The 72,089-nt window shown below is 42.2% G+C and overlaps 1 protein-coding gene across 7 annotated transcripts; it reads right to left on the bottom strand.

The window, feature by feature from the left end:
* Positions 1 to 15,530: 15,530 nt before the first annotated feature.
* On the bottom strand, positions 15,531 to 59,132 carry PIK3CG (phosphatidylinositol-4,5-bisphosphate 3-kinase catalytic subunit gamma). 7 transcript variants are annotated; one of them, XM_047752225.1, is made up of 11 exons: positions 58,994 to 59,132; positions 54,715 to 56,721; positions 51,342 to 51,407; positions 51,004 to 51,229; positions 49,392 to 49,495; positions 46,710 to 46,856; positions 43,848 to 43,938; positions 42,115 to 42,245; positions 41,026 to 41,137; positions 39,664 to 39,821; positions 15,531 to 19,312 (listed from the first exon to the last, which is right to left on the bottom strand). In XM_047752225.1, the coding sequence occupies exons 2-11, from the start codon at positions 56,707 to 56,709 to the stop codon at positions 19,034 to 19,036; spliced, it is 3,309 nt and encodes a 1,102-aa protein (XP_047608181.1). In that variant the 5' UTR covers positions 56,710 to 56,721; positions 58,994 to 59,132; the 3' UTR covers positions 15,531 to 19,033. The 7 variants fall into 7 exon arrangements, with proteins under 7 accessions (XP_047608181.1, XP_047608184.1, XP_047608182.1 ...); XM_047752228.1 differs by lacking the exon at positions 58,994 to 59,132 and adding an exon at positions 58,805 to 58,937; XM_047752226.1 differs by lacking the exon at positions 58,994 to 59,132 and adding an exon at positions 58,638 to 58,753.
* Between the last annotated feature and the right edge of the window lie 12,957 nt (positions 59,133 to 72,089).

Genomic DNA, 72,089 nt, shown 5'->3' with positions numbered 1-72,089 from the left:
TTTTTTAGGGCTGCACCCGAGGCATATGGAGGTTCCCAGGCTAAGGGCTAAATCGGAGATGAAGCTGCCAGCCTCTGCCACAGCCACAGCAAAGCCAGATCCAAACCGTGCCTGCAATCTACACCACAGCTCACGGCAACGCTGGATCCTTAACCTGCTAAGTGAGGCCAGGGATCGAACCTGCATCCTCATGGGTATTAGTCAGATTCGTTTCCACTGAGCCATGATGGGGACTCCAGGATTCATCCACTTTCCATGCCAGGATACCTCACATGTCACTAGCTGAGCTATGGACCTTCATATTCAACTGTCTTCAGGTGAGATTGTGATCTCTTAGAGCAAAGTAGAGCTCCCTAGCTTGGACTGTTCAGGGACAGGCATCACAGATGATATATTTGGGACATCCTCTGAGTTACATCACGTGGGCAGTGCTTTCTCTTTTTGTTGGCTTGTTTTGTTTCTTTTTTTTTTTTTTTTATTGTCTGCTCTTGGGAAAAAAAGACATGTTTACATCGAGATTTTGAATATGAGGGAATAAACTTCAGTAGCATTTCTTGGGAGCAGAATCCACCTGCCATAAGAGACATAGGTGAGTTCATATGGGATCAGGGATTTTTACTGTATCAGTGCAACTAAGAAATATTTAAGAGGTTCACTAAATCCTCTGGGAAGTCAAACTTATCAGTGAGTTTTTTCTGGTTTATCAAAGACTCAACTTTCAGGTTTAATAGTGGGTGTGATAGTAAGTGGCAGCATTAGTAACTGAAGCGTTAGAGGAAAATGAGAAAACATAATGGATGTGACATATGCTGCAAAGAGACAGCATTCACATCCAGAGGATTAAGAGTCTTTATAACCATCTTCTAAAAGAAAAAAAAAAATTTCTGTAGCTCTGCCAGAGAGAAATCTCATTGTTTGCTTTGCGGGAACACTGCATTAATTCTGCGTTGTGGAAAAGCGAGTTGGAGTTTGGCATTTGCAAAACTCTCAAATATTTATGCATACCATTGGCAGATTTTAAGCTGTTAGTACTACCTGTGTTTTTATAGGAGAGCTAGCTAAAGAAAGATCTAACTGTTGAGGGAATATAAAGACATCTGGATCTTTTAAGATCATGGAGAATGAAATAGTTTTCCACTAGAGTCTCTGGCTTACTTTTGAAAGCTTCCGCTGCTTTTCTGGCTTGTCATGGTTCTTTTTTTTAGAGAATGTAAATCTCCCTCTGAAAAGAGAGCTAAGTTCTAGAGCAGGACAGGATTTGAGTGTTGTTTCTACCAGGACAGCAAACTGGGGAAAATGACATATAATAGTGTGTAGAAGACCTCATATTGGGATGATTGTTTAATATTTGCATTTTATTCAAATTCTTAAATACTGGAATTAAACACAGAAGGAAAGCTTTAGGAAATGATCAGTTAGTCCCGAGGCTGATGGCTTAACGCTTGTCATGCGCCGCCTTGTATCACCTTGTTATTTGTGCCTTTTGTCCCTTCTTTAGACCCTAAGATCTTTGAGACTTGTGTCTAAGTCATCTTCTTCACCCTCACAGCAATGTAAAGCATTCAGTAATCATTGGGCTGGAATGGAATTTCATTTAGGACAAAAGTTTAACAATTTATGGAAACAAGAATCCCATCAGCCCAAGACTCTGAGAAGAGCGCAAGTTAAACGCAACACAGTCTGGGGAAAAGGTTATCAGTGTGTCAACTCTGATTGCATTACAATGAGTTATAATTATTCCACAATCCAATATTGAACTTTTGTCCAAGACTTGAGGACAGCTTTGAAGACAATCAATATAAAATATAATCTGAGGGCAGGCAACCATCTAAATATGCTGGGTAGAAAGAAAGCTGATAGAACTCCAAATTAAAAGCCTCATGTTAGTTTTCTGTTTTAATTTTTTTTGATGAAACTATAGTTGATTTGCAATGCTGTGCCAATTTCTGCTGTACAGCAAAGCGACCCAGTCATAATATATATACTTTCTTTTTCTTGTATGATCTTCCATCATGGTCTAACCTAAGAGGATTGGATGTAGTTGCCTGTGCTGTACAGTAGGACCTCATTGCTTATCCATTCAAAATGTAGTACTTTGCATCTACTAACCCCAAACTCCCCTTCCATCCCACTCCCTCCTCCTTCTCCCTTGGGAACCACGTCTTTTCTCTCTATACATCTGAGTCTGCTTCTGTTTTTTTGTTTGTTTCTTTGTTTGTTTTTGTCTTTTTGCCATTTCTTGGGCCGCTCCCACAGCATATGGAGGTTCCCAGGCTAGGGGTCTAATCCGAGCTGTAGCTGCCTGCCTATGCCACAGCCACAGCAATGCCAGATCCGAGCCATGTTTGCGACCTACACCACAGCTCACGGCAGTGCCGGATTGTTAACCCACTGAGCAAGGGCATGGATCGAACCCGCAACCTCATGGTTCCTAGTCGGATTTGTTAACCACCACGCCACGACGGGAACTCCTGTTTCTGTTTTATAGGTAGGTTCATTTGTACCATATTTTAGATCCCATGTATAAGTGATATCAAATGGTATTTGCCTTTTTCTTTCTTTCTTTCTTCTCTCTCTCTCTCTCTCTTTTTTTTTTTTTTTTTTTTGGTCTATTTATGGCCACCCCCTAGGCATGTGGAAGTTCCAGGTTAGGGGTCGAATCAGAGCTGTAGCTGCTGGCCTACACCATAGCTCATGGCAATGCCAGATCCTTAACCCAGTGAGTGAGGTCAGGGATTGAACCTGCATTCTCACGGATCCCAGTTGGGTTTGTTGCCGCTGAGCCATGATGACAACTCCTATCTTTCTGACTTCACTTCATATGAGACGCTCTGGTTGCATCCATGTTGCGGTGAATGGCATTGTTTTGTTCTTTTTATAGCAGAGTAGTATTCCTTTGCATATATGTACCACATCTTCTTAATCCATTCATCTGTCAATGGACATTTAGGTTGTTTCCATGAATTGGCTATTGTGATAGTGCTGCAGTGAACATAGGGGTGTAAATATCTTTCTGAATTATAGTTTCATCTGGATATATTCCCAGGGGTGGAACTGCTAGAGCATGTGATAATTTTATATTTAGTTTTCTAAGGAACCTCCATACTATTTTCCATAGTGGTTGTACCAATTTACATTCCCACCAACAATGTAGAAGGGTTCTCTTTTCTCCTCACCCTCTCCATCATTTGTTCTTTGTAGACTTATCAATGATAGCCATTTTGACTTGTGTGAGGTGGTACCTCATTGTAGTTTTGATTTACATTTCTCTAATAATTAGTGATGTTGAGCATCTTTTCATATGCCTACTGGCCAGCCATATGTCTTCTTTGTAGAAGTGTCTATTTATGTCCTCTGGCCATTTTTCAACTGAGTTTCGTTTGTTTGTTTTTTTAAGGCCTGTACCTGCAGCACATGGAAGTTCCCAGGCTAGGGGTCAGCTGCTGGCCTATGCCACAGCAACACAGGATCCAAGCTGTGTCTGTGACCTACACCACAGCTCACAGCAATGCCGGATCCTTAACCCATGGAGTGAAGCCAGGGATCAAACGCATGTCCTCATGGGTACTAGTCGGGTTCGTTACCCCTGAGGCACAAGGGGAACTCCGAGTTTTTTGTTTTCAACTTGTATGAGTTATTTGTATATTTTGGAGATTATGCCCTTGTCGTCTGAATTATTTGCAACTATTTTCTCCCATTGCATAGGTAGTCTTTTGGTTTTGTTTATGGTTCTTTTTGCTGTGCAAAAGCTTGTAAGTTCGATTAGGTCCCGTTGGTTTATTTGTTTATATTGCCTTGATAGACTGACCTAAGAAAACATTTGTACAGTTTATGTCAGCAAATGTTTTGCTTATGTTCTTTTCTAGGAGTTTTATGGTATCTTGTCTTATGTGTAAGTCTTTAAGCCATTTTGAGTTGATTTTTTATGCATGGTGTGAGGGTGTGTTCTAGTTTCATTGACTGACATACAGCTGTCCAGTTTTCTCAGCACCAGAGACTGTCTTTTTCACATTTTATATTCTTCCCTCCTTTGCTGAAGATTAATTGACCATAGGTGTCCGGGTTTATTTCTAGGCTTTTTATTCTGTTCCATTGATTTTTTTGTACGAATACCACACTGTCTTGATGACAGTAGAAAAGCCTCTTGTTTGTTACCCATCATTCTTCTCTTCCTTCTTTGTATCTTCTTAGCAAGCTCTTCTCTGCCAGGAGAACTTATTTTTCAGCCCTTTTTCTCACACTCTCAGTGACTGGTTTCAGATTTTTTTGAAGATATCTTAAAATCTGCTGATATGGAACGTGCCATCTGCTGATATGAAAATGCTCAAGGCATCCAGCAAAGACAAGTTAATAACCTTAAATCAAGGCACTTAAAAGCACCCAGTGAAAGAAGAAAAGAACCTTTTGGGCTTGGCAAAGCTGTAAAACACTAATCAATATCATATAATTTCTTTAAATGATGACCTTGCTATTAGGTAATACTTCTCATTTTTCTGTATGTGATTCATTTATCACCCAGCAACTCATGAAATTGATAGGATCAGATCATCTCATTTTAGAAATAACCACAGGGAGAAATGAAAGCAGGGAAAAAGTTACTCATCAATAGAGCATCACACTCTTCCTAAGTTAAGATGCGAGACTTTTACTCAACATTTGCAATAAAGAACCAAGCCTGAGATAAGACCAACAGAGCAGAGGTATGTTATGTTAGTAGCAGAGTGGTAGTTCTAGAAAAGAAAGAGAAACACCAGAAAAATAGGAAACACAGTAATTACCATGTTAATCCTTCTCTCCAAGTGAGATTAATCTTGGCCCCAAATCTAATACGAGTTTGGTTTTAGGGAAGACTTTGTTGGTTCACAGGGTTGGTGTGAGAACTGGAATGATTTACTGAGGCCCTTGATTGGTGCTTCTTCTCTGAAGGGCCATTGAACAGAACAGATTTTCATCTAGTGTAATTATACACCTAAAAACAAGATAGATAAATTGGCAATAAAGTGTTGACTCTTCTGATCTTAAGGTTCAGTGATAGGAGCATTGATGTTTCCTGGTCTTGCCTCTGATTTATTTATTTTCAATATGAAAGTTTTATTGAGGTAAAATTGATATACTGTACAATTCACCCATTCAAAGTATATAATTTTAGTACATTAACAGAGTTGTGTAAAGTCATCACAATCAATTTTAGTACATTTTCATTACCTCAAAAAGAAACCTCATAACCGTGAATAATCACTCTGCATTTTCTTCCTACCTCACCCTTCCCCAGACATGGATAGAACGAAACTACTCCCTGTCTCTATAGATTTGCCAAATCTGGACATTTAATACAAATCATACAATATGTGCTTTTTGTGACTTGCCTCTTTCACATAAACTTAGTATAGTGTTTTCAAGATTCATCCATGCTGTAGCATAACAGGACTGAAATCTTTTTATAGCTGAATGATATTCAATTGTATACCACCTTTTAATCCATTCATCAATTGGGTAATTTTGTGTTGTTTATAATTTTTGTCTGTTATGAGTAATACTGCTCTAAACATCTTGTACTAGTGTTTCTGTGGACATAGCTTTCATTTCTTTTGATATATAACTAAGAATGGAATTGCTAGGTCATACGGTAACTCAGTGTTTAATATTTCGAGGAACCACCAGCCTGTTTTCCAAAGCATCTGTGCCTTTTTACATTCCCACCAGTAGTGTGTGAGGATTTCAGTTTCTCTATATCCTCACCAACACTCATTATTATTTTTGGTTATACCCATCCCAGTGGGTAGGAAGTGGTGTTTCGTGTGTGTTTGTTTGATTTACAGTTCCCTAATGGCTAATGATGTTAAGCAGCTTTTTGTGTGCTTATGGACTATTTCATAGTTTCTTTAGAGAAATGTCTATTGAGACCCTTTGCTCATTTTTAAACTGCACTCTGTAATTGTAGTCCATTGATCTATATTCTTACATCAGTACCACATGGTCTTGATTAGTGTACCTTTGGAGTATGTTTTGAAATTGAGAAATGTCAAGTCCTCCAACCTGGTTTTTCTTTTTTGCAATTGTTTTGGTTATTCTGGCTCCCTTGTATTCCCATAGTAGAATTAGCTTTTCAATTTCTACAACAAAGCCAGCAGGAATTTTCATGAAGATCACCTCAATTCTATAGATTAGTTTAGGGAGTATGGACACCTTAACAATGTTATTTTCTGATCCATGGACATGGATGCTTCTCCATTTATTTAGATATTCTTTAATTTCTTTTAAAAATATTTTGTAGTTTTTCAGAATATAAGTTTTGCACTTCTTGTTAAATTTATTCCTCAGTTTTTTATTCTTTTGGATGTTTTTATAAGTAGAATTTTCTCCTTTATCTCATTTTCAAGTTGTTTATTGCAAATGTATAGAAATACAATTGAATTTTGTATGCTTAATTTAATTTTGCTCTAAGGCAAAATTATGTTGATAGCAGAAAACAGCTACAAGAACTACCCTTTGTTCTAAGTAGATTGTGCTAATTAAATGGCAGATTATAGCCCAAGCAGTGATTTTGTTTTGTCTTGAGGACTGAAATATCTCATCAAAAAGCAGATGCATAATGCAAAGTCATTTAGACATGTATTTATCCCATAGATGGCTTTTGATGCTCAAGTATCTCTGGAATAGGTGAATAGCATTGTCTATTTCTATATGTACTGAGTTTTCTCCAGTGTCAGCTAATAATTAACTAAGGGCTGGCACCTTATTTCTCTTCCTCCAAGTCTTGACTAAGATGTTAATTTTCCAGAAAGTCTTTCCTGACCCATCTATGTTTGGTTGTCCTCTTGCATTTACTTAGTGACTTATCACCTTGTATATTTCCTTAATCACACACTACAATCTGTAATTATCTCATTTGTTCACTTTCTAGCTCCACTGTACAATGTAAGTCCATGGGAACTTACATTGCCTGTCTTTGTTCAGTAGAGAATCCCCAGTGACTAACTCATACTGGTTTTTGATGCACAAGTGAATAAATGGGCTTTCCATTTGTAACAGCTTAATATAGACCACTGCTAAACATGCAAAGCAACAAACAAGTGACACCGACATACTAATGAATGCTTTTGATGGACATCTGAAAGGATTGTTGAGATATGGCTATGGTGGGGCAGAAAGACTCACTCATTAGCTAAATGCCTCAACTCCTTACGTGATCCTCAAGGCTTTGGTTCAAAGTTGATTCCCTACCAAAAAAAAAAAAAAAAAATCTGTTAATATATACCATGGACCTTGAGAGTTGCCCTTCAGTATTTGAACTCCTAGATGTTAGATATGCAGGTGTCCATGGTATATTTTGTCGTTATCTCAGGAAAGTTCATGAAATGATTTTTAAAAATCTGAATACATTTACATCCTAGTAATTCTAGTTGTCACAAGACCAGTCCTTTGATTAGTTAGTCCAGTTAATCTGAAACCTTTGACTCTGTTCTGCATTTTCTATATTTAGAGCTGTGTAACTTCAAAATATTCTCAAGTTAGTTGACATACTTGAAGACAGAATATTCCAAGAATTCAAAATACATATTTCACTACATATTTCACTAAGATAAATATAAAATTTTAAGAGAGTTCCAGGAAATTTGAGGAAAAAGGAATGTAGCTTTTAATTATGAACCAACAGCATCTTTCACTTGTAATTTGCAGAAACAGGATTGAATTTAGAAAGCATGATCACTAACCGAGTGATGAGCTTTATTGAACTTTGCAGGTGAGCTGATGGTAAGTCTTGCTTATACAAATTCTATGTTAACTCGAATTGCTGGCTCCATTTTCCTTCTAAGAAGAGCAAATGCCAGGAAGGGTAATAAATCATTCACCAGTGATAAACATTTGAAGAACTTGAGCTCTTATGTTTGAGAAAATTTAAAAAGCCAAACTGATGTAAGAAAGTTTTTCCTAACTACCATGTTATCCAGATTAATAGGTGACATGATTTTTTTTCCTAAAAAGTGAGCCAGAAAAAGATACAAGCAGAAGACTTAATTATTCTGTCTCTGAAGGAATTGTCTGTCAGTAATTATAAATTCCAAAGCCTTCCCATGGTCTCTGGCACATACCTGTTTGATAATTGCATTGAAAGAGAAAGGACATTATCTTGAAAGTAAATTGGGTACTTTCATCCTTGACCTTATGGCATCCAAAGTGGTGGGGATGACTTCAAGTGGAAATGGGGCTGTTGTTTTGGAGGCCTTGCTTAGTAAGTGCTGTTCTGGCTAATATTTCTTTCTCTTGTCTGTCCAAGACTAATCGGAGTTAGAGTTATACTCCTGATCCATTAAATGTAGAGTCATGCCATTTCTTCCCTTTCTTGGAATGATAACCTCTTTTCCTTTTTTTTTTTTTTTTTTTTTTTGCTTTTTAGGGCCACATTCGTGGCATATGGAGGTTCTCAGGCTAGGGGTCGAATTGGAGCTACAGCTGCCGGCCTACACCACAGCCACAGCCACAGCCACACCAGATCCCAGCCGTGTCTGCAACCTACACCACAGCTCACAGCAATGCCAGATCCTTAACCCACTGAGCAAGGCCCGGGATCGAACCCGCAACCTCATGGTTCCTGGTTGGATTCGTTTCTGCTGTGCCATGACAGGAACTCCAGTTTTTATTTGTCTTATTGATAACTGGCCATGGAGGAGGACCTTGAAACCAAGATATTGAGCTGATGCCTTAAAATGTCAAGAGTTCCCAAGGCAGAAATAACATGGACCTCCCAAAATTAGGATCCTGAAATTAGAGGCAAAGGTTGTTTTCTTTCAGGTAACAATCCTGGTTGTTAGGGAGATGGGAAGGGGAGGAAAGAGGAAGAGGATTGTGAAATGTTGCAGTGGAGGGAGTTACTTAATTCTCACGGGTCATAATATATCTCTTTGAGCCAAGTGGGACTCAGCTTTGCTCCTGTGGCACTTTGGGAATCAATGTATCAATAATTTCCTAAAATTATGTAAAACTTGATAGGTTGGGTTCATTTGTTTTTGTAACCTTACCCCAAAACTCTGTAGGATCATGGCTGTTAAAAAAAAAAAAAAGTCCTGGAACTGATACCAGATATGCATATCTCTTTTCCAGATTATTTTTTTATTCTAATCTGAACATGAGAGCATTGAAAATTCAGATTCAGATAACTAATAATAATCAGTGCGCTCTCTCCTCATGTTCCCTGAGGAATTCCGACCATCCATTCTGATTTATTCCACAGGACTTCTTCCACTTCCCTTTGATAAGATGAAACTTGCAAATGCTTCAGAAGATCCCTAAAGCTACTTGGGCAAATTTATCTCATAGAACTAGCCGATAGACAAAAACATGGTACTAAGTAACCTTAAGCAAAATAAGCCCAATCACTGCTCCAAAGTTACAACTGAGAAGCCCTGGACATGACCCTTTAATAGATGGCCTTGGGGCATGTGGGGGTGGGGGTGGGGGTGGTGGGAGGAGAATTCCCAGGCTATAGCACCTGCTTCTTGAGAAGGTGCATGTGCAAGTTCCTTTAGAAAAGGTTTCCAGGGAAACAGTATAACTTCTATTCTTTTTTCTTAAATGTATTAAGCACTAACTGTGCCTGCTAGTGCTTGGAATTCTCATTTGAAGTCAGAAGCTGCCGAAGAAGAGTGTTTGCATGAAACACACCCACATAGCCAGAAATCATTTTTGTGCTTCCTTCATTAAATGTCAGCTGCATACTCAGCTGGAGAGAAGTAAATGACCTGGGTTCGTTTGTGGGGTAAAATATAGGGAAGATCCACCCCACTTGGTTGAATTGCTTTTCTTCCGTGTTATTGTGATGGTTACCAAAGATAGTGGTATGTGGATCGAGCAGTTGTGTCCTTCCAGTTAGATCCCATGGTCAGCTGTGTAGAAAATGTGGCAAAAAAATACTTAAGCAAGAAAAATCAGAAAACTTGGACACAGTGTTGATTCTCTACCTACATACCTCCTCCATTCATGGCCAAAGACTTTCAGAAACTTAGCTTGTTACCCTGCCCTTGTTTCCAGAGTAGTAGGGTAAATCCTGGCAGGCGTCACCACATGACCCCGCCTCCCTGATCATAACTGGCTTGAGGTGGATACCTGACTAAAGCTGAGCCAGTCATAACCTTTGGTGCAATTTAATTGGGCCTCAGGAATGCTGGAAGTTTAAACTAGGTCATCAGACCAGAGGAGAGTTGAGAGGCATATCTGCTAAGTTACCTGCTCAACCAATAGGAGGACAGCTGTTCTGCAGAGAGAGAGAAATTTTTTTTTTTTTTTTTTTTTGGCTCTAGAGTGAACTGTAGCAAATCTGTCCAGAAAGTGAGCCTTCCTAAATTATAATTTTTTTAGGCAATATAGATGAATCTCCAAAGCATTATGCTATGTGAAAGAAGCCAGGAACAAAAGATCCCATATTGTATGTTTCCATTTATATGAAATTCTAGAAAAGGCAAAGCCATAGTGACAGAAAGCATTTCAGTGGAGAGATCAGAGGGAATTGACTACACAGAGGCTTGAGAGAACTTTTTTTTCCTTCTTTTTCTTTTTAGGGCTGTACCCATGGCACATGGAAGTTCCCAGGCTAGGGGTGAAACTGGAGCTACAGCTGCCTGCCTATGCCACAGCCACAGCAACACGGGATTCAAGCCACATTAGTGACCTATACCACAGCTCATGGCAATACTGGATCCTTAACTGAGCAAGGCCAGGGATCGAACCTGCATCCTTATGGATCCTAGCCAGGTTTGTCAATCACTGAGCCATGAAGGGATTTCCGAGAGAACTTTTTGAATGATAAAGTTGTTCTATATTTTGATTGTGGTGGTAGGTAAATACATGAGTATATACATTTATCAAAATTCCTCAAATTGCACAATTTAAATTGGTGGATTTTTATTTTATGTCAATTAATCTTCAGTAAAGCTAGTACAAACAAGTAAATAGGAATTAATAGCTTTGCCAATTGATTCCAGTTCATCTAACATGGCTTAAACCCAGAAGAACCTAGGAACTAACTTTCATTGATTAGAATAACTCATTAGCGAAAGATGCTATTAAAATTTCCTTGTTGGAGTTCCCGTCGTGGCGCAGTGGTTAACGAATCTGACTAGGAACCATGAGGTTGCGGGTTTGGTCCCTGCCCTTGCTCAGTGGGTTAAGGATCTGGCGTTGCCATGAGCTGTGGTGCAGGTTGCAGACGCGGCTCGGATCCTGCATTGCTGTGGCTCTGGCATAGGCCAGTGGCTACAGCTCTGATTCGACCCCTAACCTGGGAACCTCCATATGCTGCTTGAGTGGCCCAAGAAATAGCAAAAAGACAAAAAGACAAAAAAAAATTTCCATGTTATCTGATGTTAACATAGTATAGAAATTATTTCTCCTTTGAAGTCCTTCTCAGAAGACATCATACTTAGAAAGTTAAGATTTTGGAGTTCCGTCGTGGCACAGTGGTTAACGAATCTGATAGGAACCATGAGGTTGCAGGTTCGATTCCTGGCCTTGCTCAGTGGGTTAACGATCTGGCGTTGCCATGAGCTGTGGTGTAGGTTGCAGACGCGGCTCGGATCCCGCGTTGCTGTGGCTCTGGTGTAGGCCGGTGGCTACGGCTCCGGTTGGACCCCTAGCCTGGGAACCTCTGTATGCCGTGGGAGTGGCCCTAGAAAAGGCAAACAGACAAACAAACAAACAAAAAAAACAAAAAAAAAGTTAAGATTTCCATCTTAAATTTAAAGTATCCCTCAGAGTCACGCTCCAAGGATTGTGCCGTGGAACTTCGTGTTTTGATTTCTCAAGATTCTTCAGTCTTCCTTGAAATGGAGCATAGAAATGACAGGTTTCGTGTATCGAGCAATAACAGTAATGTATTGCTGGACATTATCCTTAATGCTGCATTTTCATTATTCATTTAATCTGCACAGTAATTCTGCAAAGAAGGTACTGCTGTCCTCTCAGTTTACAGAAGAGCAGGCTGAAATTAGACAATTTTTTTCAAGTGACAGTCAGTGCTTGAGGTTGGAATGCTCTGCTGCCAAAGCTTCTTAATTTTACTGTCTCACCTACTCCAAATTGCTCCTGCAGCATCTGGCTCACACTCTCACATAGATTATCCCCAAGTTCCTGGTTTATGGTCCACAGTGCATCCACAACCATACATTTTGCGTTTCCACCAGCATCTTGCAAGTCTCAGACTCCTTTAATTCTCCGTAGATTAAAGGAATCAAAACCATATACCCAATGAAACCTGCAGAATGTGCTCTGCCACGGTGAGCAATTATTGTTGAAGCAAGGTGCTTCCAAAGTGGATAACTGTCTTTTCTGGTTTACAGAACCATGAGTTAGAGCAAAGAGAGCCTGGGAACAGGCAGGGGTTTAGGCAGGGGTTTGGGCAGTGGTTTGGGCAGTGGTTTGTGACCACAGCATTTCCCCAGTGCAAACCCTCAGTAATCACAGGGTGGGATGTTTTGTAGCACAGGTGCTTGGTGATGATGCCAAGGATGGTGGGTGGGAGGCCGTAGTGGTCCCTAACAGCTGGTGTTAAACATCTGGTGATGGGAGGTGCTCTTCAGCCACAAACCTTGCATATGGCTGGAAACAGTGGGGTAATGGTGGCTGTGTCTCTGCAGACGTAGGACCCATTTTAACTCTTTTAAGTGTTAAGAGAATCTGAGTTTGAGTCTCTTGAGTATAAAACGTCACAGATGACTGCCCATCTGCTGTGAGACATAGAGAAGTGCTGCTGAGGTGTCACAAGCAGATTTTCTGTTCCTCGGTAGGACCTCGTCCCCTTTACATCCTCCAAGTCAGATCGATATGTGCGTGCATTATAAAGCCCAGCTCCCAGGAGGGAAAATTCTTCCTGAGGCAGCAGGCAGTGAGATTTAAACCCTACTAATGCGTGAATGCCTAGGGAAAGAAAAATAGCTGACATTCATGAGAAGTTAAAATGAGGCAGTTTGCACCTCTGAAGGGAGCCTTAACTGTGAGCTAGAGAGGCTGGAGTGGCCTCACAGGCTGCACAGGTTTGCAGAGCCGAGAACTGGGCCAGGCAAAGCATTGCTTAGTGATTGAAGAGACAGCCTCCTGGGAGACTTTCCTTCTCCAAAAGCCTTGTCATTTTAGGGGATGAAATCTGGCCAGCCTTGAAGTGTAACCGATCACAATCAGGCAGGGTTGGGTGAAACCGGAGACTTTGACATTGTCATCTTTATGACAAGGAGTTCTCACAAGAGCTTTGATGCCAGTGCTTGATGATTATTGACTTCAAATGATTATTTTCCCTTTGGGAAAGAAAGTTTTCTTTCCATTGAGGTTTTATGTAAGCTAAAGGATAGGATTATCGTGTTGACTGCATTTGCTTTTTCCCCAAATGAAAGACTTACTTTTTTTCCCTTGTTAAGAAATTAAGGAGTTCCTGATGTGGCTCAGTGGATTAAGAACCTGATGTGGTCTCCGTGAGAATGAGGGTTCGATCCCTAGCCTTGCTCAGTGGGTTAAGGATCTGGTGTTGTCAGGTTGCAGATCCACCTTGGATCTGACGTTGTCCTGGCTGTGGCATAGGCCTCCGTTGGTGCTACGGTTTGACCACTAGCCTGAGAACTTCCATATGCCATAGGTGTGGCCATAAAAAAAAATTAAAGAAAAAGGAAATTAAAATAATAGAAAGTCAAAAATTCCTCAAAATCAAGAGAAAAAGATCTGGGGGAAAAATGTAATTGTAATGTATGCATGTAAGGATAACCTGACCCCCTTGCTGTACAGTGGGAAAATAAAAAAAAAAAAAATAAAAAAATAAAATTAAAAAAAAAGAGAGAAAAAGATGAATGCAAGTTTTAAAAATAGTCACTATTAATGGTTTGGTGTGGGTTTTAATGCAGACACAAACCTACATTTGAGCTACAGTATAACTGTGATATAATACTGGCCTGTAGCCACCTTGTTTTGCTCCTCAGCAGATCATAGTTCTATATGGTTATCAATAGATTTTGATCTACCTTTTCAAGGGCTTCATTGCAGTTTGTCATATGGAGGTGACTTAGTCTGCTAATGAGGGGCTCTTAGGTTGTTTCCAATTTTTGCTTATTACAAAGAATGGCAACTGATTTTGTCCATAAGTCTTTGGTGCACTTGTCCAATAAATTTTGAAGGATAACTTCTTGAATGTGGACTTGCTGGGTCAGAGAATAGGTACTTCCTTCATTTTCTTAATTTTGAAAAAATATCATGCATGAATTTACCAGCTTGCTCTGCTTTCACCAGTGGGATAGGGTGCTCTTCTCCTCAAATTATCTCCAACTCCGAGCATTACCCACATTTGCTTATCTGACAGTGAAAAGGAACTTCTGTTTTAATTTGGTTTTGTTTAATCAGTAGTGATTTGGGGGGGGGGTTCCCGTCTTAGCTCAGTGGTAATGAACTCGACTAGAAACCATGAGGATTCAGGTTCTATCCCTGGCCTTGCTCAGTGGGTTGGGGATCTGGCATTGCCATAAGCTGTGGTGAGGGTCGCAGACTCGGTTTGGATTCTGTGTTGCTGTGGCTGTGTGTAGGCCAGCAGCTGTCGCTTGCTTTTGATCCCTGGCCTGGGAACTTCCATATGGTGCAGGTGTGGCCCTTAAAAAAAAAAAAATAGTGATTTGGGGTCTGTTGTCCTATGCTTAATGGCCACAATGCGTTTTTGGTGTGTGAATTAAATAGTTTCTAGTGAGATATTGAGCTTTACTTACTGAATTATTAGAGCTTTTTATATATCAAGAATATTAGCACTTTGTCACATTTTGCTCACAATTCAATCAGATCTGCTAACAACAGAAAATATCAAGTAGATTCACTTACCTAAATTATGTGATGTCCCCCATCCCCCCAAACCTCACAAAAATGTTCATTATTGACACTGTATTCGTTTCCTAGGGATACTGTAACTAAAACCATTGCAAACTGGGGGGCTAAAAACTATAGAAATGTATTCTCTCACAGCTGTGGAGGCTGAAGATCTGTAGCCAAGGTGTTAGCAAGGCCAGGCTCCCTTGGAAGTTGTAGTGGAAGATCCTTCTTTTCCTATTCTAGCTTCTGGTAGCTCCAGGAGTTCCTTGGCTTGTAGACACATCATTAGACTCTCTCCCTCCATCACAAGGCATTCTCCGATCTCCTCTGCTAAGTATACGGGTCATAATGGGTTAGGGCCCACTTCTCTTCATCCTTACTTGCTTACATCTTACATCTGTAGACGCTATTTCCAAAAAAGTCACACTGATAGATGTGACCAGGGGTTAGGACTTCAACAATTTTTTTTGGGGGTGGGGGACAATGCAACCCACAACAACCCCCATTGTGAAGGGTCTGCTGTCAAGAGCAAATTATAAACTTTTTAAAGACTGGGACAGGGTTGGTCTTGTTCATATCCAACACTTAGTCCAGCTGTCTAGGAGGGAGTGGGCACTCAATACCGATTTCGTAGAAGAAAGGATTTGAGTTTCAGGAATAGCTGAACTTTTAGACATTTAAAAAAGAAATGTGTGCAGAGAACACAAGGCATCAGATTCCTTTTATTTAAATTTACATTTAAAAATTTGCAATGAAAATACAAATGCATATGGGGAGGACAGGGTTGTCTGGAAGAGGGAAAGACTCAGATATTCTGAGTGGTACTTGAGTCAAGGTGTGTTCTTGAGTTTCCCAATATCTGTTCTGAAAATCTTTTTGAGAAAAATGCAGATGAGCATCTAAGCTCGAACCAAACTTCATGACCAGGCTTATTAGGTTGGATTAAACAGAAGATAGCACAGCAGAACTTTTAAAAATCCAAATTTTACCCTGTATATTAAAATAAAATTGACAATTAAATTTCATAGGGCAAAGAGTGCCTCACTTACCAAATAAAGGTCAGAATTTGCTCCAGAAACTTGCTTTAGAAATTATTTTTCCAACTCACTTCAGAAAATAATTTGCATTTATATGGCTAACAGACCCCAAATTATGCTGTAGAATATCTATATTTAACCTTGTTTAAAAAATATTTCATCTTTAGTAAAAGATATATTTAATAATGTTAATTCTTTTAAATCAAGAGTTTGCTCTAGGGGTTTCCACTGTGGCACAGTGGGATCAGTGGCATCTCTGCAGTGCCAGGATGCAGGTTCTATCCCTGGGCCTGCTCAGCGGGTTTAGGATCCAATGTTGCTGATAGGTTGTGACTGCAGCTCAGATCTGATCCCTGGCCCGGGAAGCCCATATGCTGTGGGACAGGCAAAAATAAAAAATTTGTTAAAAAAATTAATGTAAGAGCTTGCTCTAGGAATCGATATATTTTATTACAGTGTCTCCACTTCCCTCTCTTCTCACCAAAGTGTCACCAAAGCCAGTCAAATGTAGTCACTTGGGACTAGGTCTAGAGCATCAACTTTGCTTTATTTTAGTGGCCATAGTTCCAGTCCCAAAGCCACAGGCCAGTGTTTTGGGACGTAACAGCCATAGAGATGAGGTATTTCAGTGTGAGCAAGAGAAACACTTTGATCTGGCACATTTTCTGCACTCACGCAGATGTGGTCTGGATGTAATTTGAGCACCAAAGCCTGCTCCATGGGCTTGTAACCCGAGCAGGGATCCACACTCTGAAAGTTTAGTGCCCTGCTCTTACCGTCTTGAGTTTGTGAGCAACAACCCCTGGATTTTCATTTTGTGCTGGGCTCCACAAATTATGTAGCCAGTCTTAGATGTACATACAAGCTGCTTGGACCTGAATCATCTAACTTGTGATCTGTGTTTTCTTTGGCATTGAAAATATGGGTAGTTCCCCAACATCTCCCAATGGCAAGATACACCAGGCTCCAGGACATTTTCAAAGGTGTAAAAGTTGAGGGCCACGTGGGGGACAATAAAGGAAGCACACAAAGGTCATTTTTGTTTTTTTTTGCATGTCTATAAAATCGTACCTTCATTGCAATAGGGAAGAATCAAGCCCATCATATGTTTATATGGGCTTATATATATATATATATATATATGTAAAATCAGCATACTGAAAGAATGTGTTCATTGGATGAGCTAATTTGTACACACATGTTCAATAAGCTATAAACACATTCTTCTGTAGTTCTTTTATCATTAAGATGATTATTTCTGCGATTCAAATAAAAAGTGGAATCTGTGCAAGATCTGAGCTTGGCTATGCTTTATGAGAATAATGAAAAATCCTCTTCTGAATTGGAAAGCACCATTCTTTCTGTACTTTAAAAGAATGAGGGGCAATAGTTGGTTGAAAAATGCTATAACACGTCTACCATTAACAGTGGTGTAAACATTTCATTATAGGCATGGTGCTCTGTACAGGGGGACATACGGTGATTTAAAAGGATGAGTTAGCAAGGAAGAGGAGCTCTTTCTGGATACCTTAGGAGGTGGAGAAAGGCACAGTGGGCAAGGAGGCAGTGTTACCTACATCTTCAAAGGCCATGTGGGACTTTCAAACCCTGGCTGCAGATTAGAATCAATTGGAGTAGTTAGAAAAACACTAATGTCTGGGCCTCATCCCAAACAAATTAATTACAACCCGAGGTGGACACTCAGGCAGGGTATTTTTTTAAAGTATCCCTGGTGATTCTGATGTGCAGCAAGGTGAAGAATCATTGGGCTTTTGCATACTCGAAAAGAAAGATTTTGGCTACACCAGAATCAAACATCTCAATTCGAACATTTAAAGATTAAATATATATATTTATATCTAATTCTACTTAAACATAGACATCACTAACTTATTTCTATGCAAAGTATTACCTCTAGGTAATTAAAAATATTTTATAAATACTTTAATGATCTTTCTCTGTTAAACACTTCCAATAAATAGGGAAACATTTAAGAGATGAAAGGAGTTTTCAAAGCAGACGTTTCAACTTTTTTAGGAAATCTGAAGACTGCGTCGGAGTGTAAAAGTCCTGTAAAATGCAGGATGGGCAGGGCAAGTAGTGTTCCTCCCAACTTGGAGTACTTTTTACACATCACATATCTTCTTCCATTAAAGAAGAAAGAGAAAACTGCTCAGGCCAAAATTTAAAATTAAGGCATCTGGAAGCTAAACCACATTTTCTAGGATGTCTCCTTTAATAACAAGCTTTAGAAACAACACACAACAAAAAACATCCTTACAAATAAGTACCTAAAATTCTAGTATCCCGAGAGGAGAAATTCCTTTTCAACTAATTTTTGAATTCTGGGGTAAAGGTGTTTCTGAAGATGTCACGATTCTGAGTAAAGAGTTGTGGGCAACTGGGAAAGAGGGAAGCAGGGTGCAAGGGGGGTGGGGAATAGAAAGGCCCTGTATGAGTCCCTCCGTTACTGGCTGTTTCTGTGCTGGAGAAGGGCTAGCCCAATTGTACTTGATGGTTCTTCACTCTGTGGGCAGAGCTGAGACAAATTGTTCCCTGGAACCAGACCAGCAGAGAAAGGCCAGGGCACAAAGATTCAGATTTTCCATTTCGTGTTCGTGAGTCTCAGTGGTATCGGAAGCTAACTGCAGAAGACCCTGAAAAGACAAGCTTGCTTTGCTGGCACATCACTCACATCTGCAGACATGCAGGGGATTTGGGGGGAAGCATTCTCTAAGGAATGAGGCATGGTTACAATGATCACATTTTTTTTTTTTTTCTGTAAGGAGTTTGAGAAACCCAAGGATAACCAAAATTGAGAGGATACCCAGCTGACAATAGATGTTACCAATTATTGTAAAGAATTTCAGAAGCACTCAGTACCAAGAAAGTTGAAACTTCAGAGGTCATTAGGCCACTTAAATTTAGAACAGTCTCCAACATGACTGAGGGGGCACATGAGAAAAAACAAACATGCAAATAAGCCTAACACTGAACATTACTTAAACATGCCAAGGTTTTTCTCCAGTGAAGAGTTCAGTTAGGGGAAGAGCTATATTTCTCAAGTGCCAGCTTTCATAATGTCCCGCTACATGACATCAAGTTCGATGACTGTCCTGCTGACGTAAGGCTTTAGAACACTAACTTGTCTTAAACTCTAGCCCAAAGTATTACGCGGAATGCTTCTCCCCTTGTTTGATGCCAAGAACAAGATGTAAGAACCAGTTAAACTGCACGGTCCATCCTTTGTCTCTGCAAACTTCAATCTGATCCAGAAAATACTTTTTAGCATCCTCCTCACTTTTGCCCACTGTGAGGGCATCCCGAATGTATTCAATGTCTTCTTTGCTGGTTAACTGGGGCATTCCTGTCATCAGCATCATGGAGAAGAGGATGATCAGTAGGTTTGTGTGATGACGAAGGGCTAGGTAAGCCTTGACGCAGACATCCTGGATAAAAGGAAGGAACGCTGTTAACTGTTGTCGCTGTAACAAAGTAGCCTGGGAGTTCCCGTCGTGGTGCCATGATTAATGAATCCGAATAGGAACCATGAGGTTGTGGGTTCGATCCCTGGCCTTGCTCAGTGGGTTAAGGATCCGGCGTTGCCGTGAGCTGTGGTGTAGGTTGCAGATGTGGCTCAGATCCCAAGTTGCTGTGGCTCTGGTGTAGGCCGGTGGCTATGGCTCTGATTCGACCCCTAGCCTGAGAACCTCCATATGCCGTGGGCACAGCCCAAGAAATGGCAAAAAAAGACAAAAACAAAAAACAAAGCAAAACACCAACAACAAAGTAGCCTGAAGACCAGTGGGCTGTTTTGGAATTTACATGGCATTATCCTGTCCCTGAGAGGAGATGATCACAAGCCAGGAAGGTCCCCTGCCTCCAATGAAACACTTGACGAGAATATAAACTGCTTTTATAATCTCTGAAGCACTGCACTGTGGTGGTACACCTCCAGGGTGTGCTCAAGGAAAACTAACTGATAAATTGTTTCATCTTTTTTACTCTCCTTTTTTTTACTTTGGTTCCTTTCCTAGGGAATTGAGGGTGGACATTTCTGTAGGCTGGGAGTCAGTTTTTGAACACCTCCTACCGGAATCAATAAACCTTATGTAAGCATAAATAATGTTTGCCAAGAGCTAATGGAATCCAAAAAAGAGCTGGAAACAGGGCGTTTGAGATTTAGCTAGTTTTCATATTTATTTTACAATGTGACCTACTCTAAGGTAATAGATGAATTAGCTTTTCATTGTCTGACTCTCAAAATTGTTAATGATCTTTGAAAATTCAATATAAATTTGAATACTGAGTGAGAGAGGGCTTTCAACAAGGCAGTGTCTGATGCCTCTTCCAAAAGCCTTAGAATAAGTGATACATGTGAGTTGAGTCCACTTCTTAAGCAACAGCCTTGCTCATTTCAATTAAAATGTTCTAATGTGAAGAAAAAAACTGAAAGGGTTTCAATTTTGCAACATGAGAATAGCCCAACCTTAATATCATAATTTGGAAAGATGTTGTGTTAAAGCTGAAATGAATGATTACAGGTTTAAATATTTCAAATAAAACACTGAGTAAAATGTTAAGAGAATGACAAACTGTAGCCAACTAGGCAGTCACAAAATTGCAAGAGTAGTTCATCATAAGGTACTAGATTAAAATCCACTTTTGATTTTTTTTGAACGTAACATATAACTTAACATGTAACTAAAATGTAATAATATGAAGAATTATCTGAGTTACCACTCAAAATCATTCTGAATAATGAGTCCTGGAAAAAGAAATGTATAAAATCAGAAAAGTGAGGATAAAATCGCTAGTATTTATTTTATTTTAATTATTTATTTTGCTTTTTTGGGGGTCATACCTATGGCATATGGAAGTTCCTAGGCTAGGGGCTGAATTGAGCGATAGCTGCTGGTGTACACCACAGCCACAGCAATGTGGGATCCAAGCTGCTTCTGTGACCTATACCACAGCTCACAGCAATGCCATATCCTTAACCCACTGAGTGAGGCCAGGGATTGAACCTACATCCTCGTGGATCCTAGTCAGGTTTGTTAACCACCAAGCCACAAATGGAACTCCAAAAGTCACTGGTATTTATAAATAACAATCATCTTCTTGGAACACCGAAGTGGGGAAAAACTAAAATAGTACTGTAACTAGTTTTTTAAAATTAAACTAGCTTTTTATAAAGTTAATGAAAAAAGCCACCAACTCACTGGTAAAAGGCAAACTTATAGTAAAGGTAGGAAATCAGCCACACACAACTATGATATCAAAACCAGTAATCATGAGAAAGAGAGTATGACTGCAGAATATTGGCAAGGCATTTTAAATTAAGAGACCACCAACTTAAAACACTTTTGTATGTATATATAAACTGCTATTTCAATACCTCATGATAACTGCAAACCAAAAATCTATCATAGATACATACACACAAAAAAAGGCAACTCAAACACAACACTAATGACAGTCTTAAAACTACAAGACAAGAGATCAAAAGAGGAAGGGAAGAAAAACGACCAACAAAAGCAAATCTGAAACAATTAACAAAATGGCAATAAGAACATACATGTCAATAATTACCTTAATGTAAATAGATTAAAGGCTCTAAAGATATAGACTGGCTGAATAGATACAAAAACAAGACCATATATATATGCTGTCTATTGAAGACCCACTTCAGATTTAGGGACACATATAGACTGAAAGTGAGAGGATGGAAAAAGGTGTTCTAGGTAAATGGAAATCAGAAGAAAGCTGGAGTAGAAATATTCATATCAGACAAAATAAAAATTGTCACAGAGACAAAGAAGGTTATTACATAATCAAAGGATCAATCCAAGAGGAAGATAGAACAATTTTAAATATATATGCACACAATATAGGAGCACCTCAATATATTAGGCAACTGGTAATATCCATAAAAGGAGAAATCAATAATAACACAGTGATAGTGGGGGACTTTAACATGCCACTTACAGCAATGGACAGATCATCCAGATAGAAAATCAGCAAGGAAATTGTAGGCCTTAAATGACACATTAGACCAGATGGACTTAATTGTCATTTATAGAACATTCCATCCAAAAGTAGCAGAATACACATTCTTCTCAAGTGCACATGGCACATTCTCCAGGATAGATCACAACTTAGGCTACAAATCAAGCCTCAGTGAATTTAAGAAAACTGATACCATATCAAGCATCTTTTCCAACCAGAACATTCTAGGATTAGAAATAAACTACAAGAAAAAAATGCAAAAAACACAAACATGTGGAGACTAAACAATATGCTACTAAACAACCAGGGAATCACTGAAGAAATCAAAGAGGAAATAAAAAATGCCTAGAGACAAATGACAATGAAAACACAATGATCCAAAACCTATGGGATGCAGCAAAAGCAGTTTTAAAAGGGAAGTGTATAGCCATACAGTCTTACTTCAGGAAACAAGAAAAATCTCAATAAACAGTCTAACCTTACATCTAAAGCAACTAGAGAAAGAATAACAAAACCCCAAGCTAGTAGAAGGAACGAAATCATAAAGATCAGAGCAGGAATAAATGAGATAGAGACAAAACAATAGAGAAGAGCAATGAAACCAAAAGCTTGTTCTTTGAAAAGATCAACAAAATTATATACCTTTAGCCAGACTTATCAAGCAAAAAAGGGAGAGGGCTAAAATCAATAAAAATAGAAATAAAAAAGGAGAAGTTAAAACTGATACCACAGAAATAAAAAGGATCATAAGAGACTACTACAACAACTATATGCCAATAAAATGGACAACCCAGAAGAAATGGACAAATTCTTAGAAAGGTACATTCTTTCAAGACTGACCAAGGAAGAAAGAGAAAATATGAACAGACTAATCACAAGTACCAAAATGGAAGCTGTGATTAAAAAACTTCTAAAAAACAAAAGTCCAAGGCTGGATGACGTCATAGGTCACAGGTGAATTCAATCAAAGTTTTAGCAAAGCATTAACACTTATCCTTCTGAAACTATTCCAAAAAATTGCAGAAGAAGGAACACTCCCAAATTCATTCTGAGGCTACTATCACCCTGATACGAAAAGCAGAAAAAGATACCACAAAAAAGAAAATTACAGGCCAATATCACAGATGGATATAGACACAAAAATCCTCAACAAAATACTAGCCAACTGAGTCCAACAATACATTAAAGGGATTACATACCATGATCAAGTGGGATTTACCCCAGGGATGCAAGTATTTTTTAATATCCACAAATCAATTAGTGTGATACACATTAATGAAATGAAGAATAAAAATCATATGATTATCTCAATAGATGCAGAAAAAGGTTTTGACAAAATCCAACACCCATTTATGATAAAAACCTTCCAGAAAGTGAGCATAGAGGGAACCTACCTCAAAATAATAAAGGCCATATATGACAAACCCATAGCTAACATCATTCTCAATGGTGAAAATCTGAAAGAATTTCTGTTAAGGTCAGAAATAAGACAATAATGTACACTCTCACCACTTTTATTCAACACAGTTTTGAAGTCCTAGTCACGGCAATCAGAGAAGAAAAAGAAATAAAAGGGATCTAAACTAAAAAAGAAGAAGTAAAACTGTTGCTGTTTGCAGATGACATGATTCTATACATAGACAGTCCTACAGATGTTACCAGAAAATTCTAGAGCTCATCAGTGAATTCAGTAAAGTTGCAGGATACAAAATTAATGCACAGAAATCTCTCACATTTCTATACACTATCAACAAAAGATCAGAAGGAGAAATTATGGAAACAATCCCATTTACTATCATATCAAAAAGAATAAAGTGCCTAGGAATAAACATACCTGAGGCAAAAGACCTGTACTCTAAAAACTGCTAAAACACTGTTGAAAGAAATTGATGGTGACACAAACAGATGGAGATATAACACACAGGATTAACATTCAGAAATTGGTTGCATTTCTGTATATTAACAAATATTGGAAAAGGAATATAAAAAAATACCTTTTAAAATCACACTTCCCAAAATTAAATACCTAGGAATAAACCTGACCAAGGAGGTGAAAGACTTATGCTGAGAACTATAAAACACTAGCCAAGGTAAATAAAGAGGATTCAAAGCAATGGAAAGATATCCCATGCTCCTGGATTGGAAGAAATAATATTGTTAAATTGGCCATAGCACCCAAAGCAATATACAGATTTAATGAATCCCTATCAAATTACCAATGACATGTTTCACGGAAATAGAACAAACAATCCAAAAATCTATATGGATCATAAAAGATGCAGAATTGCCAAAGCAATCCTGAGGGAAAAAAACTCAAGCAGGAGGTATAACTCTTCCAGACTTCAGACAATATTACAAAGCTACAGTAATCAAGACATTGTGGTACGGGTACAAAACCAGATATACCGACCAATGAAACAGAAGAGAGAGCCCTAAAATAAACCCAGACACATAAGGAGGCAAGAATATAAAATGGGAAAAAAAGTCTCTTCAAGTGGTGCTGGGAAAACTGGACAGCTGCATATCAGTCAATGAAACTAGAACACACCCTCACTCCATACACATTAATAAACTCAAAGTGACTTAAAGACTTAAGCATATGATAAGACACCACAAAACTCCTAGAAGAGAACATAAACAAAATATTCTCTGACATCAACCATACAAATGTTTTCTTAGATCAATCTCTCTAATGAGTAGAAATAAAAACAAATGGGACCAAATCAAACTTACAAGCTTTTGCACAGCCAAGGAAACCATAAAAAACAAACAAAAACCCCCAAAAGACAACCTAAAGAATGGGAGAAAATAGTTGCAAAACATGGCAACTGACAACAGCATAATCTCTAAAATATACAAACAACTCATACAGCTCATTAAGAAAAAACCCAATTGCAAAATGGGCATAAGACCTAAATAGACATTTCTCCAAAGGAGACATACTGATGTCCAGCAGGTACATGAAAAAATGCTCAATATCACTGACTATTACAGAATTTTTGTAATGCAAATCAAAACTACGAGGTACCACCTCACACCAGTCAGAATGGCCATTATTAAGTTTACAAGTAACAAACGCTGAAAAGGGTGTGGATAAAAAGGAACCCTCCTGCACTGTTGGTGGGAATGTACAAGGGTACAACTGCTATGGAAAAGAGTATGGAGGTTCCTCAGAAAACTAGATATAGAACTACCATATGATTGAGCAATCTCACTCTTGGGCATATCTGGACAAAAGTACAATTCTAAAAGATACATGCACCTGTATGTTCATAGCAGCACTATTCACAATAGCAAAGCATGGAAACAACCTAAATGTCCATTGACAGATGAATGGATTAAGAAGATGTGGTACATACACACATTGGAATAGTACTCAGCCATTAAAAAATGAAATGATGCCATTCACAGCAACATGGGTAGAACTATAGATTCTCATACTAAGTGAAGTAAGTCAGAAAGAGAAAGACAAATTCCATATGATATCACATATATGGAATCTAAAATATGGATGAACCTGTCTAGAGAACAGAAATAGACTTGCAGACACAGAGAACAGACTTGTGATTGCCAAGGGGGATGGGGAGGGAGTGGGATGGACTGAGGGTTTGATGTTGGTAGATGCAAACTTACATTTAGAATGAATAAGCAATGAGGTCCTGCTCTATAGCACAGGGAGCTATATCCAATCACTTGTGATAGAACATGCTGGAAGATAATATGGCAAAAAGAATGTGTGTCACTTTGCTGTACAGCAGAAATTGACACAACATTGTAAATCAACTATAATAAATTAAAAACTGGGAAGAAGGTCTAAATAGATATTTCTCCAAAGAAAATATACTGATGACCAGAAAACACACGACAGGATGTTCGCCATCACTAATTATTAGAGAAAGGCAAAGCAAACCTGCAGTGAAGTATCACTTTACACCATCAGGAATGGCTATCATCAAAAAGTCTACAAATAGTAAGTGCTGGAGAGGGTGTGAAAAAAAGAAAACCTTTCTATTCTGTTGGTGGGAATGTAAATTGGTACAACCTCTATGGAAAACAGTATGGAGCTTTCTTGAAAAACTAAATATAGAACTACCATATGATCCACCAATCATACTTCTGGGCATATAGCAAGAGACAACCATAATTCAAAAAGACACATGCACCTTAATGCTCATTGCAGCACTTTATGCAATAGCCAAAACATGGAAGCACCTAAATGTTTACTGAGAGAGGAATAGATATAGAAAATGTGGGAGTTCCTGTTGTGGCACAGTGGTTAACAAATCTGACTAGGAACCATGAGGTTTCGGGTTCAATCCCTGGCCTTGCTCTGTGGGTTAAGGATCTGGCATTGCTGTGAGCTGTGGTGTAGGTGGCAGATGTGGCTCAGATCCTGCGTTGCTGTGGCTCTGGCCAATTAGACCCCTAGCCTGGGAACCTCCATATGCCACGGGCAGCAGCCCAAGAAAAGGCAAAAAAAAAAGTGTTACATATATACAGTGGAAAACTATTCAACCATAAAAAAGAATGAAATAATTCCATTTACAGCAACATAGACGGACCTAGGGATTATCATACTAAGCAAGGTCAAAGAGAGAAAGACAAACATCATATGGTATCACTTATATGTGGAATCTAAAAAAAAAAAAAAAATTGAAACAAATGAACTTATTTACAAAACAGAAACAGACTCACAGATTTTGAAAACAAACTCATGGTTACCAAAGGGGCCACGTGGGGGCAATGATGGACTGGGGGTTTGGAATTGGCATATACACACTGTGGTTTATGGAATGACTGGCCAACGGGATCCTGCTGTTTGGCACTAGGAACTCAACCCAATATTCTGTGATAACCTATATGGGAAAAAAGTCTGAAAAAGGATGGATGTGTGTAACTGTATAACTGAATCACTCTGTTGTACAGCGGACACTATCAATGTTGTCCATCAACTATACTTCAATAAAACTTTAAAAATAAAAAAGAAAATCATAAAACAACAAAGTAAAATGAAAGGACAGATGCTGTAATGGTAACAAAAGCCCCATGATTTCTGAGATAAACACCTACACAAAACATGCAAAATCCATTTTTTAAAACTATAAAAATTTACTGAAGCGTGTAAAAGAAATCTGGGACACGTGGAGTGACACAGCGTGTTTCTCACTGATAAAACTGCTTAATATAAAGAGAAACATTTTCTCAGATTAATCTACAAATACAATGAAAATTAAATAAAAACTCCTGTTGGATGTTTAAACTCCCATACGGTTTTAAGTTCATCTGGAATAATGAGGGACTGAGACAACATTTTGAAAAAATGTAGTAACAAAAACAGTGCTTGCTACCCTGGATGTTAACCTAGATATAAAGCAGATCATGAAACAACAATATTTAAAACTGTGTGAAATAGTATCTTTTCTTTTCCAAAAAAAAAGAAAAAATTTTGTGGAACAGAATGGAGAGTTCAGAGACATAGCTAAGTATGTATTAAATATATAGCTAAGATGATCTTTCCAATTAGTGGAGAAAAGATCTATTATTTGACCTGGTACAACTGGCTCATAATTTGGGGGGGGGATAATAAAATTTTCTCCATGTGATACCCCAAAATGAATCCCAGGAGAATCAAACATTGATATGTAAAAAGGGAAAAATATTGAAATAATCAGGGAAGGAGAAAGGAAGGACTTAAGTAGCTGACTGCCCAGGCCCAATCCGTAAGGCAAAGATGAAGAGATGATGGAAACTTCAAATTTTTGAGGAAGAAAAAGCTATAAACCATATTAAAAGAGGTATATGACAAGAGAAGATATGTTTGGAGTTCCCGTCGTGGCGCAGTGGATAATGAATCCGACTAGGAACCATGAGGTTGCGGGTTCGGTCCCTGCCCTTGGTCAGTGGGTTAAGGGTCCGGCGTTGCCGTGAGCTGTGGTGTAGGTTGCAGATGCGGCTTGGATCCCGCGTTGCTGTGGCTCTGGTGTAGGCTGGTGGCTACAGCTCCAATTAGACCCTTAGCCTGGGAACCTCCATTTGCCGCAGGAGCGGCTCAAGAAATGGCAAAAAGACGGGGAAAAAAAAAAAAAGAGAAAACATATTTGCAACATGACAGATCATTTCTTCACCTCCAGCCCCCAACAGCTGATACCAACCAATAAGAAAGAGATAAACAGCTGGCTAGACATAGAGGCCAAGGATATAGTCTATATCCTTGTGCACTCTAAGGCATAAAACCAGATAATAAACATAAAAAAAGTCATTACCTCCTTAGTAATCAAATAAATGTAACTTAAAATGAGATGGAAACACTTACCTACCAAATGGGAAAATCTTTTTTAAAAAAACCTTTGGGATGATAGCAGATGCGCACCCTTCACAGGCTGATGGCCGATGGGAACAGGTACACATTTATCAGCAGACAACTGGCTAACATGCTTCCGAAGCCTTAAAATACTGATAACTTATCAATCTTACATAACTTAATTGTGGTAGTTACATAACTGATGCATTTGTCAGACTTCAAAGAGCAGTTCACCTAAAAAGGCGGAATGCTGCTTGTCTGTGAATTATGCCGTAATAAACTTGACTTTGAAAATGTCTGCATCCTTTTGACCCAGCAGTTTCCCTGGTAGGAATCTGCCTTTTAAAAATCTGGATAATTCTGAAGTGATTTAACTATAAGAATGTTCATGAGGACATTGTTCAAAATTGTGGAAACATGAAAGCCGCCACAATATCCTAAAAGCAGAGATGGATAGAAAGGGTTTATCAAAGTGTCTACAGTTGCATGCTCTCTAACTACTAGAATGACCCTGTAGAAGAATATTTAATAAGCATATAAAAGTGTCTGTGTTAAAAGGCAAGGATAAGCCAATACATGTAGTAGAATCCCATTTTGGTAAATGAACGGAAAATATATACGTAGAAAAAGAGAATGTAAGTTTACAGGCCAAAATGTTAATAGTGATTTTTCTTTTTGCTTTTAGATGATCTTTTCTTATGTCACCTGCATGTGGCAGAGTAGCTACAGTGAAAATGGGGGTCAGGACTGTGTCATTATGAATGTCCCAGCTGGATTGTGTATGCATCACCCCGTCCAGGTACAAAAACCCATGGACTGTTGTGGTCTTTCTTTTCTTTTTTCATGGCCGCACCTTTGGCATGTGGAAGTTCCCAGGCTAGGGATCGAATCAGAGCTGCAATGACAGATCCTTAACCCACTGAATGAGGCCAGGAATTGAACCTGCATCCTCACAGATGCTCTGTCAGGTTCTTAACCTGCTGAGCCACAATGGGAACTCCTATTGTGGTATTTTTTTAAGTGGGACCATATAGATAAAATGCCCAGCAGAGAGGCAGGCACATGAGGAGGTTCCATAAATGCTGGTCCTCTCCCTTCCCTACCCACGGGGTAGGTCAACTGTGTCTCCTCTCTACTTCCTTTACGAAGCAAGAGGCTCAAAAGACCCCGGACACTCTTCGGGCTGTTCCTGCCATGGCCTGGGCACCACTTGTCCCCCTGGAAGCGGCCCCAGTGCATTAGCACTCTTGCATTCTTAATGACTCCACTTACATCCGGAAATCATTTTCTTTTGCTCATCCCTAGGCCCCACTGAAGTCTCTCTCATTTCTTGGTAATTACACAGGCTAGGGGCACACTTCACCTCAGGCAACAGTCTCATTAATATGCCCACACAGTTTTCGCAAGGGCAGGGAGGGAGATGCCTTTTGATTTTGAATTAGAGCACATCCTGATTTTTAATTATTTCTCATCCTTCTATACTCTGGGAGCTCCAGGCAAACCTCCTGCTGTCTGAGCCCACTGTGTGGTCAAACTCTTTAATAGAGAGTTTTTGAGAAGGAAAATTAATCTAAGGTCAGGTTATTATGACACCAAGCCATAGGTGCTCGGTAAATATTTAAGTGGCGGTGCCCTGATTCACCAACTGCTGTGGCCACAGAGAGACCCACTAGAGGAAGGGAACTGCCTTGTTGCCCTCCAAGGCCCTCTTACCTATGTAAGAGATTTCTGCTGGCTCCGATTTATTTGGTTCTTTCTTTCTTTTTTTTTTGTCTTTTGTCTTTTTGTTGTTGTTGTTGCTATTTCTTGGGTCGCTCCCGCGGCATATGGAGGTTCCCAGGCTAGGGGTTGAATCGGAGCTGTAGCCACTGGCCTATGCCAGAGCCACAGCAACGTGGGATCTGAGCCGCGTCTGCAACCTACACCACAGCTCATGGCAACGCCGGATCGTTAACCCACTGAGCAAGGGCAGGGACCGAACCCGCAACCTCATGGTTCCTAGTCGGATTCGTTAACCACTGCGCCACGACGGGAACTCCTATTTGGTTATTTCTAATGTTCACACACAAGGGTCACTTCTATGAGAAAGAAATTTCATCCCAAAATTTAACTGCTTGTCCCAATACTGGGCAGACACAATGTCTAAATTCTGACTGGCTGTGTAGACTTACAGACCTGGTACAGATTTAATGATTTTTTTCTCTTTTCTTTTTGTCTTTTTAGGGCTGCACCCGCAGCATATGGAGGTTCCCAGGCTAGGGGTCGAATCAGAGCTGTAGCTGCCGGCCTACACCACAGCCACAGCAATGCCAGATCCGAGCCATGTCTGTGACCTACACCACAGCTCATGGCAACGCTGGATCCTTAACCCACTGCGTGAGGCCAGGGATTGAACCTGTGTCCTCATGGATGCTAGTCAGATTCGTTTCTACTGAGCCACGATGGGAACTCCCGGATTTAATGATCTTTTGCTTAAAGGTGTGTGGAGCAGCAGTGAGAAGCAGAGATGCACACCTCACTGCCTGGATTCAAATCTTAGCTTTCTTACAGACAAGCTCTTTGTCATCAGAGGAGTGATTTAACCTATCTGGACCTTGGTTTCCTCAGCTTAGAATAAGAATAATAAGAACAATACCCAAATCATGTGGTTGGTGGTGAGATTCAATTGCTCTGTAAGTGGCTGGCTGTTATTATCGACAGCACGCCAAGTGGTATCAGTGAGCACACACTTCTCAGTGCTGAAGTCACCTTGCCATTGAGGTCTCCAGTCCAAATAGTCTCCTTCGACAGCAGAGACCTAGGAGTGTGTGAGCTGAGTGTGGAGATGAGCCCCACTCCCACCAGTGTTGATGGAGGGGGGTGCTCGGTGCCGGCCCCCGGGGATGGGCAGAATGATGGAAGCGCAGGGCACAGGGGCTACACTGGCAAGTGGTTCTCTCACTAGGAGGGGCTCAGCTGGGCACTTGCTCCGCCCACCCCGGGAGTTTCATTTCTGCCCTTAGACTCAGCCACAGGGTCTGTCCGAGCATCCTGACCATGCAGCCTCAGTGCAGAAAGCCTGTGGTTTGAGGGATTGTGAGGCCGTGGCTTGGGGAGCTCGGGGAAGCACAGAACACAGGCGTTACCGGCTGTAACAACAGAATTTTCCCTTCCGCCAGGGTCGCCTGGCAGTGACCTCACGCATCCTCATTCTGTCCTTCTCAGCTGCCCATGGAAGGCTTCGTGCTGTTGAGCAGGGAAGCAGGGCTAAGGGAAGAACCTGATGCTGGCGACTTAGTTTAAGGTACTTGTTACTGAGGGTGAGCATGGGGAGCAGTGGAATATTGTTAACCTCACTGGCTGGAACACTCTACCTGGTGGCCAAGAAGCAGACCGAACCTGCACAGTACAACTGCTCTTTGCTTCGTAGTTGATTCAAGTGCCTTAAGAACAGCCTCTGGAACCAAAGGAAAGGGTGGCTTTTACAGAGCTACCTCTCAGCTAAGTCTTAGGAACAAAGGAACTGATGACCATTTCAGGGTCAACGCTGTGACCAGATTCATTCACTGGCCCCAGGTTATCAGTTCACCAAACTGAAAGCACAATCCTTTCTATCTATGCCCAATCTATTAATTTCTTTTAACTACCAAGGAGCGGTGGCTGCTTTAGACAGACCGAGGGCAGATGGAACAGGCCTCCCTTTGCTTAAAACCAAACGCTTCCACTAAAAAGGAGGAAGTAACCTCAGAGCCATAAAACAGAAACTCCCCAAAAAGAATCTGGGGCTGAGAGGAGAGAGAAGAAACACTCACAAATATTCATCAGTGAGAAGAAATGTTCTCACCTACAGAGGAGGTCGCTGCTTAGCAGACCAGGTCATACAGGAAGGAGCATTTTCTGATACATCTGAGAGGAGAGTGTGTCTGATGCGTGGCCATGCATTTGTGGAGCTTGAATTAGGAGGGTGATCTTTCAGGACTCAGAAATGATTCTTAGACTCGCTGTCCACAGGGGAAGGGCCGTACGGCCATCTTCTCAAATATATAGTTAGAAGCCCATTAGAAACCTAAAGGTTACAATTAAACTGTTCTACTTTAGTCAAATATTCTATTTTTTTTTTTTTTTTTTTTAGGCCCGCACCTGCGGCATATGGAGGTTCCCAGGCTAGGGGTCGAATCAGAGCTGTAGCTGCCAGCCTACACCACAGCCACAGCAAAGCCAGATCCAAACCTTGTCTATCTGAACCTCATCTGCGATCTACACTACAGCTCGTGGCAACGCTGGATCCTTAACCCCCTGAGCGAGGTCAGGAATCGAACTCACAACCTCATGGTTCCTAGCTGGATTTGTTTCCACTGTGCCACAATGGGAACTCCCTACTTTAGTCAATATTCTAAATAGATTGTATGGAGGGTGTGTGTGTGTGTGTGTGTGTGTGTCTATTTACCTTTTAGCCTTGTTCCAAAAAGAGATGAAGGTGGATTATTCAGATAGACAAAAATCACAATGACATGAAATAAAAGTGGGTAGAAAAAGCCAAGGGAATAATACAGGAAATGATCCATAATGTGTTGGAAAAAGAGACTAATTTAAAACTATATATCATAAAACCTATGAACTTGCTAATGGCGGTCTTCAACTATATATACAGCCAAGAGGAAAAACAAATGTTCATCCAACGTTCAGAAGATTAAAGAAAAAAACCTGTTTATTTAGGAGAAACACAGCTTTTCTACAGCTTTCTTAAGACCTGATAGAGATTTTGCAAGAGGATCTTTATAAAGAGTGCACTTTGTAAGGTGGTAAGCAATGTCCTCGATGATACTCTGATGGTAGACAAAACAATTCTCCAAGAGAAACTAAACCTTGAGAGAGTGACATCAGTTGGGAGGTTATCCTTGGTAAATGTTTAAAAGTAACAGGGGTCTAATCTTGGAGCTGAGTGACCCCACAGGCTGGTGGACTAACACGCAAGTCCAATCCAAGGCCATCTTTCCAGTCTTGTATTCGTATCTTGACCAAAAAAACTGATAAAATATGTCAAGCTTATCTAAGTCCTAACAGTTCTTCAGACTGCATGCAGGTCTGTATTTGGCACAGAGATCACACCAACATTCTCAAGCTCCTAGCAGTGGATGAAGCAGAGCCCTCTCTGGGGGCATCTTCCGATGGACAGCCTGGAGAGAGGGAAGTGCTAGACTTTGGACCTGCACGGAGGAGGCTGAGTTCGACCTCATTAGTCCGCCAGGATGCAGATCCCAAGAGGAACGCCTTCATCAACTCAGTATATAATGATTATGAGCTAGTCAACGAACTCATCATCTTCCTGTTGACTTACATTAGGCCTTTATCACAGAAATTTGCAATGAAATCAGTTGAGCTCCAAGTGACATCTTTGCTCTGCTCTCTGCCCCCCAAGCACACGTCTGCTTCAAACTGGACCCAAATTTCCCTTCTCCCCTCAAATTCCATACACTCCTATATATTCCTAGGTTCCATCCATGTTGAACAATGGTACTTTCTGTTCCTAAAATACTGATACTAAATACTTGCTTCACACCCTTTCTCATGTTCTTCTTCCTTCTTGTCCCTGCATCTTCCTAGCAAAATGAAATTGAACTCAGACTTTAATGCCCCCCCCCCATACTCCCTTCATTCTATAACTCTTTTCCACCCTCAGGGCATGATTAATCATGCTCTCTGCTGTTGAAATCCTCACGATAAAGCTTGTGCACATCTCTCTGCTTATGTCACCTGTGCCAGCAGTGTGTCTGCCACACTGTAGACAATCTGCAAATGTATGATGAACAAACACTTCATGGGCAGAGGCCAAGTTCAACTGGGGGCAAGATTCATTGCTTTAAAAGCAGGGTGGATTAGGGAACAGTTGTATCTGAAGGGGATTAGACTCTAAAGACATGAGCTTTCTCTGGGCCTGGCACAGGACCCAAAAGGTGGCAGTGTGTTGAATGAGTGTGCTCTCTCGGGTAGGGAGAAACAGGTCTGGAAATCACAATGGGATGGAGTGTCAGGCTGAGAAAGTGTAGCCTGGCAGGTTCCAGGTCTAGACAGCGGTGTAGACAAGAGCAGGGCTCACCACACAAGAAGACGGAGGCAGAGACTAGGAACAGGCGGTAGGGGTGAGGTGGCCTCAGGGCCTCAGAAGAGTGTCAGGTGGTACGGTCTCTGTGGTCCCGCTGGCCGCTGTGGCTGGGGTCAGGGAGAGCACTTGAGTTTGGGCACGGCCATTGGCCACGGGGAGCAGGTCCCAGTCCTACAGGCAGGTTAACAGGCGCAGGGACTGAGGCAGAAGTCATTACAATAGCCCAGGATCTGAGCTGAGTGTGAAATGTCAGCAGAGATGGACTTTGAAGGTTCTTAAGAATCCAGGCCAGGACTCTGTGTAGAGACTGGGCTTGGAGCTGAGCCTGCTGCTTACAGGGTCTGGGTGCTTCCTGGCGTGGGGACAACACTGCCCGTGCTGGTGACCCGGCAGGGCCTGATGCCCCTGGGCCTGCTGGATGAAAGCAGCACCACGAACGGGCTCCAGACTTCTCTCCATCAAACACTTCTTAAGAGTGACATCTAGGGACAAGTGACTTCTAAGTGCATTCATCAAAGGGCCTGCTGCGTATGGCTGTGCACGTGAAGAGCTGTTTAGTTTCCCTGATTTCTTCAGCTTGATCTGACACATTTGCTGAATGCCTACTGTGTACAAAGAGTGTCTTCAAAATGCTTGTTTGTACAAGGCTGAGGACTCTCCTTGAAAACCATCCTGTAATTAATGTATCCTATAGGTTTATACCATGTGTCCTACTGGCATGACTGCTGCTCTAACGGGGAACAAACTGTAATGTTTATGTCAGAAGGAAATCTCTACAAAAACGTGCATAGAAACCAGATGACACATGTCTGCATTATTTACTAAAACATTAGATTTCATAGTTAGGTTTACTTCTCCAGATGTCTGCATAGTCAGGCTGCATCTTGAAGGCTCATTAACACGTCCATGAATGGCAGCTTGGCCCTCAGTGGGCCTGAGTTACCACTGCATGAACTCAGACAGTTTGCTGCCTTGTGGAGAAGGAAGAACCCCAAGGAGTTATCCAGCCTCATCCACCTCCTCCCTGGGGCAGGGACTGCTCCTCCACCAGCCACTCCTTCCCTCAGCAGATAGCTACTGAGTGCTCCCTGGCCTTCGGCCCCACGTGCGGGATCCAGGTTGGTCCTGGCCCTGCTGCCCAGCGCTACCTCTGTTAAGGGAGGGACAAGCGACGGAGGGTATGGAGACTTAGCCCCTGTGAGAGGGGAGGGGGTAGTGTGGGGGAAGATGTTGAGGAGGTGCCTGATCCAGTGAGAGAAGGAAGGCAAGTACCTGGGGTGAGGCTGGAGGTGGAGGTGGGAGAGGGGGAGCACCAGGCCCTGCAGGGCAAGCTGAGATGTTCAGATTTTAATCGAGAGGAGAAGAGACGCCTCCAGAAACAGTTTAAAGTGAGGGAGTAACATCGTATCTGCTTCTTCAGTTCAGTTTTTAGCCAAATTCTGATTAACTGGGTCTTTAAGGTGCTGGAGGTTGAAATGGGATTAGAAGTCAGATTCCAGCTCAAATTCAGCGTTTTTCCAATGACAGTATCCCCCTCCTCATTACTTGCCTAATCAAAACGAAAAATGAGGAGCACAAAGTTTAAAACGTTTAAACCTACAATTACTCCATTGATGAAAGAGCTTATTTACGTAAAAGACCAAATACTTAATAGAATGGAGGAAAACCACCACAATGTCGACAGTGTTATTTTTGGAAGGTGGGATAGTGTGTATTTTATATCCTGATATTTTTAATATTTTGCTGGCTTTTTTTCTTTTTTTAAGGAAGCATTTACTACTTTTATGATTGTGGGAAAAACCACACATTCTTACATAAAATAAAAGGCAAGCCAAAATTTCATTTGCCAGCAATATCAATGTATTTGCCTGTGAGCATGTTCTATGATTGTTAAGTGAAATTTCAAACAGATTCATTCCCAGGGGGCAGAACACTTTTCTTTTTTATCTCGTCTGCACTGGAGAGATTTTTCTAGGAATTTATTTATCAAAATCATCATCCTTGCAGTGCATCTGATTTAGCAGCCCCTGGTTCCCCAGGCAGACAGACAGTCTTGGGTTCAAATAGGAGGCCTGGGTTTTGTGTCTTTTGGTCTGACTATGGTTTGTTCCCGAGCTCTCCCACACTCTAGAAATAACTCATGAATGTGTGCCTGGGGGGGGGGCGGGGACCAGCTATCTTGGAATGAAGAGGGAGGTGGCAGAAGCCGTTCATTCCCGAGTCCCATCCTCTCCCACTAGCTGGGGAGATTTGGAAGTCTCTGTGGAGAAGGCTCCCCTCACCCTCAACGAAAAGGTCAGCTCTTCTCCACCCTTCTGAACAGAACAGGTGATTCAAAGCTGCCGCCCGCATTCATTGACCTTATCGATTCAAAATTAGCAATTCGCTAGAGACGGGAGGACTTCAATCCAAAAATGTAAATACATACAACCTTTCCCAGCCGATCTAGAAAATCATCGGCAGTTTTCTTCTACAAGATCCTGGGGTGCTGTTGAGGGAATTTGGAGATGTGCTTCCTGACCTTGCAGGGCTTCCTCTTGCAAAGGGAGCATAAGGCGAGGAAACAGAAAACCTTTTAGAAGAAGGCTTCGTAAGTGGCATGTAAAAAAACCCCCCAAACGGTCAGCAGGCCTGAGTCAAATGATGAGAAAACTTGCTGCTCATCTTGGTCAAGCTGGAAACTTTGGAAATTCTGCATATGTAACACTGTACACATACATATTTTTTAATGTGTTCCGCCTTTTTCCTGTTGCGAGTAAGGAGAGGGGAAGCTTTTGAAGGGGAGCAGACAAGGGGGTGGGATGGGGGGGGGAGGAGAGAAGGCAGAGCTTGGTCCCCCGTTTGATCTTTAATAGGAACAATGCTACGCCGTCAGGGTTTAGGGACCACACTTCTGTCCGGGATCTCCTAGAGGGTTCCTCAACCTAAACGGTTTCAAAGTCCGAAGACCCGCTATGTTGTATGTTACACGGAGGCTCCGTTTATTGAGTTCCTGCTGTGGTCTAGGCACTGGGGCAAGCACTCTTCATATTTCATGTAAGTGATCTCTAAAAAAGCCCACATGAGGTGGGACTTAGAACTCCCACTGGTGAGGAAACCGAGGTTCTGGAAGGACAAATAATTTGCATCACATACATAGCTGTTAAGGAGCAAGGCCAGGATTTAAACTCAAGTTGGTCTGCTCCAAAGCTCATCTTTTCAACGACAATGCCACGCTGGATCTGCGTATACAGCTCAAAGTGCAGCATTTAAAGGGTGTGACAAGACTGCAAAACACACAAAGTGCAATAAAATGTATGAAGGTGTGTTTTTGGTGGTACACACCCTGCCTAGATGTTGCTTTAAGGAAAGAGGTTCTAACAGCTCAAGAAACAAGCTTCGGTCACAAAGGATACAGAAATGGTCCCACATGGAGCGGGAAAATCTCAGCAAAGCCTCCCTGCAAAGAGTTGTTGCTTTGGGTGGAAGCTACCTGGACAGGGAGGCAATTTTTGGGGGGACGTCCCCCAAGCCAAATCTTTTCATTAAAGAGTATTCTGCAATTTAAAGTGACAACAAGGAAGGCCAAAGGGGAAGGACAGATGGGATCTCAGGGGTGATGCGGGCACCCTGGGGTCTATGGGAATGTTGTCAACCACAGGGTAGGTGGGCAGTCATTCTAGGCAAAACCAGTGGCCAAAAGGACGAGAACATACACACAGAAACAAGGAGAGACTATGGGGTGAGGTCAGATTCCTCTGAGAAGTGACTGTCTGGGTGTTTAAATGGCACTGTTGCTGCTGTGTTTGTTCAAAGCCAGTCGGATGAACCCTTCCTCCAGGAGAGGAGAATGGAGTCCCCCTCCTTCCAGTGATGAACCTCTTTCAGATTTTTTTTTTTCCTGAAACCATTTTTCTCTTCTAGGAAGTTGTCAAAACATGTGATTTTGAACTTTAAAGAAAAACAGGACTGAAATGTGTCAAATCCCTGGAAATTGTCTGAAACCCAGATGCATCTACACAGAAAAGCACACTAAAAATCCTAAGACCATCTGGCCACAGAGATCTCAGTTTCTCTGACAACACCCCTGTGCTGAAAGAGGGGAAATCCAGTAACCACCATACCGAAAATCAGCCAGGAGAACAAACAAGCACAGACAGGTTTCAAAACAATTCATCCCACTTCCTGCTCCACCGAAAGTCAAGGGCCCGGTCATCTCCCAAGGTTAACATGGGACTCTAGAAGAGGCTCAGGGAAAAAAAGAGCTCCTCCTGAAATGCTGAGTGCAAATCAAACCAGGTTTAAGAGGCACTAAGGGTGGGGGGGTACAAATGAGAAACGAACTTACACATTTCATAACCAGTCTTATAGTTACCACAGGTGAAACCATTGGGGGGGGGGGCGATAAGAACTGGGAGGGTGGGAATAACACCTACATATGACCGAATAAAATAGGTGATTAATGAGAAGCTGCTGTGCAGCACAGGGAAATCTACTCCATAGTATGTAATAACCTAGCTAGGGAAAAAGAGAATGGATATATTTATGTGTGTGACTGATTCATTTTATGCCTGAAACTAATGCAACATTGTCTACCCACAAAATTAAATTTAAAAAGAACAAACCCGAGAACAGAACAGTGTGCATATAAAATAATCACTCTTTGCCTCTGTTGATCCGTTTTGTGTTTGTATGGCTATAAAATAGGTAAATTACAGCCGTAATTACGTAACTTTTCTGAGTTATAGTCAGTCACAGTTATTAAATTTGCAAAGCATGAACATATTACTTCTCCGGTATTTGACAGTCAAAAGGGGATGTAGACCAGGAAGGAACAAAAGAGAAAGGAGAATGTGGACCCTCCCAGGGAGATGGGGGTGACTCTTGCAGGAGCTGGTGTCCAGGTGAGCAGGACCAACCAGAGCTCTCAGTACGCCCTGCAGTACATCGAGCTGACAAGACCTCAAATGAAGAGAAGGGTCCGCCCTTTACAAAAAGAGACAAGAAAGAATCCCTTGTGTAACTGATCGATACACACCTGCAGCAAAAATCAAGAGAAACTCACAATTGTTGGCGAGTCCTAAAAAAATACATGTAAAGTGTGGATCATTTAGGCAACGTCTGGGTTAGGTAAATATTCAAAGGTTAACCCCTGCTTGCGGTGCTCTTAAAGCCCTCTCTTCAGGACCACATCATCCTGGTGGTCTGTATCTTCCCATGCCACTGATTCTGGAACACTTGTACTTGTTGTTTGGTTTTAGGAGGGAGGGGATTACTAAGAAGTGTCATTTAGGGCTTGGGGAGGGAACAGAGGAGATGGGGAGGAGGTGGGCACAGGGGAGAGGAGCTTCAAAGGGGAGCGAGAGGTAAGGGCTGCAGGCACCTCTGGTTGGTATTCCCAGTAGATGGTCAAAAGGGAAGCCATTTACCTGAAATTTCTGGAAGTGTAGACTTGTCTTCTTTCCAGAAGTCCCCATCACAAACAGGAAGTCTGGGGTTAGCACAAATGGCACCCTCTCTTTATTAATGCCCAGGAAACTTTTGTAATTCCCAAGAATGTGTCCGAAATCAATATGAAATAGATTTCCTTAAGAGAAGAAAATGTCTGATAGCATTACATAAGCACTTGCAAACAACACTCTGGTTTGTTGATTTCTGGAAATATTTTGAATGTGCCTGAAAATGAGCTATCTTGGGTGAGGGAGCTATTTTTACTCTGTTGTATCAGCTTGTGATCTATTTCGTCTTCGCAGGTGTGTCTAGTAGTAGCCACAAAGCACTCTTTGAACCAAGCGTAGTTTTGATATCATTCCGGTGTTCTTTAAATGACAACCAAGTGCCATTCAAAAAATTCTTGACTCACAATTATTCTTAGAAATATAAATCAAAATTCTCTGGCTTATGTGCCATCATTATGCCCAAGACTCTCTCTCATGCCCTTGACGGAAGTCAGGAGAGACTGTGTCTTACTCTGTGTGGAGGAGGAACAGTCACCTTTTACGTGTGAGTAGCACCATAGAAATAAATCGTCCTGAATTCCCCTTGGGTCAGTTGCTACCACTCTGGTCATCACCGCCACAACTCCCATCATCTGTTCTCATTTGTATAGCGCTCTTTCGTAAGGATGGTCCATACATTCACTATCTCTTGCTTCCCACAGGGAGTGAGTGGTTGACCCCAGTATGATGCTCTTTTCCAGACTCTTAAATTGGTCCCAGTTTCATAAGAGAAAAATGTCACGGCGTGTAGCCAATACTGACCACTGTGAAAAATGGACAATGAACCAGCAAGGAGGGATAGGTTAGGAAGGCACAGCATTTCAGATTTAAGGATACCCGTGACTTTTTCGGGTTGCTTGTCTGCACCTTCTGACACTCTTGGTCACATTCACCTTCCTAGCTTTCTAGCTGCTCCTGTTGGGCTTGTCCTTCTTAAGCTGTTTCTTGCGTCTTCTTCCCTTACTCACTCCTGGGTCCTCTCTAGGATGATGACAACCTCTCTGTCCCCCTGCACAGCAATGACCTCTAGATATGTGCTCCAACTTTGACCTCCATTTAAGAATTACTCTGCACTGGGAGGGGGGCAGGGGTGGGGAGTCAGGGTTCAATGGGTACAGAATTCCCACTGGGGAAGATGAAAAAATTCTGGAGATGAATGGTGGTGAGGGTTGCACAAAAATGTGACTGTAGTTAAGGCCACTAAAGTATACACTTAAAACTGGTTAAAATGGTAAAGTTTTATGTTATACATCTTTTACAACATTTAGAAAACCTTACAGTAAATAAACTCACCTGTTTCTGAGATCATAATATTGTCATTGTGTCTGTCGCCTATTCCGAGAACAAAGGTTGCCACACAGTAGCCGGCACAGGAATAAACAAATCTCTCCACAGCTGCCTGAAACTAATTAACATGTTATCTGAATATTAGTCGAGTCCTAACTCCAAAGAGCCCAGTGAATCTATTACAAAGGAGCCCCCAAAGGATGCTCTTCTGGGACTCATTTTCAGAGAGCAGGTTAGGGGTACCCGACTTCCTTAATCTTCTATCTATTAAGTGCCAACTTTCTCATTGCACCACTTATATTTTAGGTGAAAATACAATGAATCACAGTAGCAGCAGGAGGCCAACAAGCGTCAAAGGACAACAGTAATTTAATCACAGGGTTCACTGCCTCTCTGCATCAGCTGCCGATGACACAGTGCCCATCATGACTCCTTGGTTGGTGAACATGTTTTGCTTGTGACCACTCAAAGTATGCATGGGTTCACAAATGCACATGTATGACAGACTGATATTAGATGCTACTAATTATATTTCCTCCCCCCAAAGGCTGCTACGCATGCAAATAATAAGTGCCAGTCCTATACAGCAGAACTTTAACCAGCACCCGGACAGCCTAACCACATAGCTTGTGAAGGACCCAGCAGATGTACTTCTGAGGAAGAGGACTGACATTTTCAGCATCCACATAATTCACCATTTAGATCCAGGTGCAGTGGTAAATTATAAATTAATTTTCAGGGTTTGCAATGTTTCCAGGCTGGAAAGAGGTTACCCACGGTAACTAAATTTTTCTGCTGAACCACAAAAATGGATGGTCACAAAAAGTGCCAACAGGTTATTTCCCAGAACCAAACTGTATGCAAAGAGGCTTGATAATCAAAGGAGAGGCAAATATTCAGCGAGTTTTGAGCTGAGTGCTTCTGGTTCTCACAGATCTGCTGTGTCACCAGGGGAAAGCCCTTTAACCTCCATGTGTCAGGAGGAAAGGGCCTTCGTCACCAGCAAGTCGGGACGCAGGGCACTGGCAAGACCCTCTGTTGCTGCATGACGACAACTTGTCAGGAGCCCTCAGAGTGCAGAAAAGAGGAACCCACCTTTTCTTCAATAGGGCATTTTTCTTTGAGCCAGTGACTCAGGACTTCATCTTTAAAGGCACCCGTGTTGCCCACTGTGCTTTGCTGAATTTTGGCGATTGTCGTGGCGTCCTTCACGATCTCGATCATTCCTACGGGAAGAGGCATAGTCTGCTGTGAACTTGGGTCCAGTGCCTGACCCAGAGGAGGAAGGGCTGTGTCTTTGTTGAGTGGAGGGCAGGGGGCTTTCTCAACCAGAGGGCTCTCTTCCAGGGGCGTGCTGTTGGTTTTCGTAGGAAGAAGAGAAGGAAAGGAGGAGGGTATGGAAGTTCTGTGGGACCTGCTTGCTTGCTTCCTTTTTTTTTTTTTTTCATGATTTTTATTTTTTCCATTCTAGTTGATTTATAGTGTTCTGTCAATTTCTTCTGTACAGCAAAGTGACGCAGTCATACATATATATTTTTCCCACATTATCTTCCATCATGTTCCATCACAAGTGACTAGATATAGTTCCCTGTGCTATACAGCAGGATCTCATTGCTTATCCACTCCAAATGCAATAGTTTGCGTCTGTTAACCCCAAACTCCCAGTTCATCCCACTCCCTCGGGTCCTGCTTTCAATATCCCCGAATGAAAGGAGGAAAGGGTTGGTTTTTAATAAGCAAAAGTATTAGTGTGCTGAACACATCTTTCTTCACTTGGCCACCTGTGCCTTTTCCTTTTTTTAAACTACCAGGTCCAATGTAAGTGATTTTATATCCTTCTCAAATTGGAAACTTGAATAAAAATATGTTTGATTGAAATTAAAATGTGAAATTGTAATAGGAAAGAACAAATCTAATTCCATGTTAGATTTGTTTCTTTTACTTTAACCTTTGTGTTCTGTTGCTTTTGCTTTGAGTTAAGAATGCTGCCAATAGCCTGAAACATCCAGGACAGCCCATTTTCAAGGCTCTAACCTTTACAGGTATAAGGCTTTTCCATTTAGATAGAATTAAAAAGTTGCAGAACAGAGAGTAATATTTGTCTTGCTGGAGGTGTACAGAAACATCCTGATCTGACCCATGTGGACAAATGCAAGAGCAAAGGATTCCTAAACCAAGAAGTTTGCAACAACCAACCACTCTCTTCCCTCACCTTGCCTTTAAAAATGCTTTGCTGAAACCCATTTTTTTGGGGGGTGGGGTGGGATGGGGGGAAGTTTCTGGGTTTTTTGAGCTTGAGCCACCTGTCTCCTTGCATGGCCCTGCAGCAAAACATTTCTCTGCTCCACAAACTCTGACTCTTGGTTTGTTCGGCCTCATTGTGTATCAGGCATATAGGCTTATGTTTGGTAACGAAATGTCTGTAAAAGCACCTAAGAGTAGAGTACGTCATAGCCTTGATAATGTGAATTCTTAGATATTAAAATAAGTGACAGATCTTTCCGTCTATTTTTAGATGCTACCTGTGAGAGAGAAGTTTAATGAGCAATGAGACAAGTGAAAGTTTAGAGGTGGAGAAGTTAAGATGAAGGAAGACGTTCTCACTAAGGTCCTTTCAATGTGCAGTTACAAGGAGTCGAATCATGCATTAAAGTGTTTTCGAACTGTCCCTTTTAAACCGAGTCACTTTCACCAGCCTGAGAACATCTTTTTCCTTTTTATAAGGATTATGACTGTAATTTTTCAGATGTTCATTGTCAGCACTGAAGGGATCATGGCCCTTTCAAACGAGTCGAGCGGTACATTCACCTCCCGAGGCCACCACATACCTATTTTGTCACCAGTTGAAATGCAACCATATGGCAGGAGGCACAGATCCAAAGATTCAGTCTCCCAAATGGACTCCATGATTCGTAGAATCTGGGCATGAAAACACAAAAATGTTTCCATTATAAATACATATTTTCCTTCTCCATTAAAAAAAAAAAAACAAAAAAAAAACAAGGAGTTCCCGTCGTGGCGCAGTGGTTAACGAATCCGACTAGGAACCATGAGGTTGCGGGTTCGGTCCCTGCCCTTGCTCAGTGGGTTAACGATCCGGCGTTGCCATGAGCTGTGGTGTAGGTTGCAGACGCGGCTCGGATCCCGTGTTGCTGTGGCTCTGGCGTAGGCCGGTGGCTACAGCTCCGATTCGACCCCTAGCCTGGGAACCTCCATATGCCGCGGGAGCGGCCCAAGAAATGGCAACAACAACAACAACAAAAAAAAAAAAAAAAAGAGAGAGAAAAAAAAACAAGCAATCTTCTCTGATAACCCAAAATATTGAAGTGAACATAAAATACATAAGCAAAAATTGTGCTTGACTTTATCAACCCAGTCCTCCACAGTTTCCCTTTCTTGGGAGACTGTTAATTTTGGTCCCTGAGGGGTGGGGAAGAAGTGTTTGGATTTCTTTGAGGTTAGGTTTTAGCCATGATTCATCCACTATTCAAATGTTCCTAGTTATGTGTATTTTACCGCAATTAAAAAAAGTTCCAGTCTAACATCTTTATACACAGTTTTATCCATAAGGCTCTCTTGGGCTAAAAAACCAAGGCAGCGATAATGATGATGATGACAACACTCGCTGAGTGCTGTTTTACGGTGAGCCCTGCTTAACCCCAAGTGTTGATATGATTATTAGGGTCATTCTGCAGCTGAAGAGACTAAGGTTTAGAGGGCTTAAAAAAACTTGCTTTACCTGCCAAGTAAAGGGCCTCAACGACAAAACATAGTGCTTAAAAGGGCAATGCAAACTTCTCCCTCAAAGTGGGAGGAACAGCAGAGTGGTGGTTTGGGTTTCTGAAGTGCCCAACTTTAAATAATTCAAGATTCTGCAGATTTATTGGGAATTTAATAAACTGTCCCAAAGTTTGAAGGATTTCTTTTTGTGGCCACACCCATGGCATATGGAAGGTCCCAGGCCAGGATGAATCCAAGCCGCAGCTGCGACCTGCATCACAGCTGTGGCAATGCTGGATCCTCAACCCACTGTGCCACAATGGGAACTCCTTTTTCTTTTCCTTTAAAGAAATACTTCTGAGGCAATATGCACACCATTCTTGAAAAGGGAACAAAGGGTATTACTGTTTTCATATCAGAAATAAGTAAAAACAGAAATAGAAATGAAAACATGACCTTTTAAATAGGCTACATTTAAATCAATGTGGTTTGTCTATTTTATTTTTAAAGTTTATTTTATTTTTGGAGTTCCTGCTGTGGTGCCTTGGGTTAAGAATCTGACTGCAGTGGCTTGGGTGGCTGCTTTGGCGTGGGTTTGATCCCTAGCCTGGGAACTTCCAAAAGCTGCAGGTGTGGTCAAAAAGCAAAAAAAATAAAAATGAAAAAAAATTCTTTTCTTTTCTTCTCTTTATTTTTCTTCTTCTTCTTCTTCCTTTTTTTTTTTTTTTTACTTTTTGGGGTCACATTTGCAACATATGGAAATTCCCAGGCTAGGGGATGAATTGGAGCTTTAGCTGCCAGCCTACACCACAGCCACAGCAACATGGGACCTGAACCACATCTGTGACCTACACCAGAGCTCACAGCAAATGCCAGATCCTTAACCCACTGAGCGAGGCCAGGGATCGAACCCACATCCTCATGGATACTAGTTGGGTTTGTTACCACTGAGCCATAATGGAAACTCCTATTTTTATTTTTTATTTACATGTAGTTGATTTACATTACATTAAATCTATTAGTTTCAGGTGTATGTGAAAGAGATTCACATATATATATTTCTTCATACTCCTTTCCCTTATGGTTTATCACAGGATAATGGATATAGTTCCCTGTGTTATACAGTAGCACTTTGTTGTTTATCCACTTTCTATATAGTAGCTTGTATCCACTCATCCCAAACGCCTCATTTATCTCTTTCCCCTTTGGCAACCATAAGTTCGTTTTCTATATCTGTGAGTCTGTTTCTGTTTTATGAGTTCCTTTGTATCATATTTTAGATTCCATGGTTTGCCCATTTTAAATAAATCACATTAAATATTAGAAATTATGTTGCCTCTACAGTATTGAACAACTAAGGTACAGAGACTATTACTTCACAAATGTGCAAAGCTAAAGTTTAGGTTAGAAAACACGAACATGATCAACACTGATACCTTGACCATACACCTTCTGTTCTAGTAATGCATCTACTCTTGTTACTTAATTGCATGACCTCTCCAATCACCTACCTGTTCACCTCTGTCTCCTTCCTATCAGCCCAGTAACTTGCATCTGGGTATGTGGATGTGTATCAAGAGGGATGTGTCTAAGGAGAGCACCTGTGACTGTGTAGCTATGTCTGTGGATATGAATGAAGTGGGTGCCTGGGGGTAAATATGCCCCTGCTCTGTGTCACCATGCTAGGAATGGGGTGTGTAAGTAAGAGGTTAGGTGAGGAAAGTATATCTGACTACTCGGGAATGTCGGCTATGCATCTCCTCGGGAATGGGCAGAAGTGTGAGGCTCACTCGATCTCATATCTACTGGTCCGTGGCCATATTCCTCCAGTGAAAACTCTCTTATGTCATCTTTGATCACTGTTCATGAAACAGAACAGGAGAATGAGAACAGAGTCAGTAGTGGGTATGAAATCTAATACCGAATTCTTTTTTTCAGATAATTGAAAAACATACTTGAGAACAGTGTACCTGTAAAATAAGCATGTCTTGGCGCAGATCGTCACCGTGTTTAAAGATAATTCCAATTGTTTCATTTGATAGAGCCGTAGGGTCGGCACATTTAAACTCAAGCCACAGGGGCTTCTTCTTGGAGGCCATCACTTTACATTTTTCGATCTGTAAGAAAACAGTGACATGTTTCCTACACACAACTGAACACACATTGTGGAGACACATATCCTCTTGTAAAGCATCACTATAAACAACTAGGACAAAGTTCCAGTTGGAAAATGATTTTCAGTGGTTTGGATACTAATGCAGAAGGCATTTTCACCAAATCTGAAAATGCTAGTGACAGCGATTCACAACACTTAAAGCGGTGGTTCAGGGTGTGTTCCTAAGAACCCTAAGCGCCTCTGGAGGTGCCTAGGAGGTGTGGCATATTCTCCTCACTCCCACAGGACTCTTGTACCTCTATGTCCCTCTGACACAGAGTAACTTTGCTGTTACTTGTTTATATATTTGGTCTCCCCCTGAGATTTAATTTGGAAAGAAAAAAAAAAAAAGAGTTCTTTTGCTACCATAGTGTCTAAAAGCTGTTATCGCAGAATCAGAGGGATTTTAATTCTAGGCCAAACCTAACAAGATGAAACAGCAATAAATGGAAATCTAGCCCTCAGGTACAATGCCTATCTGCCTCTCCCCCCAAAAAAACCACACATATAAATAAGGTGTGGGGGAATGTAGCTTAGCAGCCACTCATTTCAAAGTAAAATTGGGGTTAATGGATGCAAACTATTGCTGTTCGAATGGACTAACAATGAGATCCTGCTGTGTAGCACTGAGAACTCTGTCTAGATACTTACAACACAGCGCGACAATGGGAGAAAAAGTTATGTATACATGTATGTGTAACTGGGTCTCCATGCTGTACAGTGGGGGGAAAAAAGTGTGTTGGGGGAAATAACAATAAAAAATAAATTTAAAAAAATTTTAAAAAATAAAAAAATTTCAGAGCTTTAGCCAAAAGTAAATTTACCATGGATCAAAAATATTATGTGGTCTTTAAAAAAAGCAAACACAATTTGGAGCTGTATTAATATATCATTATTCCTATCAATCTCTGACTTCATAAGGACCGTGGATAGTGTGTGTTTTTGGTACAGGGCCAGCTTACTGCTAACTGCATATAAAATGAAACGTATCAAAGATGTAATGTAGGAATTAAAACTATAAAACTTGTAGGAAAAAGTACTTGTCACATTGAATTAGGAAGTGTTTCTCAATTTTGGCACTACTAAAATGTTGGGCCAGATAATCTTTTGTTGGGGGCGGGGGGGGGGGGAATGCCCTGTGCACATAGAATGTTTAGCAGCATCCGTCTTCTCTACCTGCTGGATGCTAACAGCATTTCTCCCAGTTGTAGCAATCCAAAACATCTCCAGACATTACCAAACGTCTCTTGGTGCAGGAGGTGGGGGTTCATCCCTGGCCGAGAATGACTGGATGAAGCAAATATATCTTAGGACATGAAATGCATGAACCGTAAAAGAAAAAGTGATACACCGGGCTTAATCAACACACTTTTTGCTCTTTGAAACACACCACTAAGAATATGAAAAGGTAAGCCACAGACTGGGAGAAAATATTTGTAAAATATATACCAGATAAAGGATTTGTATCCAGATTATATAAATGACTCATAAATAAGAATATGATGGTACCCCGATTAAAAATGAATGGAAGGTGTGAACAGAAACTTTGCAAAAGAAGATGGAAAATAAGCACATGAAAATATGCTCAACATCATTAGGGAGATGCAAATAAAAACAACAGTGAACCACCACTTCATGTCCATTTGAATGGCAAAAATTAACAAGATTGATGAAAAGAAGTGTTGCTAGGATGTGGAGCAATTAGAGCTCTCATACATTGTAGTGGAAATATAAAATGGCACAGATGCCATTATAAAGTGGAAAAAACATTTGGCAGTACCTCATAAATATACACTTTGCATCTGACCCAACTATCTCACTGTTAAATATTTACTCAAAAGGTGAATGGAAAACAAATTTTGATATAATCCTACAAGGGAATACTACTCAGTCATAAAAAAGGAACCAATGACTGAGATACACAGCAACCTGGGGGGAACTTAAAAGCATTATGCTAAATAAAAGAATCCAGATACAAAACTACATACTGGATGATTCTACATCATGACATTCTAGAAAGGGAAAAATTACATGATAGAAGGCAGGTCTGTCATCTGGGATGGAAGATGCAAGGAGAAAAGGACTACAAGAGGATAGGACTACAAGAGGATAGGAAATAACTACAAGAGGATAGGACTACAAGAGGATAGGAAATAACTTTTTCTATAACATTGCTATGGAAATTGGCTATATCTTGACTGTGGTGATTATATGGTTGCATACATTTGTCAAAACTCTCTGAACGGTACACTTAAAATGGATACATTTTATCATCTGCAAATGGTTCCTTAAGAAAGTTGATTTAAAATAAAATGGATGGGAGATTGCCTGGTGGTGAGGTTTTTAGTAACCAGTGGTTAGAGAAGGGCTTGTCAGAAGCTCATCCAGGAACTTTCCGGCGTCCCTGTTTCTCTATAAACATAAGCTTTTATCCACTAAGCATAGCAGACATTGTTAAGACATAGAGACCACGTGGCGACATCAAGGTGATACCTACCACCAGTGCCCCGGCTTTCAGTCCAGGATCATAGGGAACTCTAAAGCTTTGGGGGAGATTCAAATTCTGTAGGTTTTCAAGCTTTTGCTTAAGTTGGGAAATAACTGTAATGGTCAAAAGCACACAAGAGTTATGTGACAATAGCATCAATCATATTTCCTGAGACCACATGTATTCACAACATTCTATACATTTGATCTGGTGAGGAGTAGGTTTCTGTCTTTGAGGAACTAACCATTCAGGGTGGCAAGATAAGTCAGGCTTCCTGGGGGCAATACAGCCATGTAGGCACACTACAGCAGAAATAGCTGAGTATATATCAGATACCGAGACAGGCAGAGAGGGAGGTTTTACGGGTAATGCTAAGAATTACTGTTTTCTTTCCAACATGTGAAACTTTAAACTGCCATCTGATTAGAGGAACAGACGTCTAAAGACCATATTAAATGGAATTCGGTTAGGGTTTGGTAAACTCTTTTCAAAAGAGGAAGTGAGGTGGTGGGGAGACCATATGACAGCCTCAAAATACTAAAGGCAAAATACATAAATTAAAAGTTACTGCTTGGATAACAGACAGACCAGAGGCTGGTACAAATATTTCCCTTTCTTTCTTACAATAAAAATAAAAGTAAGATGATTATTACTATTATTATTTCAGGAGAGAGAATTATTAGTGTATTGGAAAAGGGTCAAAGGGGAAAATGGAAAATCAAAATTTGCAGAAGTTTAAAGTACTGGCTGAGCATGTTAGTGAGTATCCATTATGAGCCCTACAAACATGAATAAGAGATATTTCCTAGCTTCATACCATTGAACAGACCAGAAATATGTGTTCATGACTGTAATTTACTTATTTTTGGCCCCGGTGCGCAATGGCTTTTTGTGGGATCTCAGTTCCCAGACCAGGGATTGAACCTGGGCAGCAGCTGAAAAAGCGCCAAGTCCCAACCACTAGATCACCAGGGAACTCCAATGACTGTAATTTAATATAATATCAACCCAGACCTCTGGGAATACAGATAAAGAGTGATTAACTTTCCTAGGGGAGGGGCCAAGGGATAGGATTTCTAAGGGATAAGAAGACAACGCTGGAACAGAGAGGAGGTGATATATTTTTTATAGGAAGTACATATATATATGTATAGCTATATATGATGTATATGTATATACATACGAAGTTTGTAAAATAACTTCTCAATAATTCATTACTTTAAAAGACTCATGATTTGAAAATTACATGCATATATTGAAAGATGGGGAGAAAATGGTAAATATTTGGATATAACTAATCTTTTCGTGTGTGTGCACAGTTGCTCTTAAAAATACATCTTACGTCTGCATAATGGTGTTTTAATATTTCAAAGAGTGTAACAGTCGTTATCATAAATTCACCGTTAGAATATATGCGTAGTTTTTAAAAATATTAACTTGTAAAGGGAGAACTTTAAATTTGCCTATTACTCCGTAAAGACAGGAGATTAAAAAAATGTGTTCTTGGCTAGCTTTAGGAAGGTGCGACTTGCCTTGCAGAAGAAAGAAGAGTCACAGGGACGATGGCATTTGGAGATGAAGGTATCCGGAAAGAGAAACAAGAAAATAGAGGCCACCGTACCTTGGGAACTGACGTCATACTTTTCAGCAGAGAGCGATTTAATGTCAATGGTGACTTTTTGTAACATGTCAATTACTTGGACTTGCTGGGTGAAGTCGTGCAGCATGGCTGTGCCACAGCCCCTCAGGTAGGCTTCCAGGATCACTGCGAACCTCTGCTGATAGTGCCTAGACTGGGCAATCTCACTTCTCAAGAACCAAAACAAGAAGTGACCAATTCTCTTGTTCTGAGGGTGGAAGCAAGAAGGTTGAAATCATTATGACTAATGCTCGAGATCTATCAGCCACTTCTCGATAACTTTTAAAATGTCACGCTCTCATCAAAATGGAGGTACTTACTCTTAAACCACGCTTCAGCAGAAATCTGGCTAGGGCACTGTCATGGTATGGTTCAAATTTCACAGCCTAAAGGAAAAACACATTGGCATTTGTAGGAGTGCATGTTCCGTCAGTTAATCAGGAAACAAGAAACGGAGAAAAACTGGTGCTCTACCTTAGTGGATTTGTATGGGTAGAGTGACAAGAATCTGACTAGCAACTTAAGTTCAGTCCTTTCTTTTCAAGGACACTTTGGGCCAGAGTGACCCACTTGCTTAAGGACTAGGGTTAGAAGTTAGAAATGTGCTTCAAATAACTTCTGAGATGAAGAGGTGAGGGCTTTTGTTCTCCTGAAGGGCTGATTAATTGGAAGGATGGCAGGGAAAGATGGAGATGGCTAAGACAAATCTATAAAAGCGGCAGGGCCGAAAGGTTGTTGGAAATGAAATAGTCAGGATATGGTACATGTAGGGAGAAAAATACATTTGGTAGATGTGATACCAAAAAGCCCCCAGGCCCCCTCCCAAAATACATTTGGATCCTAAAAATCCTATAGCTTCTTTTCTGCTCAAGACGTGTATTTGGCAAGTCACAGGTTCTTACTGCAACAGAGCCATCATACTCCCTGCCACGATGCCGTGGGTACGGGGCTTTTAAAGGTCTGAAAATCCCTTGTTTTATCTGATTCCTCAAGCTCAGTAGTTTTCACATCACTTGGGTAATACAGAGGTATTCATGTAGGTGATAGCTCTGTGACTAAAGAAGAAAAAAAAAAAACAATAAAAAGTAAAGTAGAGGCCGGATGGCTGCCCTGAGCTCCTCTCCCTCCCCCTGTCCGCCCTCAGCTGCTGTAGTCTGGCCAATTAAAAAATAAAAATAAAAAATAATTAAATTCTGGTGGGCACATGGATATTTGTTACATCATTTTTTCATACTTTCCTGCAAGTCTGCACTCATTCATAATTTTTTGGGCCACTCCCAGGGCAGGTGGAAGTTCCCAGGCCAGGGATCGAATCCAAGCCACAGCAATGACAGTCGTTAGATCCTTAAGCTGCTGAGCCACATGGCAAGTCCTCATTCATACCTTTTTTTTTTTCATTTATGATGATTTTTATTTTTTCCGTTATAGCTGGTTTACAAAGGGCAAAAGACCTAAATAGATATTTCTCCAAAGAAGATATACAGATGGCCAACAAGCACATGAAAAAAAATGCTCACTCATACTTTTAAAAGCGGCCAGAATAACACACACTGTTTGATTATTAGAAATGTATATGTAGAGTTATAGGTAGAGGTCATGTAAAAGCATAAAGAGGTTTAAAATTAGACATCTGCAAAGTATTTCTTTATAAATAGACATGCTCTATCCTTTTTTTTTTTTTTCTTTCCCTAAGGAACAGGAGAAATTTCATCCCACTTTATGTTTTAGGGCCTGGGGGCTTTTTGGTATGATTTCCAATTCTTACTCAGGTTTTCCAGTATGGAAATGATCAGATCAATACCGACGTGGTGATTTTTCATTTATCCTCATGCTTTCAAAAATGAAGGTGTGCTCAGATAGGTGCCATCGTAGCCGCAGTTAACATCTTAATTCTGAGAATGTGGTTACTGGGCTACCAGTACTCACTTCAGAAATGTTGTTAAGTTTCTAACCCAAACGTGAGTCTTTCTGACCTGCTTTGTGTTTCACTTCTGTAAAGACAAGGCAGATCTCGAAGAGGATACCATTTTGATCAGGAATGAATGAGTCATTTAGTCGTATCTGAAAATGTCTCAAATAGTTTTACAAATGACTACTCTTCTTCACATTTAGGACCACAAATTCGATGTTAATAATACTCACTGACCTCTCGTTTAAACGTTTCCAAGAAGGACACTATTTATTTTCCAAGTCTGCCAAGTTTACTTGTGAAAATGACAGTATAAAATAATTCATGGTGTCACTGGGACTTGGAGCAGACCTCATGTGATTTTGTTTTATGTTCTTTGTGTTATGGAGAGCTAGAAAACGGAGGATGCTTTAATTCTTCTAAAGTTTGCAGTCGTGTTTATGCCAGCCTCTGACCTCACAGGCAGAGAAAAACACTGGCTCTCTCTGACAGATGAAGGCAAAGGCCAAGTGACATGTTTCAAGTTTCTGCTAAGGGAAAGGGGAAGATTCAGTGTTAAAGTGGAGAGTATCCAAACTTTGCAGCAGGAAACGCCAGAAACTTCCCATAAATATAATGATTAGACACTTTGGTGTCCAACATTTAGCTTGGCTCATCCTAACCATCTCAGGTCAAACACTACCAACTCAATTGGAACTGTCCTTGGCTTCCTGAGTCTAAATCGAGTGTCCCCAGGACCCTTGCCTATTTTCTCAGGATACTCTCTAGCTTTTCCCCTGAAGCCTTTGTCACAATTTGTTGTTAAATATCTGCTTGTACGCATCCTTGTGTAAGGTCAGCTTTTATGTGCCCCAAGCTAGGCCAGAGACCAGCTCTGTTTCCATCACTGCTCTATATCCAGCAGCCAGAAACAGGGAAGGCACTCAGACCCTGTTGCTGAATTAATGACTGAACACATCTGCAGTCTAGCATAGCATTTCTCTTCCAGTTTCTCTCCTTTTTCTTCCTTGTCAAGCAGCACAATATAATCTGAGAATGACTCTAGTGAACTGTTCTTCCATTCTTCAACTTCCTAAGACAACCTTAGGTGACTGACTTAGTCTCTATGGATCCCAGGGACAGTCATATGAAGAGGAATGGAAACACAGTACCAGACCTTTCAAGAGGGGCTTTCAAGGTCCCATCCAGATATGAGACGTGATTCTATGAATTGTGATAAACACCATCAGAGAGTATGACCTTTTCTCTCTAGAACACGCTATCCCGACACTGCAGGGTTGATGGGGAATATTGGGAAGCAGGGAAAAGGGCAGGGCCTGGAGTCTGACCTCCTGAGTTTGAATTCGTCTTTCAAAGTATGTGACCTTGGGCATATTACTCAGCCTCTCCCGACGTCATTTCCTTACATATAAAATGAAAACATTACCTTGACCTCCATCATAACTGTTGGGAGGATTAAAGGTACAAAGACATGAGAAGCATGCCAATCACTTGGGGCTCTGGCACAAGGGAGCATTCGGTAAGCGGCATCTATTAATGAGAACCAAGTATTCTCACGGGGCTGGTTCTACTAAAAAGCAGAAATATGAATGTCATCAGAATGCTTGTCAGCAAGCCCTCAAGGACATTAAAAGAGTGAACGCAACAGTTTACTACTTTTCGAGGTGGCTTCCTCAGATCTACTTTGACTGATCACGACTCTTGGGACAAAGGGCATTTGAAGACAGCTGAATGGGCTGCCTGTGCACATGCAAATAAATTCCTCCAGCCAGTGCAGCCCCTACCTGGACCAGCTGGAGCAGGTAATGGAGCACGTCATCATCCTCCAAGCTCTCCAGTTTCTGGACTGCAATGGCTCTCACGTTTTCATCCGAGAAGTTGCAGTCCAGGAGCTGCATGGTTAACCCCACATCCAAAGCACTCTGATCCCAGACCTCCCTTTTGGCTAATAATTGGTATGTTTTGGCCACAATTTCTTGCTGTCCCCATTTCACTGAGCTAAAGAGCTTAGGATACGCTTTGGGATCCTTCAGGCTTTCATATCTGAAATGCCAGAGCAGTTCTTTGTCTTCAGCTGTGAGTGGGTTAAGCGGATCCGTGGCTATGATTGCCTCCAGTTGCTTCCGAAGCTGATTGGGCATTTCTGCCCGAACCCGGTCCCCTTCCGGGTCAGGGGTAGGCCGATGCTTAGGCAAGGCTATGGGGTGGCAGTAATTGTCCAGAAGAATGGAGATGGACATTGAGTTCTCCTTGTCCGGGTTGGTTGCTGACGTGAGCTTGTCGGCATTGAAGCTCCCTTGGTCTTCCCCCTTCCCGGATAACTGCCACATGTGGAGCACGTACTCGCCATGGCGCAGGAGGAAGCGGTGGTCTATCAGCAACAGGTTGACATAGTACAGAAGCTGAGCTTTGCCTTTGGACTCGGGACTGGGCATCTCTGCAGAGGTCTTGCCAGACAGTGCTGGAGCTTTGCCGCAGTAGATCTGGAGGTTCAGCAGAGCCCCTTTGGGTAAGTCTTTGATTTTAATACTGAACTCAAGCCACACATTCCAGAGTACCTCCTCCGTGAAGGGTTTGGGGCTGGTTCTCCTTTGGCAAAGGACTTGCTGCCCATACTGGATGTTTGCCTCCACAAACACTGTGAGGTCAGCGGTCCGGGGCAGGACAGGGATATCAATGCCTCTGATTTTGACCCTGAACTTGCGGTCACAGTCCCACAGGGACACGGTGAACACACTTTCATGGTCCTTGCCATGGATGGTCAGCTGCTCGTGGTAGCCAGTGACTCCCGTGCAGTCATCCACCAGCGGCCACTCTTCCTTCCTCACCTCGTCCAGGGCTGGGTCTGGAGGAGTGTCCAGCACAAGGTGAATCTCCTCCCCGTTCTTGAGGCACTGCCTCACCCACTGGAAATTTTTGATGGGTGTCTCACCCACCAGGTACTCATCCCGGCCGCAGACGCGCAGCACAAAGTCCCGTTCGTTCTGGCTTTCGGGGATATCCATCAGAGATTTCTTCTTGGCCATCTTGGTAAAGAAGCTCTGGAGGATGGTGCCTGGGGTGTCATCGGCCGAGACCTTGATGGTCTGGCTGGTGGTGCTGCGGTGAATGACGATGAAGACGCAGTTGTTAGTGATCTTCTTCAGCAGGTACTCAGGGAGGGGCTTGGATGTCACCCAGGGGTGCATGGCGTAAAGCTTGGGGTCGCGGCCGGCCACCTCGGCCATGCGCGGGGTGACCAGGCGGCGCCGCGTGAACTCCAGCTCATCGTCATGCACGTTGCTGACGTCGGTGACATCGTAGCCGATGAGGGCGTTGAGCTGGCGCTGGAAGGCCAATGTCTCCTCCGAGGGCGCGTGCCGCTGCACCACGTGGATCTGCCCCGGGCTGCGGTGCAACACCTTCCAGTAGCGCAGGCAGTCCAGGGTCTGCACCACCTGGTACTTGTCATAGATCTCGTACCACTGCCCTTTCTTCTGGTAGAGCAGGAGGAAGTGGTCGGGGCCGAGGCGGTGGTAGAAGTCCGCAGACACGCTCGTCTCCAGCGCGCGCAGCCACACCTGGGCCTTCATCTGCTCCACGTTGCCGTGGCCGGCCACGTGCAGCAGTGCCGTTTCGGGGGTCTTGGTGTTGCGCTGGCTGGTGGGCAGGACAAACTCGATGGGGATGAGCTCCATGGAGGACAGGCTGGCCGCCGTGCTGCGCGGCTTCATCCTCCGACGCCTGCGGCGGTTGTCCTCTCTCAGCACCACGGGCTGTTCATAGTTCTCCAGCTCCATGCCCTATGCGACCTGGGGGGTAGAGAAACAGGGGGCTCCGTCACAGGGATGGCACTTGTCCTTGACATTTTCCCATGAGCTGGCGGCAGGACACAGTGTGGAAGAATGACAAGGACATGAGTTCGAGGATACAGGGGCTTTGGAATCCTGGAGCTGCCACTTAGAATCTGGGGGGCTGGGGGAGGGGGGCGAGCTATTGAAATAATCTTTGAGCCTGTGTTGCCCATCTGTCAAATGGGGCTAACAGTACCTCAGAGGGCGGAGGTGAGGGTTAAATAAGGTAATGTACTTGTTGAGTGTGGGCAATGGGTACAGGGGATTCGTTATTCATTCTACTTTCTTTATGTTTGAAAGTCTAATTTTTAAAAAAGAGAGCAAAGTGAAGCCCTGATCTAGCGTAGTGTCTGACGTCCTACAATGGCTGTCCGTGGTAGTGGTTGTTAGGCACATTGAAAAGCATGGATGAGTCAAGTAATCCAGGTAAAGGACCAAGTCCTCCTTTACAAGATGCACTCTCCTTTGAAAACAGGCTTTTGACTGATTTCCTCTTTGTTCAGCCTCATACTTCTCCGGGGAACCCAGACACCTTATCCAACCTGTCTCACAGGCCCTTTTCAAACTGGACCACCTGGTCCACTTCCTGTCTTTTTCTTCCTAGTTAGGAAAGGTAGTCTTTTCATTGATAAAACCCAAAGAGATCAGAATTAGTGAAGCTGCACTTAGGAACATTTGCAGATATCTAAAATGGTGAATCATATAATTTGTAAGTGTCGTGGCTGTCATTGCTCCCTTAGAATGGTTTCTTAGGGGGGGTCCCCAGGACAGTACTCTCCAAATATGAACATTCAGATAATTTTAACTTTGTACTAGTTCATTGCATCTGCCTCTTGAGAAGCCGCAGGATGGAAGGAAGGACCTGCTGTTTGACCCCAATTGATTATTTAACTTCTTTTTTTTTTTTCACTATAGAACAAGAATTCACCAATTTATTCTCAACAATTTATTTACTCTTTCTACAAATATTTAATAAGAACCTACCTTTGCAAAACATGTACATGTAAATGTGTTACTGCAGTAATAAACTCTTCAAAAATGATCGAAATGCTAAACATATTATTTTTGTTATTAATTTTTTTAAGTTATTTCCCCAATACGATTTTTTTCCTACTGTACAGCATGGTGACCCAGTTACACACACATGTACGCATTCTATTTTCGCACATTATCAGCCTCCATCATAAGTGACTAGACAGAGTTTCCAGTGCTACAGCAGGATCTCATTGCTGATCCATTCCAAAGGCAATAGTTTGTATCTGTTAACCCCAAGCTCCTCAACCAGCCCACTCCCTCCCCCTTGGCAAAATTGAAATATGAGTATGGTATTTTTACTTTAATATTTAGTATCCTTTAATATTTTGTAAGATATTCTAAGTAAGAATCAACTATTGAAACAAAAATTAATGTTTCAGAAAATATTATACTTCTTAAAGGACCAGTGTTAGTGAAAATCACAACTACTTATTTCCTTAAGAAATAGTGGAGCATTTGATATACAGCAAAAAGAAGAGTTGAATAAAATATAAGAAAGACAGGTTTCATTAGATGCAAACTTCTGTTCAAATCTTGGCTTAAACTTACTTTTAAGAACTTCTCTCACTTAAAAAATTCTAAAGTTACACCTAGTAAATACATGAAATCAACTGTCCCAAAGAACTGTCCCTTGCCCCTTAAAACCTTCACTATTTGGTCTTTTGCCGCATTGTAGAACAAAGAAGGGAACTGTAAGATCTGTTAATGTTGGCACTACCTTAAAATGGGTCTAAATTTATGCAACATGCAAATGCTCAGCAATCACTTCTGCCTCGGTAATATCAAACAGTCTTACCAGATATGAGATGCAGATGAAAACAGGCTGGCTAAATACTCACTGCTTTCCTTCATGGTTGAGGCTATGAAGCTTTCTCTTTTTACGAGACGATGTTAGAAGTACCACATTCACGAAGCACGTACTTGTAAGAACCTGAAGGCTGGCTGGCACTAGGCCCCCACACCCTCCCTCTTCCTCCCAAACAAAAACAAAACAGGACCGATGCACCTGCAAAGCTATCGCCGGAACCCCGTGGACATGCACACACACAGGTTGGATGAGACAATGAAACAGAGACATTCAGTGGCAGTATCATCAGAAGAACAACAGGTCCAGATAAAAATATTCTAGCTCAGAAGGAAGTGTCACTATTCCGAGTCAGACCCAACAAAGGGCAAAAATAGAAGCAAGTAATACCTGATAAAGCAGCAGAGGTGATGATGCTGAAGGATCATTTGTTTAATTTCTGAAAACAAAACAAATTCAGAGCTACCCAGTAGGCTTCTAAACTCTTCCGCTTTTCTGGGTCTCCCTGCATATCCAGATGCAGAGGAAGTGTTGCAGTTACCAGGAAGGAAGTTTTAACCAAGTTGATTATACGTGCGATTGCTCATTTTAAAAGTGTCAGAAATGCATTTCCTGTTAAGGCGCACACACAGAGAGAAGCACGAACGGGAGCACTGTTGACTTTGTCTACTTTTTACTCCTCGGACCCATTTCTTTAAAAGTGGCGAGAGAGTGGAAATGAATTGCAATGACCTAGATCCAAACGAAAAATAATTCGGGAGGTATAAACACACGAACTATTTTTCTATCTAGTTCTCGGGGAGAAGAAAAGGCCTCAGAGCCACGATATTAGAGAAACAGCCTGGTGGGAAGAGTTTAAAGAGCCAAATTAAACCTGCAAAGCCCATTCAAGTAATTTTCCCTCATGGGAATGCAAATGACCCCTTGGCCGTACCCTGTAGCTGAGGGCTGGGGGAAGAGAAACTTGTTGATGTAGGGGACTGAGTTATCAAGGGAACATTTTCAAAGACGAGATCTGGAAGTTCACTTCCTTAGCTGGGTGAGACAGTTCTCTATTTTTTTGCACAGCATTCAGGCTCCAAAATATCACTGGCTCAGACTGAAAGTACTCGTGTGTGTGTGTATGTGTGTGTGTGTGTGTGTGTGTGTGTGTAGTGGAGACTTACTGAGAGCAAAGATTAACTGCAGACAAATAGAAGGAGGTTGCTAAATGCTGTAGAGGTGAATGCAGCCTCACCACCAGCTAGAGTTGCTGGAGATGGCCTCCAATTCCCAGGGGCATGGAGAATTCATAGAAAGTCCATCGTACATCATTTTTACAGCAGCTCTGTCTCTTCCAGGTGACCTCGAACTCCTTCTAGATCCTCTCCTCCATCCCAGAGTTTCCTCGCTTCTTCCTCCAACCTAGGCTCTCCTGGACTCCAGGGGAGCCCCACAGACAACAGACAGGACAGGTTTCTTGGAGATGGAGAGTGAAGAATTACTCTCAGTTACTCTGACAAGGAGAGAAATATTTGCTCCATCCGATCTACTTCCTTTCACATTGGCCCTGTGGATCTTGGCTTCCACCCGTGGTGCTGTAGTAGCTGACATCAGCTGGCAAACTATTTAACTCAAAGGTTGCCTCCCACATCTTTAGAGGGATCTTATCAGCTTCCCAAAGTGCATCCCTTTGTCGGAATACTCCCTTAGGAACCTGGCAGCTTGGGAAGCCTCAAAGTTGGCCTTCTTTGGTTGGTTGAGGGAGGGACCAAAGAGCCACACCATAGGTGTTTACCAAGCTGTGCTTCACCCAGAGTGCGAGGAGGGAGGGGTAGGTGGGCCGGGTGGGGGTTTGGTGTTGGTCGGGCTAACCGCAGAGGGACCATGAGCTTGGCCAGCTCTGTAGCTCAGATCATTCAATAGATTCCATCCCTACCCTGGCTCACTCCTGCTCAGGAGGTTGAATCCCACCCTGACACCACACCCACCCACACCCACCCACACCCACACACACCCACACCCCTACACACCCCACACAAGTTATTTCAGAAACGCGAAACTCCAGCTCTTGGATTTCCTTGCTTCCGTAGGAACTACTCAGCTAAGTCCAAATATGCAAAGGTTGTCTGCTCTATGACTAAACTTGCAAATACTTTAGGCTTTTTTGGTGGTTTGAGATGAACAAAAGTACCCTGCTCTTCCCCCAATCCTAATATAGCCATTAAAATTTGACTACACACAGTAAATGTTTCAGGGGAGAAATAATGGCCAATGTCTTCTTACTGTATGTGGATACCTCCTCCATGCAGAGGAATTCTTCACTCACTGGGGCCTCTTCTATCCCCAGATTTTTTTTTCAGGCTAGAAGACCCCTTCGACATCATCACTCTTCTATTTTATTAATATGTTTTTCTCTTTTCTTCTCCCCACCCCCTCCTGTGAATCTCCATGCATCCAGCACCGTGTTTTAGGTATAGGAGACACACACAACATGTTGATTGAAAAAAATACAAATAGTCCAGACTTTGCTTACCACATCCAGTCATCTTGGGAATAACAAGATTGAGCAGATTAGAAAACAAGAACGCAGTGATATATGTTAATGGTCAGTAAACAAAGTGAGTAATTTGCTATGAGGAAGGCTCTTGGTAACAGCCTTCAGAGAAATTATTTATGGCTTAATTGGAGAGATGAGACATGCAGGTGAAAAAAAATAATGTGCAATAAAGTAGTATGTAGAGGCCAACTGGTCACAATATATTATGTAACGTTCCTTATGTAATATGACAGTTTACTATCGATCACTTTGGCTGGGATTTCTACAGTTTTACATGTACAGGAGGAGGTCCAGGAGTTAAGGAAAGAAGAATCAGAGAGAAAAGTCTTTAAGTCAAAATGTATTTGAGAGACACTGAACTGATCAGTTCCCTGAGCTGAAGGGTTTGTAAATGAGTGATACAGGAAACTTATTTCCTGTCTTAGCTCATGTAAATAGCAGCAACATTTGTAGGATACTAGTGCAACAGATTAAATGTTTGTGTCCCCCCCCCAATTCATATGTTGAACCCCCCCCCACCCCCAACCCGGCCACCGAGTGGTGGTATTAGGAGGTGGTGCTTTGGGGAGATAATTAGGTCATGAGGATGGAACCCTCTTGAATGGAATTTGTGCCCTTAGACAAGGGACCCCGAAGAATTTTCTTGCCCTCTTTCTGTCCTGTAAGGACGCAATGAGAATATAGCAGCCTACAACCTGGAAGGGGCCCGTCACTAGAGCCTGACCATGCTGGTACCCTCATCTCCGACTTCTGGCCTTCCAAACTTGGAGGAATAAGTTTGTTGCTTGTAGATGTGCAGTCTGTGGTACTTTGTTACAGCAGCCAGAACCGACAAAGGGGTAAAATGAAGAGGTTCCTCAAAGCACCAGACCGTGCCTGTATCCCTGAGGGCCTGGGATGTACTTGGAGCACACTGGTTGGGAAGCTATTGCTAGATATTGTTCCTGAGTAGGGTGGCTGTCTGACTCAGACGTGTGGGTATTTCTCAGCTTGCCAGAGCACTGGAACCCATCTTTTTATATTTTCAGTCCAGCCTCAGATGGCTTATATAATGATATAATAGATTTAAGGGCATGTTAATCTAATCTAACAATTTATTTCATTTTCACACCTTGCTTTGTGGTCTAGGCACAAAAGCCAATCTTTTTTTATTTTTTAATTTTTTAACTTATTCTTTTCTTTTTACAGCTGCACCCAAGGCATATGGAAGTTCCCAGGCCAGGGATCAAATCTGAGCTGGAGCTGTGACCTATGTCACAGCTGCAGCAACACCTGATCCTTACTCCACTGTGCTGGGCTAGAGATTGAACTGACACCTCCACAGAAAGAAGCCAGAACATTAACCCACTGCATCACAGCGGGAACTCCAAGCATGCTTTCTTTCTTTCTTTCTTTTTTTTTTTTTAATTACTTTTAAATTTTATTTCTACTTTCATAGCATAGGGAAGTTCCTGGGCCAGGGATCAAACCTGAGCCTCTGCAGCGACCCAAGCTGCTGCAGTTGGATTCTTAATCCACTGTGCCAGAGCTGAAACTCCATAATACAATTTTTAAAGGTTACCCTTCATTGACAGTTATTACAAAATATTGGCTGTATTTCCCATGTTTTACAATGCATCCTTATAGCCTATCTTACAGTCAGTAGTTGGTGCTTTCCACTCCTGGATTCCCATGGCCCCCACCCCCCACTCCCGCCCACCCCCCAACTGGTAACCACTAGTTTGTTCTCTGTAGCTATGCGTCTGCGTCTTTTTTGTTATTTTCACTAGTTCATTGTATTTTTCAGATTCCACATATAAGTGATATCATACAGTATTTGTCTTTCTCTGTCTCACTTAGCAAATGCTAATCTTTATAAAATAAAGCTTTTTGATCTGTATCTGGCAAGATGAAAGAGAAGCATCCCGGTACTGTAGAAGCACTAGCAATCAGAAAGACAGACCTGGGTTTATTCCTGCTTATTCTCTAGGCCTAGTCTATGCTAATTCACCTCTCTGTTTCCTAATCTGCTGAAGGGATAACAGCCCCCCTACTTATCTCTAGGAGGTTGTTATAAATTTTCGATGGAACATAAACTTATGTAGTTGTACTATGCAAGACATTGAATTGGATGCTGTAGAGGACAGGCAATTTCAGTTGTCACATACCAGTACAACCCACAGATAAGGAAGAGGCATGTCCCCTTTGTGTTTCTTTTTCAGAAAGAAGAAGACTTTCCCAGAAGCCTGGGTTCCCTCCTGTCTCTGGTCAGGCTTGTGGCAAGTGACCCTCTTTCTCTCAGCCCATCACTGAGAAAGGGGATAGAATTACATGAGTGGTTTAAACTAGTCAAGACACCCCCTGCTGAGTTCCTGGCTGGCAGAGAAGGGTGGGCCCCAGAAGAGAAGGTGAGGGCTCTGACAGTGAGAACTAAGGGGTGCCGGGGAGGACAGCCGGAGAGTTTGTCACAACCTTGAATGCCCTTAGAGGGGTAGACTATTATCACGCCATGGGGGCAGAGGGGAGTCACTCTAGGGAAAAGAAGCTACAGGATGCCCATCACAGTCACCCCTGACAATTCCCCCCCTAATCCCCTCTCTCCATCCCAAGAATCTATAGCCAGAACCAGGGGCCTGTGGGACATTCCAGCCCTGTGATCAGAAATTTGCCAATGAGGGCACTTTTCTCAATTTCCATGTTCAGTTCAGCTTTGCCAATACAGTTTATTTATTATTATTATTATTATTTATTACTGAAATGAATTTATCACATCTGTGGTTGTATAATGATCATTCACAGGATTTCCATCCCATAACCCAAGCACACATCCCCCCACCCCCCAAACTGTCCCCTCCAGAGACCATAAGTTTTTCAATGTCTGTGAGTCAGCATCTGTTCTGTAAAGAAGTTTAGTCTGTCCTTTTTTTTCAGATTCCACATGAAGGCATTTGAAGTTGGTGTCGCCAATACAGTTTAGTAAGCACTCTACAAATTTCCAGAAAAGATTTTTCTGTAAATTGATGTTTAAGAGTCCAAATTCCTTAGCATGAGACCTCAGACCCTTTTTGATCTATCCCTTATGGTCTGTTGACTCTCCTACGGTATCTGTAAGGGACTGGCGTGTCTATTGATTTTGGTATCTCCAGGGTCCTGGAACCAGTCCCCTGAGGATACTGACAGACCACTGTCTGCAGTTTGCACAGCCTCCCCTGGGAGGGCTTTCTAGTTCAGGAAAGCACAGAGTTGGGACAGCTTTCCTCCTTAGTGGTCCCCACCACGATCACAGAAATGTTACCATCACCAAGAATAGACTCTTCCGTCGCACTTTCCCCGTGTCTTATGTTATTCGAACCACTTTAATCTATTCATTTAATTCTCACAATATCCCAAGGAGAGGGGCTGTTACTATGACCCCCATCGACAGATGATAAAAGTAAAGAACAGAAGAGTTGTTGAGTGGCTTGCCCCAGGTGCCACAGCTGTTGCGAGGCCGTTATCCTAGCGCTTCTCCTGGGGGACGATGGCTATTCACTCCACAAGACTGTGAGTTCCTGGGGACAGTGACTGTTCTGTTCATCTCTGAGTTCCCCAGGGCCTACCACAGTGCGTGACGTATCCAAAGCCAGGGCCTCTGTAAATCTTTGTGGCATGGATAATTTGTGCCGAATATTCCTTTTTTTTTGAAAATCAGTGGATTCCCTTGCATGTGTAAGAAGCAACAGGGAGACTGGGTGATACTCCTGCAGCCTCATGGATCACCCTAAACCCAGGCATCCCCTTCCTCCCATGGAACTGCCTAACCCTCAGCCCTGTAGTCTAGCTCCTCTGAAAACCTCAGAACAGAAAACTTGGGAGCATAATGGTGTGGAGAGTATGGAACCTGGGAAAGACCCCAATTTGACTGTTATCAGGAACTACAGTGCTTAAGAACTATCCCCTTTATAGTCCCTCTGCCTGATCCAGTTTATTAGTTCTCTTTGTGGTTCCCTTATTAATAGCGACGGAAATAAAAGACCGAAAACTGCCACACCCTTGTGAGCAAGAAATCCTCCCTTATAATGGAAACCCAGGCCCATCCCTGGGACCCTGCTTTCTGATTACCTGCAGACTGTCCAGTATTTTTACCTATCTACCTACACACCTGTCCAAGCACCTACCTGTCTCTCTCTGCCGTACACATAACACATACCGTGATCCTGGCAGACAGAGCTGTTTGCCATAAACAGGGAGTGAAGTTTCCAAGCCAAAGATGATGTCTTCATTCCTGGGCTGTTTCCTGTTCGAGGGCATAGCAGGAGAGAGGAAGTCTTAATAGGCTGGCTTGCATGGAGCCGGCTGTCAAAGCCCTGGTCCTGAGGCTCAAGGGTGACACAATAGAAGCTGCTTCCCAGGCCATCATATGGGACCTTGTTCCTTCCAAAGCCCTGTATTCTGGCTTAGAGTCTGGCAGCTGTCACCTCCCGCTGGAAGGAAGCACGGAGGATGCCCTGCCACTCCAGGTTTAGAGAAAGGACGCAGGAGTGGGGTGGGAGCTGGGAAGGGGTTGGAGGCAGGGGACCTGAGCCAGCTTTTCCCTGGCTAGGGAGGCAGTGATGTCACAGCTCCCACCCCAGGGACCCACCCGCTGGCCCAGCTTGCATGTCTGCTTGGTCTATACCTGGGAGGAATCTGTTTCACCTCCAGAGCTCGGCCCACCTTTGCTGCAGTTGCCCAGGTCATGTGTCTGTTTAATCCCATGAAGATTTTCTGTTGATCAGGCAAAGCCCTGATGGCTGTGTCTCAGTGAGGCTCTGAGTTCCCTGAGTGAGCCTGCTCTCCTCCACTCCCTGCCCGCCACCGCCTGCTGCACCATTTCTCCTTTTTCTTTTAAAGTGGATGCCTGGGCACCCCTCCCCTCTCTCCTTCCTTCCTTTTCTTTTAAAATAGTATTTACCGACACGAGGGAGAGGGGCTTCTGCAAGACTGGAGGAAGTGCTGAATATATTTCTGAGCATCCGCCAAGCTGGCCACTCAATGGTCACTTTTCTGTACATGTGTTATGCACACATCCATATATAGCCACAAAAGTTCAAAATAGTATTTACCTAAAATTATTTTTACTTAAAAATGTCTACAGTTTAAGAGACTTCCCCTCTTTTCTTAATTACGTGGGATTTTTTCCCCCCTCCTTTTTTCTCTGCATCCTTGCACTCTTCTTTCCATCTGAATCTTGATATTGCAAGTGGAGGCCAGTGCTGGACCACTGTGTCTCCCTCTCACAAGTGGTGGCCTCTGCCCAGAAGCTCCATCGTTATGTGGTGGAAGAGCCATCAGGCTGGAGGAGTGTCCACAAGGAAATATGGTCCCGTTTGGAACTCATTTGGGGGGAACGGGGTCTCTGCTCCAAGCTGCTGTGTGGCATGCCCCTCAATGACCCATTGACTTATGTGTTCATTACCATTTGTTCATGCCTTCATTTAACATTTATTATGGGATGTCACCCAAGTGCTGGCACATGGAGCCACTGTCGGCAAGGACCTTGCAACTTGGAAGGCAGAGAAGATTCTACCTGTCCTCATCACACAACAGGAATAGGAGCTGGCCCCTTGGAGCTGCACAGGGAAAGGGTAATAGGAGTTCTGAGCATGAGGCTGTCTTTTCTAGCAGGGCTTTCCAGAGGTACAACAGCTCAAACTGGACAGGCAGGGTTGGGGGCATGGGCCGGGGAAGTGATTTCCAGGAGAAGGAAAAGTATATGGCCGTCGAAGCTCAGAAGAGTGGAATTCCTCAAGTAGTCCAGGATGGGAGAGAAGGCCTAGAGAGGGTGGGCTATGTCCATGTCATGCTCTCCCTGCCAGGGCTTCTGCAAGAAGCATTCTGTACGAATTCTTAAGCAACTGGAAAAGGCCAGATTGCACGGGGTTGGGGTGGGAGTAGAGACAGGGTTATAGAACATCATTACATACCACCCCCCATCCCCGGACCAAGCCCTGCCTTTTTTTTTTTTTTTTTTTTTTGCTTTTTAGGGCTGCACCTGTGGCATTTGGAAGTACCCAGGCCAGGGGTCAAACTGGAGCTACAGCTGCTGGTCTACACCACAGCCATGGCAATGCTGGATCCTTAACCCACTGAGTTACGCTGGGGATTGAACCCACAGGATACTAGTCGGATTCATCTCCACTGCACCATGGTGGAAACTCTCCCCCTTCAGTTTTAACATTGCGCATGGTTCTGCAAGGCAAATGCAAGGGCCCCTGAGGTTTTCCTTCAAGTATGCTAACTGGGCTCATCGCTATAACAATACCTCAGTGGTTTCTTTCTTTCTCACATCATAGTCCCCAGGTGGTCAAGTGGCAGAAATGCTGTTCTCAGCATTTGTTCAGGACCCAGCTCTTTCCAACCAGTGGCTCTGCACTCCCCTTGGGTCTTGAGTCTTCTGCTGGGTCTGAAATGGCTTGCATTTCCTGTGTCCACATTCCATTGGCCAGAATTCTGTCACATGACCACTTTGTGCCAAGGGTGGCTGGGAAATATCGCCTATCCATGTGCCTATGGGGAAAGAAAATAGATTGGGCCAAGCCATAGCATGATGTTTGCCACAACACTTTAGGGATGATAGGGCTTAGATGAGCATGATAATACGAAAGTGTGATCGTGTGTCTAATTTCACGCTTTATGAATTATTTCTATCGTGAGACATTTAGAATATGGCCCATCAGCCTTAGGCAGTGATTGAGGTAGTGATTATATCTGGTTTCTATACTGAGTAGTTGGTGATAACTGAAGGCTTTTACAAAACCCGAAACTGGCAGTTCTCCCTCTTGCCATCTCCAAATTCCTCTATAATAATTCAGTTCCTCCCTCACTTGCTGGGAAATTCTCTTCTAGTCAGGCAGGGCGGTAATCCAGAGAATAAACATAAGAGCACAGAGAGAGATGAGTTGATGGCTAGGGAATTACGTTAGCTTTGTCATTGTCAAAGCCAACCAAAACGTTTTTTTTTTTAAATTCACATTTTTGGAGTGTTTTGTCCATTTAAGCTACTATCTCATCACTATTAAAGGTTATTCCTCATAATAAAATTTATTTTTATAAACTTTACGCAGAAAACTGTTTTTAATAAAAGTTTATGCATATCATCAGCAGGGTAGGGGATTGGTGGAAGGTCTGGGTCATGTAGTTGTTTGGAGACCAAGCTGACAGAAGCTCTGGCATCTCAAACGCGGGGCTTTCCAGGTTGCCTCAGGCATCAGTATTCAGCCAGAAGATGATTGCGGTGGCAGCAGCGGCTGGTACAGGACGTTTTTATTGGCTGGACCTGAAAATGGCAAATGGCATTTCCATCTACATTTTATTGGCCACAAATTAGTCATGGAACCACAGATATTGCAAGGGTCCGAGAAATAGAGCCTCTGCTGCAACTCGGCAACCCCTCACACATAGGTGTGCGGAGGGAGTGTCGTCAGTCTTTAGTGAACAGCCAGTCATCTCTGCCACAGTAGAGCCACCAACTTCTCTTTTCTTTAAACTTACGCACAGCACCCCCACCCCCCACCCAGCTCTGCCAAAATGAGAAGTGCTGGGGATGTTGATTTTTAAGAAACAATGGCCATCTTGCTTGAATACAGCAGTTCTCAAAGAATGAAATGTTGTTGGATTGACAATATACGTTTGTTGGACTGATACTATGAGTTCCAAACAGGGAGGTAGAAAGTGCGGAGTGTTCTGGGGTGCAAGGGTCCAGAGGAGCTCAACAGCAAAAGCAGATGTGATAGTCCATAGGCTGGCGACAAATGCTCCAGTTGTCCTAGAAGGTAGGTGGTAAGGTGATACTCCCCACCCGCTTTGATGCTACGATGGCCACTGATTGGCTTTAACCAATGAGATGTGGGCAGACGTGTGTCACTAGTTGCCATGTTTCCTTCCCTGGAAGCCCATGTTGAGATGGAACCTTGCCAACCCGGCCCTTGAAAGATGGGGATCAGCGGAACTCCCAAGTACACTTGTGGGGAGCATGTATATGGGCAAGAAATGCATCTTGGGTGGGTCCCGCTGCTGAAACCTTCGAGGTGTTTGTAACCAGAGTCCAACCCAGTATGTTCTGACTGCCACATCAGGTAACTGCTCTTCTTGAAAAAAATGGCTAGATGTTTGCATCAGATTTTAAAAGGTTAAATTTCACTCTATGGGATTTGAAGTCTAAAGTTGCTTTAGGTAAAAGACTCTATTGACAGCAACTTGAAGTTGCATAAATCAATCCTATTTATTGATTAAAACACAATATTCAATTTAAAAATTCTCCAGGAATTCCCTGTGGCCTAGCAGTTAAAGGTTCTGATGTTGTCATTGCTGTGGCTCCAGTTCATTCCCTGGTCTGGGAGCTTTTTCAGTCCGTGGGGGTCGGCCCCCCTTAAAAAAATGCTCTGAAAGGTGATGAGGTAAACGTCTTTATTTATTTATTTATTTATTTATTTTGGACACACCCAGGGCATGTGGACATTCCTGGGCCAGGGATCGAATCTGCGCCATAGCCGTGACCTGAGCCACTGCAGTGACAACTTTGGATCCTTAACTCTCTGTGTCGCAAGGGGACTCAGCTGTAAACGTCTTCATTGTATAAACTATCAGAGAAAGAGCAAACCTTTTATCTAATGTTTAAGGTACAGAGTTAGAGACAAATAGTAGCACTTCTTTTTCTAGCCGTTTTTAAATAAAATATAATTTTCAGAGTTTTAGATGTAGCTTTTAATAAACGTAAATTATGTGTAATGCTTTTTGTTTTTCCTCATGATCCTGTTCCTCTTTCCCCTCAGAGATTTTGTGTGGCTTTTCTTAGAACCTCCTCCTTCTTAATGGTTTTGAGATAAATGGAATTAATACCAGAGGATATTTTTCTTCTTTTGTTTCTTCAGTCCTGCTTTAAAAGTTCCGTGACTTCCATATGTAAACTGCGGTATCCATCTATTTGCCACCAGTGTGCAGATTCACCACTGGTAGCTTATATCCTCTGCCCCAGTATGTTTCATCATGAATAAACATGACATGTACATACATGTAAGTATGAGACAGTAGGTCATGTGTCTTTCCTATTTCATAGGCCAGCAGGAAGTTCAAAGCTTGGTAGGAAACAGGAGGGGCTATGCCCGTGTTTCCCAAATGACAGGCTTTGGCTTGGCAACATCAGAACCCCCGGGAGACTTATTCAAAATGTGGGTTCTTAGAGGAGTTCCCGTCACAGCTCAGCAGAAACAAATCTGACTAGCATCCGTGAGAGGGCAGCTTTAATCCCTGGCCTCACTCAGTGGGTTAAGGATCCAGCATTGCTGGGAGCTGTGGTGTAGGTTGCAGATGTGGCTCGGATCTGGCGTTGCTGTGGCTCTGGTGTAGGCTGGCAGCTACAGTGCCAATTTGACCCCTAGCCTGGGAACCTCTATATGGTGCAGGTGCGACCCTCAAAAGACAAAAAAAAAAAATGTGGGTTCTTAGTTTCACTCTAGTCTCCCTGAATCAAAACACCCAGAGAAAGGACCTGGGAATCTGTATTTTTGTAGTTGATTCTGGTAAACAGCTGGGTCCATCTTGGCAAAGGCTGTAGCGGACCCCAGAGGCCGGCACCCAGGGCGGCAGCCCTCCCTGCTCTTCCTCTGTGCTGAGGTAAGGGCGCTTGTTGTATGTGCCTGTCAACAGCTTGGGGTGTGAAAGATGGCCAGACCCTTGACAGGAGACTCTCTGATAGAGAGCGAGCTTTGGCTTTATAAAGATTTACCCAAAGGAGACTTTTTACAATTGATAAGACTGAGGGATGAATTGGCAGGTAAATTTTTCCCTGTTGGTAGAAATAGAGGCCCAAGAGCAAGACAGGTCAGTTATAGGAAAGAGATGCCTTTTTTTCTTTGCACAGCAGGATTGTGGTATACAATAGTCTCCTTTACCCTTTAAGCAACCCAGAATTTCCAAAATTTATTTGACATTAAATACTTGTTTCAAGTAAAATTTATTAAAATTCTGTGGAGACTACTATTCCCTGGAATACATTTTGGGAAATGTTGACCCATATAGTTTTGAGGCTTCTTATTATCAAAGCAAACTTGGGTCTGCCTGCCCATGCACAGTAAAGCCAATCTCCTGACACCTGGCTGGGGTGAAGGGAAGTACAGCATTTATTACAAGTCATCCAGCCTGGGGCCAAGCAAGGGAAATGATCAGCTTATTGCTGAAAAGATTTGAACTCCCCGATGGCTTTCAGTGAAGAGCTTTCAACCCAGTGCCAGAGAGAGGGTTGCATGGTACCTAATCAGCTCGTGGATATTCCTCTGTGAGGCAATAGGGTGATTTGCAGGAAATTTGATTTTCAGTTTTCTGCCTCCAACCGTCTGGGGTCTCTGTGCTTGTGGGCAGCATGTAATTAACGTCTTCTACCTGGTGGGGGGTCTCAGTAACTGCAGAACAATTCAAAGATATGGCCCAGAATGTTATCTATAGCCCCTTGAGGAGGAGCTAAAGGTCCTTGACTTTGTTTTATGGCTCAACTACTGTTATTTTGTCATGATGATTTTCCTTTGTTTCTGAATTTTCTCACTTCTTTGGTTAAACTCACTCTTTGGAAAGCAGGGAATGCCTAGGAGGCTAAAGCTTTTCTACAAACAAGAGGAGGGGACATAGGGATTTGTCCCCAGGAAGGCTGCACAGGGTCCTGCTCAGTTTCATCGTGTGTGTGTGTGTGTGTGTGTGTGTGTGTGTGTTTATGTAATCTTACGAAGCATTGTCATGCACAATTGGTGGCTTCCCCAAATGGAAGACTCAAAGAATTGACTATTTGATGGCTTCTCTGGGGAATATGATGCCATATTGATTTGAAGACTGTAGCTTTAGAAACTGAGATGAAGGATTAAACAAACTTGGGATGGAAGGTGTTCCATGCCTTGGTTTACGTGCCTCCAAAACTGAGACGAGGATTTGGGTGCAAATAGTTTATTTGGGAGATGATCC

Source organism: Phacochoerus africanus, chromosome 11 (assembly GCF_016906955.1).
Source record: "Phacochoerus africanus isolate WHEZ1 chromosome 11, ROS_Pafr_v1, whole genome shotgun sequence".
In the NCBI taxonomy this organism is placed as follows: domain Eukaryota; kingdom Metazoa; phylum Chordata; class Mammalia; order Artiodactyla; family Suidae; genus Phacochoerus; species Phacochoerus africanus.
This window is presented reverse-complemented; position numbering and strand designations above follow the sequence as displayed.

Bases quoted from the DNA above. Each gene is read 5' to 3' on its own strand.
- PIK3CG (XM_047752225.1), bottom strand. From the start codon at position 56,709: ATGGAGCTGGAGAACTATGAACAGCCCGTGGTGCTGAGAGAGGACAAC. The intron at 49,496-51,003 runs GTACGGTGGCCT...TGACCATTACAG, and splicing joins GTATGACGTCAGTTCCCAAG to TTATTTCCCAACTTAAGCAA. The intron at 46,857-49,391 runs GTAGGTATCACC...GTTTTCTTACAG, and splicing joins TGAAAGCCGGGGCACTGGTG to ATCGAAAAATGTAAAGTGAT.